Here is a 72,089-nt window from a genome sequence, read left to right as displayed (position 1 = left end):
GTCAAAAACGAGTGTTTATTTCAAAATCTTAAGGTGTCGTAATCGTCTTTATCTTTTGATTTCGAAAAGAAGCTTGTTTGTGTTTGTCGCTTGAAAGCAAATTCAGATTTGTACATCAACTTTTTTTTTAGCATCAATACTAAGGAAGTCGAAAAAAAATACATGCATGTGCATTTGCATATTGACAGTCTGTTTGGCTTGATTTAGGAAAATGCATTTACAGTGTGCTCTTTGCTCTTTGTGAAAAGATTGTGTCTTTCTTTTCCTCTAGTAGATAGGATTTTCATTGCAGAAAAGAGATAAAAGTTTGTTTATCATCTTTAGATTGCATTTTAGGAATTACATCTACATCTCGTGGTGAACCCAAAAGGCAAACTTCATAAGAAAGATCAACTTAAAATAAATTCAATGAATCTAACAACGCTTTGGAACTTAACGCACAACATTTAGAGGTCTAGGCTAGAGACGTATTCCGGCGTCGTAAAGCCTGGTAACTATTGTCCTCACTGATGGTTGGGTGATTCCTCCACTTTGAGACGATAAGTGCCAGTACGGACTTGTTCTCCCACGTACCATCGAGTATATTTTGGGAGACCCCTATAGGCTTAAATCCTTTATCCATAGGAAGCCGTGTCTGCCGCCCTATCGATCGCAATGCACTGAACACAGCATTCGGGAAGATTGACTGCCGTACCGTAAAAAGTATTCTACAATTTTGCGATTGGTTTGGTACTCCCTCTACCTAGATCTCCAGAGCAGTCCCTTTCGTTCCTTTTCAGACTCCTTAATGGAAAAGGTCCATCTGAGCACTTGTCACTTCAGGCTCATTAAAAATCGAAGGAGACTAGAGTCATATTTTGTTTTTTCTCGACTCTTAAAAACTGAAAAAAAAAAAAAAAAAAAACAAGTTATGTCAAAGCGTCTAAAAATTTATTTTAAACGGAATATTCATTACCCCTTTCCTACGTTGATCTTGGGTTGAGAAAATGGAGTCTACCAACCAAGGAATTCCCCTTGGAGGAAATCCTAGTCCCTTCTCCTCTTGGGGAGATGTTGGTGCACCCCATATGGCCACATTGTCGCTTCCAGGATTGACAATTGGTTTTCCTGTATGGCTCTTCTCAACCTCTGTCGTTCACAACACCACCATTCCTGAACAATCGAATCAGCAATTAGATGAGTCCAGAGTTGCCCACCAGCCTTCTACTTCCTCTAATTCTTCTTCTCCTCCTTCCTCTTCGCTTGATGGGGCTGGTAAAGCCAAAAGTCAAGTTCCTAAAGAGAAGAAGGAAAAGAAGAAGAAAGAGAAGAAGAAGAAGGAGCCAAAGGCGAATGGGGGAAAACGAGTGTCGTCTAACAAAAATCCACACACTGCACCAACCAGGCCTAAATCGCCATGTGTCATTTGCAAAGGAGACCACTTTCACAGAGATTGTCCTTGCATCCCTCGGATATTAAGGGACTGGTCTCCTAGATTGCACAACCCAGTGTCGTCAACCTCTGATGATCATGTTGAAGGCGCACAGTCGACTAGTGAAAGTGAAGTCCCAGGACAAAATGGAAAATATAGATTTCCTTGTAAACTATGTGAAGGCGATCATGCCGTTCACCGTTTTCCCTTCTTAGATGAAGCTAAAAGAGTTTTGGATGATCGTCCGGTTTCACCGTTACAACTTCCTCCTGGATATAAAAAACTCTTGCCTAGTCCGTCACTAGTTGAAAATCTGGCTGGCCCGCTTAGGTGGTCGGCTAAAGCACCTATCATTGAAGATAGACCATCTGGATCCATACCAGACGAAAGTCAAAAGGTCGAGGCGGCAGTTGATCCGGTCTTGCCTCCAGAGGTTTCATCTTCAGATGATACAATCACTGAAGAGAACAAGGATGACATCGTCCAAATTCTTTTCATAAGCACAGACTCCAACGAACATGGGGGAAATATACCCATTCCTTTACCGTAGGAAGGAAGTTCGTCAGAGTCGTACCCGGCCGTCTATTCGGTCCAACCTCCAAGCAACCTAGTTGTCTCCTTCGACTGGAATCAACTAGGCAGACCCCGTTTACCAGCTAGCATACCATTCCGGATTATCGTTCAAATATATAGAATGGTTATGGCTGGTACCATCATAGATGAGGGGGCTTCTGTGAGTATCCTTTCCTTAACTGCTTGGAAAGCGCTTGGTTCGCCATCGCTTCTGCCTGAGATGAGAAATCTCACAGGCTTTGATAAAGGAACCAGTCGACCTTTAGGGATCCTTCCCGATGTGCCCATAACATTGAGAAGGAAAACAGTTCGCATGAACGTAATGGTAGTTCAAGGACCCCTAGATTACAATCTACTCCTTGGACGAGACTATATTTATTGCATGGGAGCCATTGTCTCCTCACTCTTTAGAGTAATGTGTTTTCCGCACGAAGGAAGAGTGGTCAAGCTCGTGGACCAGCTTTCATTTCCCGGATCATTCAGAGCAAATAGTCATATACCATCCCTGAATGGTCCTTTCACGCAAGAAATGTCTCAATCTCCAGTCCGTCCTCCTGATGAGCATGAGTAATTCGGAAGGATATGACTGAAACCCAGGGGGCATGCATCCTGGTCTGCTTCGGCAAGAAAACTTCGGGTATAGGGTAGGTTTCCGCGGGAGAATATGCCTAGTCTGTACCCCTGTCCGTGAGTGGAAGAGGGGGTTATTCTAGTATAGGATTCTCTTGTCAAAGTTATGTGAGTTGGCGAGCGCCGCCATTTACCTTTGTTTATCTCGGTAAACATTGCCAAAGAAGTGTTTTGTTTGCGGGGTGAATAGAACAATCTTTGGGTAACCTGTAAGAGGTAGGCCTCTCTCGGTAAAACAAATGTTTTAACGGAATAAAAAAGAGGTAACCTTGAAACTCTGTTTTATGCCTGGGGGCATGCGAACCTTTTGGAGTACAAGCAAAGAGCGATTATTTATCTGTTTTTTGGATTAGTCGTTTCCTAACTTGCATAAAGAAAGGATGTGGGGCAAAACTCTAAAAGTTGTCGTTTTTATATGAGACATTCTTATCATACGACTGGATTAATCAACTAGTGTTACCGCGAGGTTCAAGCTCGTTAAAAAATAAACCTGGACCGAGCAAATGTTTCCACCCGCGTTTAAGCTCGTTAAAAAATGAACTATTCCCTGGTAAATAACCACCGTGGATGTAGTACTTCAGCCATTAAAGCCTTGGTCGTGTTTGCACCGTCACCTCCACTTTTACATTGGCCGATCATTCACCTCCATTTGATTGTTTACCCATTTTAAGGAACAGCTGCGAAGAGTGATTTCACTAGCCATCCTTGTGACACTGCCGTGATTGGAAAATTCCAAACCTTACCTGGAATTAGCTACTACCCGTTATATCACTCGTTCCTCAAAAGACGAGTCTCCTTTAAGCTCTTTTCAACTGACTCGTAAAATATGAAAAGATTGCCGAGCCATTGGCCTCTCCAGCTCGTTAAAGGGACAAGAAGTGCTATCCCTCCTCTAGATTTTAATCTTTTTGGACCTGAGGGATTATTACACAAAAAGATTGAGCGCTTGTTTTGTTCGGCTCGTTAAAACTATTGAAAATTCATCCCTTCTGTATTGTTTTATACTTTTTCAGACTTAAGGGATTAGATGACGAAAAAGGAATTTTGGAGTTACCTTTATGTACCTTTTCAGACTCTCTAAAAATGAAAAGGACCGAGTTATCTTTGTCGTTAAACTCGTTAAAAAGATTAATAGCAACAAACTTGTCTTTAGACGAGAACGAGTTTCACTATCGCTAGGCTCGTTAAAACATAGCGATGGGTTTGCCCGAAGGGAAAATTGTAGAACAAGCATATGTTATCCTCCTCAAGCTTGACAAAAATAAAGAGGTACTGGTCAGCAATCACTGGGGAAAATTGGGAAGAAAACTCAAAGAATCTTTATTGGTAGCAAGTCGCTCTTGAACATGACACTTCCACTCCGTGTCCGAGTCGGGTTGGGTTGCTTCATTCACCGGTCACATCGCCATGTTCACGCCATACCATCCACATTTGGGGTTAATGCTACCAATCCATCACATAAGTGTCGCCGACATGTTCAAGAGAAGTCATCCAGAGAAGTCACCTGTGTCCCACCCACGACCATACATTATACTCCATTCTTTCATGACCGCCACCCTGAACCATATATCATCAGATTGTTTTCACCTCCATCAAAATCATTTGCTCCATTCCGTGTCATTGATGTGGGATTCATTAAGACCCTCCTTTGACGGATCATTTCTTGTCGACACCAGCTCATTATCCAAGAAGTTGATCTAGGAACACCCCATTCAGTACTTTGAAGCTTGCATGCCTTAATGGCAAGTTTCTCACTTCCGGCGACAGGTTTACATCCATGGCCTTCGACCGAAAGATTTTGCGTGGTGTTCGACGCCAAGTCCTTTTATTCACACCACGTGAATTGTACTGTAGTACCTTGAGGGTCATTATCATTATCGGTGATTCCTCTCACGCTTGTTAACAGTTTACATCATTGACTGGTAATCAAGCGATGTCTTTCCATGTTCGACTTCAGAACATTTCTCACATGGACTTGTACTTCGAGTGAAGATCAGACGAGATTGAAGACCCCAGATCTAGTTTCATCCATCCGGGCTGCGATATATATTCAGGAAAATAAAGACATTAAAATGTACAGCATTGCAGCACAGATAATCATCCTACCAAAAGGATGGTGGCTCTATCAGAATCATCAGTCTACATCAGACGATTGTTTGTCCTATGTACATGAAAATGAATTTATAAAGCTGAGCATGGGAATGCCCGCCTCAGCTAGATCATGAAAAACAGTATGAAGATAATGTATTGTATTGTATCTTATTACAGGTCTCCTCCCAGCATTAAAAGAACTTCAGATCCTCATAATAAAGAATTTCACCTGATTAACGGCCTCATACTTTACGGGGCAACTGTTATAGACATTTTTGTGCCTTGCAGCTCCAAGCATGAAATGTCCATAAACCAAGGGTTCCTAAGTCTCTAAAAGTGTTGTTCTAACCCCTAGAGGAACAAGGTCAACAAATTACAGCTTCTCCCAGAAGTTCTCCACCAGAAACTGCTCAGAATAAGTCAAAACAGGATCATTTCAGCTGCTCCACTGGCTAGCTGCGTTGCATAGCACCTAAACACACTAGCTGGGTGCGTTGCAACGCACCTAAATGCACTATGAGGGTGCGTTGAGCGGGAAATGACAAATGGCAGTGCCATTCCGCGAGGTGGAAAGACAATGGAAGCTTCCAGAATCTTCCCCTATGACACTTGCCTCACTGAATTCGACAAAGGATGAGTAAGAGGCTTTCAGTCTCCAAGTGGAAGCAAGAACTGACAGAGAGAAGACACTAATCAAATCATAAGCTGACTCATCCTCCTTGCATACATCTATATATGGATCCCTCATCCCAGAGATCCAGAGGCTGGAATTTTGTACATTGCAAAGAATTCCTGTTGGTTTTGAGATAGATATCAGAGTATTGGGTGATTTATGCTTTGTTGGAGGTGAAGAGGGGCTTCTTTGCTGGGAGGTTGATGCTGGGTCAGGAATCATCGGTTGTAACTCCTCCTGGATCTTCTTGTATATCAATAAAAACTATTTGAGTTTTTCCTACATGCTTGTGTATCATTGATGCTTGTTACATTTGTATGGTTAGCTTAAATCTGATCCTAAGCTGTTTATGAATATAGATCCATGTCTTTGTATATTTTTCTTCTTTTGTGATCTTACAGGAACTTGGTGAAGCTGGGCAAGTAAGGGAGCAGGTAGCTGGAAGCTGTCAAAGAAGAGAGGGATTGGATCAAAGGATTAGCGCAAGACACGGGTCGGTTCTTTCTATCCCCCTCTATCTTTAATTCATAAAGGAAATACAAAAGTAGTTTTCTCTGTTTGTTTCTAAGGCAGCTGTCACACCTTAGTGGGATAGAGCAGTTCTAAATAGACACTTTTCCCGATAACAGGCTGCTATAGTTGTTACATCTCCTGAGTCTGACCCCAAATCTTTCTGAATAGCTGCAACAGCCTTTTTCTTCTTGCCCTCAGACTTCTTAGGTCTCAGCTCTGGATGCAAAATCCAACAATGCTCATCATCATGCCCATCCTTTTTACAGTGAGTGCATGAAACTTTAGCTTTCTGTGCAGTTTTAGCCTTCCTTGCTTTCCACTTCTGCTTTCTTTTCTCTTTGCTCTTGCTTATATTGGGTTGGGATGGTCCCCCAACTTCTAGATTTCCATTCTTTCCTCTAGCTTCTAGATGAGTAGCTTGTACGGATACCTCATCTATACTAGTGGGATTAAACATGAGGATGGTATGCCTCATGTAGCTGTGTAGACAACCAATGTACTTCAAAAGAGTCTCTGGTGAGTCTAATGAGATACCCAACATCAGTGCTCTCTTTCTGAATTCTTGAGTATACCCTTGTACACTTTTCCCTTTCAACTGTCGAAGAGTTTTCCAACTCACCATGGCTTGTTGCATGTAGGCCAATGGATAGAACTACATTTTGATTGCAGCAACAAACTCACTCCATGCAGATATGGTCTTACCATGTCTTTTCATATCAGCTTGGGTTTTTCCTTCCCATCAAACCAAGACAGTGACTCCTAGGCATAGGCTTGCCAGCTGAATCTTACTCTTGTCCGAGTCTATGTTCTGTACCCTGCAATACACATCAATTTGTCTAATCCAATTGTCTAACTTTTCAGCATTTAGCTCTCCGTCATATATAGGCAAATCAAATTTAACATCTAACTTAATCAAATATGCTTTCTTATTATGCACAGGGCTATTAGGAGGTGTGAGAAAGCTTTCCTCTTTCCCCTTTCCTTTGGAGTGGTCATGGAAGTGAGACTCATCTTCTTCTTTATCTTGTTTAGAGCCTGATGAATCCTCCACCTTATGCTTTCTAAAGTCTCTATACATTTCTTCAACCATAGACTTTATAGCTAGGAAACTCTCTATGAATTGAGGGTCTGGCCCCACAGAACCTTCCTCTGACATTGTCTTCTGAGGATAGACTCTCCCAATTTCAGGATTAGTTTCCACCAACTCTCCTTCTCCTAATTTGAGCTTTGATCTAGTGAGCATTCACAGCTAAACCAACACAAGCTTGTCTAACCTTACAGCCTAGAGCTCTGATACCACTTGATCTGATATTCACCCTATGAGTGACATCAGTTAAAGATTTATTGTTTAAAGGTATTACAGACTCATGTGTTGGTGTGTGTTTTGTGTTATTGAAGCAACGGATCGATCAGATTTCCAATACACAGACAATAAAATGGAAATACAGTAGAGAAATACAGTAAGCAAACACAAAGACACAAGAAATTTAATAAGGAGTTCACCTTATTCTCCAGGGCTACATCTCTGGTCCAGCTCTCAATGGTGGCCTTGTTTTATTGTGCCTTTAAGCAAAGAATTACAATATAGGGACTCAATGTGAGTTCTCCTGAAGCAGTTTTGCTTGGCAAGGTGGTTCTTGGATTCCCCAAGCCACTGGAGTGCACAAACTCTTCTTCTTCTGCCATCTCTGTGACCTTCTAGTCTACAATGGCAAGAGCCCAATGTGGTGCTCAACCCGGACAGATCTTCTCTGAGATGGCTCGGATCTCTCAAGCCTCTGGTGCTCGATGCTGCCTCTGGTCAACTCGGCCCTCTATCCTTTCCTATTATTGCTTTACTGTTCTCTGTGCTCCATCCTCCTCTCGGGATTCTGGTCCCTTTCTCTGTCTCTCGGGGCTCTCTATCCCTCACAGTCTCTTCTTTCACTCTAATTGTGTATTCTGTCTCTGTTCAAGGCTTTTAGCCATCCATTCCAAGATTGTTCGGTTCTTCTTCCGCCTCTGTCGATTCACCTTCTGCTGCCACGCTTGGAGTTCCCTGTTCGGTGTCATCACCAGCTCGTAGGGAGTGACCACATGTCCTCCTCTAAATGGAGCCAGCCTGCTTCTTCAGTTTGTTTCTTCAGTTACGTAGTGGATGAATTCTTTCTCCAACGTGGTAGTCAAACGGATTCCAAATCCTTCTAAAATGCGGTGTATTCCTTCGTCGATTCTGCTTCCTCCATCGGGCGTGATCTCAGTCGTCCGATCTGGATCCCCTAGATCCAACGTTATATGCACGTTTCGTGCAGTTGACTTCCTCAACTATTAGCGCGCGATCAACAGTAGTTTTCTCTCACCTCCGCTTGCCACGCATCGTTCGATGAATAGAATCGCTTCGCTCTCATCCAAAACCTCTTACCATTTGAGGGCACCCCGATCAATACCGTTGGTTTTCCAGAGCGCAGGTCCCACCTTTGTCCTTTAGTGCTTTTCTCTTTTCCGCTCGTGGTTCTCCGGCTCACCATGCGTCCGTGTGCTCGGGCTTCCTCCTTCATGGCCCTGTTCGCCCAGCAATGCGTGATTATTACTAGGCGCTAATCGCACATCAAATTCCACCTCCTTTTCCCGATCCAGGACTCCTAGGCACTAATTTGGCCTCCTGCGCAGTCTCCATGGGCCTCGGTCAGCGTGATTTGACCGAGGTCCTCGTCATTCCACGCTGTCTGCCACTACCACTAGTTCAGGGGTGTTTTTTATTGTTGTTTTGGAATTCTTTTGAGATTTGTCCCGACCTGATACAGTCATGGTTTCTTGACAGTTATTTATGGATCCAATTCGAATCAGTTGATCAATTGTCCTGGGATGAATTGCGCAACTTTTGAGAGGAAGCCTGACAGGAAGAATTGTGCAATTCTAGAGCCCAACTGGGTGTCCAGCTAGGTTTGCGCAATTTCTAGAGGGAAGGTTGGTTCCCCTCCAGAATTGCGCAATTCCCAGAGGAAGTTTCTCAACCAGCAACTAACACTAAGTCCGGAAAGCAGCCTGTGAAGGGGGTGGAACAAACTTGTATGCGCAAGCTGACAAGACTCTACGAAACAGTTGAAGCTGATGTGCTTGATAGTGCAAGACAGCTATTGAGGATGTTCGGTAGGGAGGTTCCAAAATGAAGCCAAGGAAAAATTTTGGAGGGAGGTTGTAGCCATTACAACATAGTCATAACCAAAGTTTGTCATAAACCATGCTTATAACTAGCATATAACCAGAGAAATATCAATGATATAATAGCCACTAAAGCCACATAATAACAAGTACATTTACACATAGCACACAAGAGGAAAATAACTCTTATTAACATATGAAAAATTCAACCAATTCAGGGACTTCCGCATACCACCCGACCATAGATTGGGTTGAACCAAATCTTTCTTTCAGCAAATCACCCTCGTGCCATATTCCAAGCATGAATGTGGAACTCACAACATAAAAACCAGGGCTTCCTCATGATTTACCACAATCCTTCCATATACCAATTAAGGATTCCTGTGCCTAAATAAGAAACATACACTACTAGTCTTTACCGCAATCTCACCATATACTGGTCCAAGGATTACTAGACCTATACAAGCATGGATGCCTTTGGATCTCTCCCCTAAACCGTGAGGAATTTTCCCATCTCCACCCTTAGGCGTTACTTCATATCCCACCTTTACCGGTCCAAGGATTTCGAGGCCTTTGGGAATTTTCTTGAGACTACCCCACTCACTTTCGAAACCATCCACAAATCCAAATCAACTAAGAAAAAAACCCCATCACACCATGGTTATCTAGAAATGGCAAGGCAAGGTTGAAAACCATTATCACACCTAGCAAAACTCATGTCAATGATAGCAAAAGAACCCAATACAAACATGCATATACCATGCATGCCAAAACTAGCAATGAAATCATACTTGAAAATCGATATGTGCAAGTAATCCCATCGTATCCGCTTGATCCAACTCTTCCTTGATTGATCTTTTCTTCCCTTTGTTTTCTTGTCCTTCCTTTATCTTCCTTCCTCCAATTCTAGAATGCTTCAAGAATGCTTTAAGTGTGCAAGAGTATGAGAGAGAGAAAATAGAGAGAGAGCTCCAAAACCAAACTAATAAAAGGTTGTGAACTGATCCTCAGAATCCTTTTTATTAATGAGTCCTCTATTTTCTTCAATTTCCATTATTTTTCCTTCATTTTCCTCTTCACATGCAACATGTGACCTTTCACCTTCCTTTTCTCCTAATTTCCTTTATTTTCGTAAATAAATTTCCAATTAATGAATCTTAGCTTTTCAACGCCTTTGTCATTGCCTTTGCCAGTTTCCCCTTAGCTATAATAGACCAAATGAACACCACTCTAGGATGTTTTGCCCAACATTCGGGTTGGAATATTTGTCCCATGAACTTGGTCTTATTTTTCCTTTATTAACTTTATTACATGAAATTTTAACCTAAGGCTATTACAAATTGTACCATTTATTACACTCATGGATATAACACAATATTACAATATGATAAGAGGACGCAATGGACTTTGAGGATGCAACGTGTAAATAGTCAACAATCATCCAAACAAGCTTAATTCTCACAACATATTTAATCTTGAAATATCAATTCCATCTTGAGACTAAATTTTATCATTCAATTTTGTTTTTGTGACTTCAATATTTCTTCCAATTCGGTAACAACCTCCTCCTTAGCAAGTTGTAAAAATGAGTTTTCATCCTTCATATTCCATAACACTCTAGAACCATTCATATTACAAGAATTCATCTTTATTATGTTTGTAGGGCCCCATGAATAACTCGACCTCCTGATGTCTGGGTTATAGGCTACCCATGTGTGTTATATTTTCTTGTGAAAAAGTGTGCATATAAAGAAGGTTGATTTTTTTGTAACAAGGCTTTCCCTTTTAGATGATTGAGGCAGATAAAATTGTAAATTTCCTTCAAATATCCTAATAAATCATCTACATGATCCTCTTCATCAATTTCATGTGCAGTCATTTATGTAAATATCTCTTCCTCCCTAACTCGCTTTCTTAAGCCAAAAAACAAATTATGACTTTTCATCCAAGTCTCTCCATCGTTCCTCCTAAGTCTTGAGATTTGTAGATTAGGAGGTACCCCAAACCTTATTCTACTAGGTTTTGGAGGAATGGGAACACAAATATGTTTGTTGGCTTAGAACCAAAACATGTGGGCTTTGCACCCAAGCATGTGGGTGTGAAACAATGATTAGGATTGACTGATGGAGATGATAGAGGACCTCTGAAGAAACCAGGGGCAATGAAAATCGTCAAAATCTGAGGTCTAGAAGTTGAGATATGAAATTTTGAAGTTATGTGTGGGTAGATTGTCTAGAGAAGTCAAGTTGGCTTTGACTTGAGGAGACCCTTTGTTGGGCTAGATATTTCCATATAATATTATATAAATAGAGGTGGGATGGGAGTTTGTTTGAAATACATGCATGGAGCAACATGTCTATGAAGAGACATCTGATTGGGCTATAGGTTAGAGGTATATTCCAAGTGAAGGGAAAGAGGGATAGTGAGGCATCTTTGTGATTTTTTTGGAAGCCAAGATGAATTTGCAGTAGGCTGAGTTGATTGGGCATACTTTTGGGCTATTTTTCTATGGTTTGTGGCTTGTCTACCTTAGGTTTGAGGGCTGTAGAGGTTATGATGTATTTGTAAGAGGTTCGATCTTGAGACAGGGCATATTCAAGAAGGTCGAGACCCTTGTTTTGGGAGCAGAATATTCATGCTTGTTGTGGAGATAAGGCCGCAATTGTTGGAGGCCAGATTGGATAGTTTTATGGTGATTTTGAGGTGTGGTTTAGTTCTGATTTAGAGGTCACAAATCCTATAGTATTTGTATACCTAAGATGAGGTATGTAGTGGCATATTGAAGGGGCCGAAAAGGCCAAAAATCCAAGCATAGATCAGCTAAAGGAGCAGCAAATAGGAGCAACTTGCCAAGTGAAGCAAACTACAACTAAGATAGGGTGTTGTGAGGAGAGTTTAGGGATGGCATAAGCCCTAACCAACAACAAAAAACTACAACATTACACCAACATCCCCAGAGGTATGTAATTTTGATGTGATTTCCAAGAGGATAATGTCCTAGAAGAGGACAGTTTTTGGAGGACTGTTAGTATCCAAGAGGAAAGGAAATCTGAGTGGTTGGATTCCCTAACCAGTGATAAAATTCTACAACAAATAGGTATGTGTTGTTGGTGTTTGGTTACTTTTTTTGGACACTTGTGGACTAATGGAGGGTAGTGTGAAAGTTTCCAAATATGAGCCCTAAGAACAGTGACCTAAGAAGGACTTTAGGCCTGCTAAAAGTGGTAGAGTTGGAACAACCTAAAGAACATCTTATGGAGGATTGTAGAGGCTTTCTTCAAGCCCTAAGAAAAAAGTATCTTGAAGGACGAAGGGATTGTTAGAAGTGGCAGAAGAAGAGCTCAAAGGTTTGATTAACTAGGAGCAGTTTGTATCCCTAGACTTTCCTTGTGGAGAAGGACATCTACAACATAATCTGGGAATTCCTCCTTGCCCTAAGTTCATTGATGGAGAAGGAAATTTGATAGTGATAGTGGGAAACCATCCGACCTTAAGTGTGTATTAATCAAGCAACAGAGGAAATCACTAGTGGGAAGAAAGTCTCAAAATAGTTGAGGAGAAATAATGGGAAGTTGAGAGTTGTTCACAAACGGAGTTGTGAGCAACTCGACACGACTTTCGATGTGTTTATGTGTTGAAAGATGAATCATCTGCGAGAGAGTAGGTGGAGCCATGTTCAGTTACATAATGGAGTTGGTTCTTTGATATAGGTATATTTGTGTTGTTGCAGATCAAGAGTCGAAGGACCGCATAGGTTTGTTCAAGATATGACCAAGGCAACTATGAAGTTGACTACATCAGCTAGGTAGTCATTGTACTTTGTTCAGGGTAGATTGGTGGTAACATGGGTGACACCAAGCCCTAGTTGTTGTTGCCTTGTATCAGTGGATGTATGAGGGCCATTATACATGATATGGGAGCCCTATATTTTTATATTATCAATTTGATAAATATAACAAAGTTGGGCTAGAAAATTTGTAAAAGGTTGTCTATATTTGTGCACGCGTTGATTTACTATTGTATATTATTCTGTTGTGAAAATTAGTTTGTTGTGATACTTGGTTTGGTAGAATCATTGATTGTAAGATATCCTAGACACTAGTATCATGGAAAAACAACATGGTATCAAAGCTACTTTGAAGGGCCAGTGAATCAAAGTGTGCGCATCTAAGTAGCTCAGAGGGAGCTAGGATTGTCTATATCATAGAGCAGAGGGTACAGTTGAAGACATGGGGATGTGGTCTTGACTAGTTTGGTGATGACATTGGATGGGATTTTTGGTGGATTGGTGGAGATCCTGGTGAACAACAGTTTGTTGTAGTACAGGTTGTTGATCATGGAATTCCTATGATTTGCCATGGATTGTTGGGACAACTCAAGGATTACTTTAGCATGGATGAGATTGGTATGATTGAGATTGCTTCATGTGATGGACTACATATCAGCAAGCTATTTTTGGTATGATCATGGTGTTTCATATTTGAGATTGGAGGGATGTGCATGAATAGTGTTTGATCCAAGAGGATGAGTGCTTGCAGGATTGGGTTGTGATGATGATGAGCCATGTTTGACCACAACTGGGATTGACCTTGTAGGACATGAGATCAATGATAGGTTGATCCAATGGAGATCGTGTAGACTCAAAAGGTATAGCTTTAGAGGGATCAATCCTATGGAAGTGTTGAGGTATTCAAGTTCAAATGAGATGAGGCAGAGGCACTACTAAGATTACAGGGTTCATTCTACAGAATATACTACAATGATGGACACCATATGGGCTAGTGTCATCAGCGATGATGTTGATGGATACTTCCTATTGTTGGAAATACCTCGCTCGCTAAGAGGGAGTGTTGAGATTTTTTATCTTGGGAGGTACTCCAAACCCTAGGCTAGTGACTTTTGGAGGAATGGACACATAAATATGTTTGTGGGTGTGCAACTGTGATGAGGATTGATTATTTTAATAATGGATATGATAGAGGACTTCTGGAGAAACCAATGGCGACAAAAATCATCGAAATCTGAGGTCTAGAAGTTGAGATATGAATTTTTAAATTTATATGTGGGAAAATTGTCGAGAAATCAAGTCGGCCTTGACTTGAGGAGGCATTTTGTTGGGATAGACATTTCCTTAGAAGATTATATAAATAGAGGTGAGATGGCAGCCTATTTGACACACATCCATGGAGTAACACATCTAGGAATAGACATTTGGTTGGGCCGTAGGTTAGAGGGAGATTCCAAGTGAAGGAAAAGAGGGCTAGTGAGACATCTTTGTGACTATTTTGGAAGCCAAGATGAATTTGCAGTAGGCTAAGTTGATAGGGCATACTTTTCGATTGTTTTGTGATAGTTTGTGGATTTTATACCTCAAGTTTGAGGGCCACAAAGGTTATGATGTATTTGCATGAGATCCGAGCTTGAGATAATGTGTTTTCAAGAGGGTGGAGACCCTTGCTTTGGGAGAAAAACATTTAGGCTTATTGTGGAGTTAAGGCCGCAATTGTTGGAGGCTAGATTGGGCAGTTTTTTGGTCAGTTTGAGGTGTGGTTTACTTCTGATTTGGAGGTCATAGATCTTATGGTAGTTTCAGACCTAGGTCAAGGTATGTAGTGGCAGATTGAAGGGGTCGAAAGGCCTAAAATCCAAGCACAAGTCAGCCAAAGGAGTAGCGAATAGGAGTAGCTTTCCAAGTGAAGCAAACTACAACTGAGTTAGGGTTTTGAGAGGAGACTTTAGGGCTAACATAAGCCCTAACCAATAGTAGAACCCTATAGTATTACATTAGCATCCCTAGAGATATGTAATATCGATATGATTTCCAGGACGATGAGGTCCTAGAAGAGTACAGTTTGTGGAGGATTGTTAGCATCCAAGAGGAAGAGTAATCTGAGTGTATGGATGCCCTAACCAGTGAGAAGATGCTACAACAGAGAGGTATGTGTCATTGATGTTTGGTTGATTTTTTTGGACACTTGTGGACTGATGGAGGGTAGTGTGAAAATGCCCAAATCTGAGCCCTGAGTGTAGTGACCTAAGAAGAACTTTAGGCTTGTTAGAAGTGGCAGAGTCAGAGCAACCTAAAGAAAAACATGTGGAGGATTGTAGAGGCTTGCTTCAATCCCTAAGGAACAATTCTCTTAAAGGACTAAGGGATTGTTAGAAGTGATAGAAGAAGGGTTGAAAGGTTTGATCAACCAAGAGCATTTTGTAGCCCTAGACTTGCCTTATGGAGAAGGACATCTACAGTAGAATTTGAGCAGTCCTCCATGCCCTAACTTCATTGTTGGAGAGGTACATTCAAAAGTGATAGTGGGAAGCCCTCCAACCCTAAGTGTGTCTTCATAAGGTAGAGCAGGGAGGCACTAGTGGGAAGAAAGTCCCAAAAGAGTTGAGGAGCAGCAGTGGGCAGTTGAGAGTTGTTCACAAACGGAGTTGTGAACAACTCAACAGGAGTCTCAATGTGTTGATGTGTTGAAGGATGAACAGTCAACGAGAGGGTAGGTGGAGTCATGTTTAGTGACCTAATGGAAATGGTTCATTAATAGAGGCATAGTTGTGTTGCTGCACATCGAGAGTTGAAGGACAGGGCAGGCGTGTTCAGGGCATGACCAAGGTAGTTGTGAAGTTGACTACATCAGCTAGGCGGTGAATGTGCTTTTTTCAAGGTAGATTGGTGGTAATAGTTGGTGACAACAAGCCATAGTTGTTGTCTTGTATCAATGGATGTATGAGGGCCATTACCCCTGGTACGAGAGCATTAGACTATTGTATTATCATTCTTATTAATATAACAAATTTGGGTTGTAAAATTTGTAAAATGTTGTCTATATTTGGGCACGTGTTGTTTTACTATTGCATATTATGCCACTGTGAAAAGTAGTTTGTTTTGATACTTGGTTTTGTAGCATCATTGATTATAATATTTTATCCTAGACACCAATATCATGGAAAAACAACATAATTCTCCCAACATCTTCAATCTTGAAATATCAATTTCATCTTGAGACTGAAGTTTATCATTCAATTATGTTTTTGTGACTTCACTCTTGTTGCCAATTGGGTAAGAACCTCCTCCTCAACAAGTTGTAAAAATGAGTTCTCATCCTTTGTATTCCATGAACCCTCTGGATTCATTCATGTTACAATAATTCATCTTTATTATGTTTGCAGGGTCCCATGAGGAAATCATCCTCGTGATGTCTGGATTATAGGCTACCCATTTGTGTTATATTTTCTTGTGAACAAGTGCATGTTACACAGTATTTTTTCATATCTCATGTTCACTTCTCGTTCCATATCCTGAAGTGCCAAAACATTGACTACTATGCAGCATATCCATCATGATATACAGACCAAAACCTCCTGGAAGAATCAAAGGAAAAATACCCTAAAATCATTCTAAAAAAAGTTGCCTAAAACCTCATTTTTTGCATCAACGTGTTTTGCTCCACTTCCTGCCCGCGCTGATGGCAGGTGTAGAGCCTCTAACTTACACCTCATCATCCACTATTACCTACTATTTTTCATCACTTACCTCTCTCTTTTGCCTCATTTTCATTGTAAAACCACCCAGATCATTACATTAGATGTCATTAAGCATGATCAAGTGAGCTTTGCTAATGTGTGACTGTTTTGTTTAGATTTTGACATATTTACAGGCATTCCGCAGCCATCTGCTGATTCCGCAGCCATCTGATGATCCCGCAGCCTTTTTGTTAATCTCAAGGTTCCACGTGTCATTTTGCCAAATGAGCCACATGGGCACTTAGGAATCAAGGTGCTCGAGGTTCCTGTGCTATTTGTTCAGCCATCCACGTCATCTGTACCTCCGGTCAACAAGGGTCAAGTTACGGTCAACAAAGGCAGCTTAACGGTGATACGTAAGCTGTTGGGTCACGTCAGTTCAAACGATGACTTGTCCATGTTACGCGGGTTGTGGGGGACATAATCCAACTCTGGATTCAATGCCCATAACGACCAGAACCTCCAGCTCATCCACGCAGGCTTATGACGTGTTATTGAACCTTAATTACGCATGACAGTTAGTTTATTTTTCAGTTTTAGCTGTACGCATTAGGCCATCTTTCAGATGCCTATAAAAACTTGCGTCTGCGTACGCTTATGTTACTTTTTAGTTGCTGTGTTTTTATGAACTCGTTATCATTTTAGTGCATTCCAAAACTCTGTTTTAATAGTGTTGTTCTAGCACTCTTGACTGTAATTTTCTGCACATGGAGTAATAGAAGCAGTGTTGTTCTGAAGTTTTCAATACCTTGAGTCTTCTTTGGCATATATGAATGGAGGGCCCCTGTTCATGTTAGCCTTGTATAGTATTTTATGATCAGCATTTCCTTATTTTCCATTCAGCATTTCCTTTTCTTGAAACATGTACAGCTTGATTTATTTTCATGTTATTTCATTTCTGGCCTTTATTTTAAGCTGATCAGCATTGTTCTTTTGCAGGTTTTTAACCCGGGATTGCTTGTGTGTTGTGTATTTGCTTTATATCTAGTGGTAGTTTCATTTGACAGATTCTAAGTTGCTGCCTTTACTTTATTTTCATAGCTGATTTTTAGTTTTATTTCTCAAAAGTTGTCTGCTAACATATGAATGGTCTCTTTATTATAAATTGTCTATCTTTTAGAGATCAGAATACTAATAACTTGCAGCTGGCTTTGGGTACTTTTTAGACTAATCTTTAACTACTTTCTAATCGTGTCTTACACAGTACTATGTGTTAGAGGCAGAGAGTTAGAAAGAGCAAAACATTACAACTAGTCTTTAAAGTAGATTTTTCTCATTTTTTTATCATTTCTTAGACTTATCCTTAGCTACTTCCTAATCGTGTCTTACACAGTACTCTGTGTTAGAGGCGGAGAGTTAGGAAGAGATAAACATTATCATTGGTCTTTTAAGTGATTTTCTTACCTTTTATTTGCAGCAGCATGAATGGTGTCTAATGCCATTAGAAAGTGGTTCTTTGCTTTCAGTTCATTTTGATTTATTTATTTCTTTCAAGCTTTTCCTTTTCAGCAAGTAGTTAGAAACCACTAATCACACACTCTCACTCATCTAGAATTCACCTTACACACACTTTCACTCATCTGTTTATAATCATCACTCCATCTTAGGAAGATAAAATTAACCACAAACAACACCCCTAAACGACAAAAAGACTCTAAGAGGTTGCTTAAGTACATATAGTACACCTTCACTTCATCAGCTTACGAGCCCCGGGTTGACAATTAATGACATCAATTTAGGAACACTAAATTGACTAAACAGCAGGTTTCTCAGTTATACACTCATGCTGCCAGCACGGGTTTTCATAGGAAAACTCGCTCTAATCTCCTTCTATAATGCTTTCCTAAACTGGAGGAGAAGCATCGCTCACTAGAACCTTCGAGAACAGCGAGTTGCATATTGGTTGTTGTTGATATGGTCGAGCTCTCTCATTTGGGCCTCTTGATATTATCATCATGGGGATTTCCGCTTGAGATTTGGACCTTCCTCCCTCTTTTTTGGATCCCTAACTCCCTCTCCCTTCCTATAAATTCACTCCCTTCCTTCCCCAAAGGGTTGGTCATTGATTGCTACAACCCTCTGTTGAGATTATGCTTACATGCTACCCATTCTAGCTTGGAGAAGGAGTGCTTGAAGAGTCTTTGCTTGGACTTGGACATCCACCAAAAGAGGGGTCCAACATCAAGGCATAGGTTGTATGCTTCCCTTTTTAGTTTCTTAATATATACATATGATGTTCACTTTCCATAATTGTGTAAATGTTTATGCTATTAGCTTAATGTTCCTTGATCTGTTAAGTAGTTTATGTTTGATGTATGTTATATATTCTCTCGTATCTTGCATAGTACTTTGATATTCCTTGCAGGTTTTTGGACGTGAAGAACAACTAAGGAGCGAGGCCTGGAGCGAAAGATTCAAAGCCATCTCTAAGGATTGAGTGATTAGCATCAGAACGAGGTAGGTTCCTCCTTCTTCCTGCATTTGTCAAGCATAAGCTAGGAAAGTGTGTATTAGATTGTTTGGTTTGTTGCTAGACCCACTCATTGGGCTAGAGGGATTGCCTTTTTCCACAGAGGGGATTTTCCTTCACAACAGTGCACATATAAAGAAGGTTGATTTTTTGTAACAAGGCTGACCCTTTTAGATGATTAAGGCAGAGAAAATGGTAAGTGTCCTTCAAATCTCCTAATAAATCATCTACACAATCCTCTTCTAATCTAGGTGGATATTGGTGGCCACCCGCCTATTCCACTTGGACCCTCACTGTTGTTTCTTTTCAGTTTCCTTAATTGTAGCACACAACTTACTATTTTTGGCAATTTTTTCGGGTCCTAAACTTTCGGAGTCACTTTGAGGGACTAAAAGACATTTTTTAGGGAAAACAAAGAGACTAGAAAAGATCCAAATCAATTTATTGGTTTGTTTTTGGCCTCCTCTTTGAGATCTTTGAAACAGGGTATTATGATGTCCAAACGGAGATTGTATGCCAAAGTTATGACCCCGGGAAGTTGATGTACCAATTTGCCCAAACAAGTCTCACAATTTTGATGCTTCATCTCATAGGATTAGGTTTTTGGATTTTTAGGGTTTTCCATTGTTTCTCAATAATAAATAGGCCTTTGAGCCTCATTGCAACACAGTTCAAAGGCATGTAGCCACCACATCTCTTCTTAGAGATAAGCTACCATCGCTCGAGCTAGTATATTTCCATTTATGTATGTAAGAATGTTTCAGTTCTTTAATATTAATGAAATGAAGTTTTATTTCTACTGCATCTTTGTGTTTATGTGTATATCTATATTTTGTTGCATTCATGCATAAGTCTGGATCATCTTCATCAACGTCATGTGCAGTTGTTTATGCAAATCACTCTTCCACCCTAACTCAATTTCTTAAGCTAAAAGAAAAATTACAACTGTTTATCCAAGTCTCTCCATCATGCCTCCTAAGTTGCACATCCATTTGTCGACGACTTAGTGATAGAAGATAAGTTTGTTGATCAATTTGGTCTCAAGGGTGATAGGAAGTGCATATATGTGTGTGTGTGTGTGTGTGATACTTGAATTAGGGTTGCTACCCAAAGAAACTACTTGAAGCCTGAGTAGTATTTAACCATTACAGACATTGTAGATAATTATTTGAAGCAATATTTTCCTATTTCCACGACTTGGAAAATCTAAATGGTATTATTTCTCATGTAGGCATGGTTGGATTCTCTGCAAAACAAATAGGTACCAATTATATCCCTTCAACTATGCAACCAATAGGTATTTAAACGAGTTGATCACAAAGTTATCCCTTGTATTCTCAAAGGAAAAACTATACAAGGTCGATGGAAAAAATCAAACGCACTGAGGTATGTACTAAATCACTACATGAAGCAAATCCCTCAAAAAATTAGCATTTGACTCCTTTGTATTAAGTCTACAAACAGGAATCCATGTTGGGGTTTGAACATCAAAATAAACCAGCCTTGGAGATAATGATGAGCTATTTTTTTTATGGCATCCACTAACTCCCTAAATCCAATAGTACATGAAGTGAGCACAACACAAGCTAATATTCCTTCCATTGTTAAGCCCCTAGATCATAATAGAGTTAGTCAATCATTTAGAACTAGGGAATTAAGCCTTCTGAAATCCTATGTAATGGCCAATTGTGTGTGGAGTTAGGGTTAGGTATTGATTGTTACTAATAGATATGAATCATTGCCTAAAACTTAACGCTTGTGGTATTAATTCTGAGTGTTTCTATCTTATAGCTTTCTATCCTAGCCAATGTCAAATAACGTTCTCCATTCAGACTCACAAGTTATCAGATAACATTTCCATGTCAGATTCACTAATTATCAAATAATGTTGTCCATTTCAATCATGAATATTATTATCATTTAAGATGGGGTGGGTGAGTAATGATTTAATATGTTTCATTTCTGTACATATTCATTATCCTTTTTTTCATGTTCCTTACATCAACGGATCTTAGAACAACATGTTCACCCCTTGACTTGTCTAAATCTTTTATCAATATGTCTGTATCTTCTGTCTTTTGCTCCTCCTCTACGAATTTTTTTTCTACACATTGTTTCTCAAGATCAACCTTGTAGTTCTCCATGCACTTGTTTCAATTGCTACAAATAACTCATCCATTCCGACACCTATTACTTACAATACCCCAATAGAGCGCAAATTTTGATCAAACTCATCAAGCACAAGACATAAGCTTCTACTAAGGTCAAACGTGTAGGATTTGTCACTCTATTGTTTTCTAAAATGTCTCGAAATCTTCTATCTGTTGTTTTTCCATGTCTACCACCATCAATTAAAAAATGCTACCAAATGTCACTTAATCAAACTAATGGTCATATACATCAATATTGTTAAACACAAGAACAAGAGGCAAGTGTGTCTTGTATAGAATATTGCATGCATAAAGCATATTACTCATAAAAGTAGACAAACTTGTTAAGCGAGGAGTATGAATCACATAAGACACCAAAGTGGGAAATGTAGATGCAAAAGCTTCTATAATCATGGCTCCTAAAGCAAACCAAATAAATATTTCTATCTTCCCTAGTGTGTCTACTAGAACATTTTCAATATCATCTTCCCTTTTCTCCACCAAACCTATAATTTCCAACGTCCTTCTATGAGATAAGGGTAGACATGTCTTGTTAGAAGTGATTTTAATCAGTTAGGTATTGACCCAAGAAGAATCATATAGTTGTTAGGATAGCTCAAACACTTACTACACAAAAATAATGTTGCACTACCAAGCCATAGACAGATATTTCTACACAGTTATTGGTTAAAAATTTAACGAGAGCATAGCATTGGGACCAAACATCCTATACATGGCAGAACTTCTCACTTTTCCTAAAATGCAAAGCTCTGATCTTTTCCTAAAGTCAAAAGGTATCCCTTTGATGTTGCAAATGTAGCCTTTGTGGGTTGTATTGCCCCATGCTGAATAATTTTATTATGTTCTTCATGTATCTCTTTTGTTCCTTTTACTGTTATATCAAGGTGGAGGATCCATCATATGCCATATTTCCTCATGGATTGGCTCAAAATATAAAAGATACACCTGATATAAGGATCCCAACCATGATTAAAATAGTTTGAAACACAAGATGATAATTCGATTTGTTGTCTGTAGGTTTAAAAACAAAAATCTTAGAATAGGAATGACCAATATCATCAAAGGCCTATAGTCCATGAAGAAAAACTCCACCATTTCTCATAATAGTCCAATCGCAATGTCCTTAAGGTTATCTTTGAATCTTTTCACATTTGCACTTGATTAATTCCTCCTTAGGCATAAGATAAATACTAGGATCTAAATGTATCCCCTAAATCATAATAGGTTCTCCATCATTCATTGCCTTTTTCAAATCACCAGCCAAACCTTTTAGAACAACCACGAAGATCATTACAATATTGTTTTGTTACTGGAATTGTTCATTATCAATGATAACGATACGATGGATTGAAATGTTTCCAAAAAAAATTGCATTACATGAGTGAAGCACCCAAAGGCTAAAAGTTCATTATCTAAATGTGGATCTCATAGACTCGAACCTTCCCATGTACCACAATCGATATTACACAGGTAAACATACAAAACTGAGATTGGTGTATCATAAAAATATTCAAACTTGAATTTATTTCTTCGATCATAGTTACCTTTAGTGGCCCTCTTGAATATTTCCTTTTAACTATGAGCACTGATCAACAGTGAGGAAAAATGTTGACAGCACTCCTGATTTACATTAATTTGGGCAGAGAAGAAAACAATAATACAAAAACTAGGAGAAGTTGATCTATTAAACAAATATGACCCATAGGGGTCTTGGATCTATCAATTGATCCATTTGGGTTATTTCTGGCTTCCGGTGAACTTTTGTGAACTAAACATATCCATCAAAAATCTCACTACTAAACCTTTATGCATCCTCTATGATAAGAGGGCTCTTGTAAATAGTAGATCTTCCTTTGTGAAGCTTGTAAGCAACCCAAAAGGAATCAATTCCAAGCAAGTAAAAATGTCTTTTGTTTTGCACACCAAACATAGAGAGAGGTGTATCTTTTCCACATAACATGTCTTCATTTTCCTTGGTAAGCATAGAAATACATCCCTTTGCACCTTGGATTGATTGAATATTTGTTTTGGCATCACTGTCCTTTGAATTCATGTTTTCTAAATGTTCGATAAGTTTTCCAAGTTCTTCTACCTTTTGTGACCCTAGTTTTTCAAATCCACTATCACTTGCCAGAACAATTACTTCACCATTAGAAAAAATTCCTATCATAGTTGGAAGTTCCTTGACTCCAAACTTCTTAGCAATAGGATGTGATGCATCAACAACCTCTAAGTCATAAAATAGTATTCTATTATAATATAACCCACTAAGAGCTTTCCAAATTGTCGGGGTGTGCTTTTTGGTGGTGAGTAATAACACCCGAGGTAGCTTCTGTGATTCCTTTGACATATCATTAATATCATTACTATCAATTATTTTTGAAAACCTTGGCAATAGATCTAAGCAATAGTTCTTGACATCCTTCAAGTTCCACTCCCCAGTGTATTCTATCATGGATCCTTTCCCATTGCTTCTGATGAAGTAAACATATAATGTTGGTGTTCTTTGAGGCCAAATATTTTGGTCTTTGCATAATTTTGTTGGATTTGGTAATTGATAACACCAACCTTCAAAACTCCTTGAAATGATTTAGCATTATAAGCCAGGATTCCCTCCAATTATTAGTAACCTTTTGATAACAAAGAGTATAACATCAACAACCATGTTAAACCTTAATTAGTAACTTTCTGCTTAAATTTTTTAGCATCTAGCACTTGAAATTGAAGTGACTTTACTTGTATCTAGGCATGCAAGGGAATAGGAAATACATGTGTGACTATAATCCTCATAGCTTCTTAAAAACCAAGAACCCTTCACCTATGTAAACATAAATGGAGGAATACTGAAAACAAGGCTAAAAGATCCTTCACAAAATTGATTGACTGCAAATGCCACAAATGATAACGTGTTCAAACATAAGAAATGTCTCATGTGAGAGTAATGAGAAACCATAGCCTTGATGATAGCTAGGTTATTTAAGGGTTTAGACCAAGTGAAGCGACCGGAATGACCATTAAAACATTGAAAAGCAATTCTATGACCCAAAATTTAGGTGTACAGGTTAAAATATTATGGTGGTGTTGTAACGGCTATGACAAGAACCTTGAGGATCCATCTTGGGGCATCAAATGATGTTTTTTGGGTTTCATGGTTTGAAAATTGGGAGAATTTTGAAGTCTAAAATGGGTCTCGTAAGGGGAATAATAAAAAAATAGTTAAAATAATAAAATAAGAGTTATAAATTTTTAAAGAAAAAGAAAGAAAACTCTCTTTTTATTATATTTTCAGCGTATCTCCTTATAGGTTTACTCAAATGTCAAGTCTAGACACTCATTGGATGTAGAATTAAATTTCACATCCAACGAGTAACCACTTTGCATACTTCTGAGTAGACCTACATAAAAAAAAAAAAAATTGAAAATACATGAAAAAACAAGTTCAACATGTTTTTTTCATGTATTTTCATTTTTTTCAATGTGGGTCTACTTAGAAGTATGCATAGCAGGTACTCGTTGGATGTGGAATTTGATTGTGCATCCAACAAGTGTCCACACTTGAAATTTGAGTAAACCTACAAGGAGATAAGCTGAAAAATACAATAAAAAATAGTTTTATGCTTTTCCCTCCAAAATATTCTCCCCTAGGCATGACATCACCATCTTAAATCCTATTGGTTATTTTAAAGTTAATTTTATTAGTATATTTTTTGTTTTGAGGCACATTTTTTACCTCAAAAATTCCCCTAATGACTTGGGCACTCTGCATTCCAAGTTTTTTCCAACAATCTCAATATCACCTCAATCAGAATTCTTATGTAGAATTTAAGCCTCCAACAAGTTGATCTACCCAGTCGACCACCATGGTACAAATGGATGGAACATCAAAACCCCTTTATTCACACATGTGGGGCTAGCCATGCGAGGACTTTCAAGGTCCAAAACCTTATCACATTGATGATTGAGGAATTCAAGCCCCTAACCCTAGATAGTTATCAACTTATGTTAAATATCTAGTTGATAGGAGCAGAATGGGTTCCATTATTTTGCATTGTGCTTGTTTCACAGTTGAGAAAAACATATGAGAGTCATATTTTGAGAGCATAACGGAGGGGAAGGATGATTTTGTAGTAGCCATTCAAGTCACATTGTCAAAGGTAACTACATAGGAGTGCTCATTCCTCTGAATGTTCATTTCTATGACTAAAGCAAAGAGAGAAGAGGATAGGCCTCACCTTCTAGTTGATTTTTCTCCTATATTGGGTTTTCTAAGATAAATCTTGTGTTCATTTATGGATGGTGTTTCTATGTGTCTATTCATTCAATTTGTTATTTCAAATATTTCGTAAATTTGAAAGAAAAAAAACTAGTAAATAAATAATCTAAAATCTAAGGAAATAACTTGTATAAATATAAAATTTCATAATATTTTAAATGTGTTGTGACAAATTGTTCCGGAAGAATATCTCTGACAATTTACATATCATCAGAAAATTGGATGGGTTATAAAAATATAAGCCCAATTAATTGATTTATTAACATGAATCAAACAACTAAGGCCCAAAGAAATCATTGAGTACCTAATCAAGTAGAAGAACTTACCAATAGAGAAAGGTGACTTGGAAATATGAATTCTTCATAAAGAATCATCAACAACTCATCAAAGTTGAGGGAAACACTTGTTTGAAGGAGAGGTGCATATTAAGCCACAAATCTAGTCGTCATTTATTATCACTGTATTAATTACAATTAAGTAGGTTTATTATTGTATGATGTTTTCGCTCTTTATTTACTATATATACATCAAGGAGATTCATGTTGTGTATTTGAATATCTTAAAATAAGATGTTGTGCCCTTGAAAAAGCTTCTTATTCATTCACTAGTTCACCTTATTTAGGCATGGCATCTTTGAAAAAACTATCATTATTGCAATAAACTTGCCTCAAATTATTAGAATTCAGTTATATAGATATTAGGATTCTCATTAATCTAAAACTTTGATTCAGCTTTCAACAAAATTAGTCAAACTATAGATGTAAAATTGAGCAAAACTCCTAGTTACATCATTCCCATTTACTAAAACTTAAATAATAATATAAATCTAATTATACTTAGAATTTCTATTCACTACTATCAAATTTGTGCTTTCACTCTAAAATTAACATAATAATCAAATAAATTTTATAATTTTTCTTATTATTTTATTCAAAATATTTCCTATATTCATTAGATTTTATGGCTAAAAAATCTAGAACTTCGACTTAATAATTCTAAGAGCTCGAATTGTTTGTTTCTATTCACTCCTATCAAATTTGTGAGATAAAATATCATCTTTCCCTATAAAATTAACATAATAATCAAATAATTTTTGTAACTTTTCTTATTATTTTATTCAAAATATTTCATATATTCATTAGAATTTATGGCTAAAAATTCTAGAGCTTCGATTTAATAATTCTAGGAACTCGATTTGTTTGAAAATAGCTTTACGTGTCCCTCAAATCCGCTTTCCATACTTCCAAGGCCTTGAATTTTTTGAGAGATTCCAATTGCACCCCTTCAAACCTATATAAATTTCCATGTAAAATACGGAGATGCATGTTAGACATTTTGTCATCTAGTGCTTTTCATATTTCATTCTTTAAGCTCCGATTTCAAACGTGATAGACATTTTGTCATTTAGTGCTTTCATAATGGGGATCCATGAATATGATGATAAGAAGCCTACTAATGCTCAATATTTGGGAGAGTCACAGCGTTTCAACCAAAAGGATATTGAAGAAATGGTGGAGCCTTATGATAAGTTATAACGGAATAATTATCACTTAATTAATTTGTGAGGGGGTTAGCTTTATTAGATTATTAAGTTGGGAAGATAAAGGGTGGAAATTATTGATAGGGGATAAATATTATTTTATAAATGGTTTAAGTTTGATTAAGTTTGATAAATTTTGATGATTTCTCTGATGGAGTGGTTTATCGGTAATAGAATATTGGAATGGAGTATGATGCAATTTTTTTACTATAGGTTTCTGATCAAGGTGATGATTGGCATGCAGAAATTTTGTTTGGTGAAGGTGGAGGCAGCATTTAGAGGAAGAGCCTCGCCCTCCACTTGGCCTCGCATAAGATGTGCGTGGCATACTCTCGCCTCAATTTACGACATCCAAATATTAAGGTCCTTTCAAATTTATTGCACGAGGATGGGAGATCGGGGTTTTGAGTATGTCAAGGGTTCAGACACTTGATTCGTTCTGTCAGTTCAGCTATGGATCATCTCCCCTATGGCAGATTGGATGCAGTTAGTAATTTCACTGACATTTGGAGAAGGTTCATTAATGAGTTCACCATGATATGTTGTCTTACGATGGTGGAGTCCTAGGGTAAGCAATACACTTGGTGGTTGTTCTGGAAATTGTTGAGAGTTCAGCGCTTACCATGTAAACGTTATATTATCACTGTAGCTATATATACAAGTCTTGCTAGTGTCTCAGGATGACAGACGAGTTGTCAATGTCTTTGGAAACTTTCTAGTGCTACACTTAAGTTTGGGTATTTGTTTCTCAATTGGTTGTTTCACAGTTAAGGGAAGGTTGTGTACATTGTTGTTTTTATGCGAGATTCTGGGAGGGTTCGACCAATTCATGCTTCAGTGTTGGTCGTCACTACATTCAATAGCGATTTGTTATAAGGTCAAAGTTTTTCCACGCATTATATTTGGTTTCATCTAGTTAGTCAATGTTTTTCATGCTATTTTTACACAATACAAGGTCTAGACCCTCCTTTGAATTGGTTGTTGTTCTTCCATCGATGACACCTTAATCCCTCAACCCCTTTGGGATTTCATTTATCTGTCATGTATCGGTGTGTGGATTAAGTTATAGCGGATCCTTCTCCATTTGGTTCTAAATTAGTCCATCGTCTCATTATCCCTAGGTCAATTTTCACATCCCAAGTTGCCATACAGTCTTCTCCTCTTACCATAACGGTTTCTAGTGAAGTGTTTCAGTCTACGATTTGGATAGGTAAGGGTTTCTACGTCTTTGTTGGTCAATAACTATTCCTTTAAAGGTTTCTTGACAACTTGTAGTTTGTGGTAGTAGTGGGGAATTTCACTTCATCTGTCAACCATAAATTGGCCTTTTGTGTTTCAAAGGTGTCTTATTCTCTTGCTACCTGCCGCGGCTAGTTAAGTCAGTGAATCCAAAAGATTGTCTTTGTGTTGAATACAGGGTTCAAGCTCACATGGCTCCTCGTCAAAGATTACCCATCCAGAGGGGAGGTGCTCTGGGGATTTCTTTGTCCAAACATTGTAGACTGTTCGGGTGGGAGTCGGTTGCAAACTTCTTCAATTCCACTCCCATGGAGGTTAGAAAGGAGATTCTCACTCTAGAAGCAAAGGAGTTTGGAGACCGGATGTATCATTCTAACTCAGAAATTTGTAGTGGCAATTTCAAATGGGTTCCAAACCCAAGAAAGTTGAGAAAGAGAAGATTGTATTTCTTGCATTCTATTTCAACACACTGTCAGATGGAGACACTTCTCAATATGGTGATTCGAGACAAAATTTTTGTTGGTTAGGAAGAGTTGAAGAGAATATTGAGGGACATCAGGTATGATCTGGATGATATAGTGGTTACACTGAATAGAGTGGAGCGCTTCGTGGTTTCGGACTCAGATACAGATTCCAATGTTCATTAGAACGAGGAAGTTGTCATCAATGTACCAGCCCTCAATGTGGTCAAATCAAACTCCTCTCCACAGTGCCCAGTGATCATCTTGGATGTTTAAGTCCATCACTAATTTGGCTCTTATTTTTCTCTATTGCCAGTCAATTGTCATTTTCTATATAGATATTATAGTCTAGTTTAAGTATGATAGTTGTTGTTCGTTTGTTAAATCAGATATGCACCGCTACATCTAGTTTGTTTTGTTGGAAAAACCACTAGGTCAAGTCTTATCTCTCTTATTATCATGAGTACCCACAGAGTTTACTCCTTGGGAAAGTCTAAGTCTTAATAGTTGTGTTGGTATTTTTATGTTCTTCTTCAAGATAAATCTGAGCTTGAAAAATATACCAATATATTTTTTTTGAAACTAATAGAAATCAATGATCTAAAATTATAAAACAAAATAAGATAAAATTTGATGATGATATTAAAAATAAAAATAAAAAATAAAAATAAAAAAATCATTTTCCATTAAACATTAAAACTACTCCAAATTAAATTAAATTTAAACAAAAATATTTAAAGGAGAAAAAAAAAAAAAAAAAAAAACACAAAACTGCCCGTGTATAATGCTCAATTAATTCTAAACCTACACATCAGTTATTCTCTCACCTTCTTTTAATCAGAATTGATATTCGTATTGAAATCCCAAGAAGAATACGCGATTCCCATGGAGAGTTTGAGAAGATCGCTCAAAATCTGTTCAACAGTCCAACTTTATAATCTGTTCAACAGTCCAACTTTTTAGCAGTACCAGTGGGAGCCTAATAATTGTAATTCTACATTGAAGCTCACTCTGTCCGAATCCGCCATCTAATACCACTTTGAATTTCCAGAAAATTGGTTTTTGGGTTCCACAAAATGGCTAGTGACCCTGCAAATTAACTTGAGTTATCTGGCATAACATCACAGCCTTTCCACATTGATGGTGAACAAATTTGCAACTTCTCATGGCCACACTTTTGCCTACATATGCAAACAGTCTCTAGCTTCTCCTAGGAAATCTTCTGCCTTACTAATTTTGCTTTCACTCAAGGGTATTTAGGCCCCTTACATTCCATGAAAGTCTCTCCATGTCGATGGGGAGCTTATTTAGGTGTGGTTTAAGGTACTTCATCCAACGTTTGCATCTGGCTTGAATCCACCATATTTACGGTCTGTCAATCCCACAAGTTCACATTATATTTTCTGCATCTTTAGAAACTCGTCATTTGGATCCTCCTCTGTAAACGTAGAACATGGCTTTATTCTCAACGGAGAGGAGCAATCTGTTTGAAGTTATGATTCATTGATCAATCACATTAATTTTGATCAGCGCCTTTTGTTGGAGTTGTTTGAAGCGTTTTATTTTAAAATGGTTCTGTGAGACCGTTGGCGTAATGCTCATCCAAAAATTGTTTTTTTCTTTGTATATTTTATTCAATTGGTTTTTAATAATAATAGGTAGTGAGAGTCAGGGTTTTGGATAGGTCGATATTGGATGCTTTGTTAAGACACTCGTTAATGTGAAGACATTGAAGTTACTGGTTCAATTCTTAGTGGTTTTGGATTATTAGGTGTTTTGTTAAGACATTTTTTGATGCGAAATCACTGGTTTAATTCTTGGTGATTGTGGTTTTGGATCATTAGGTGCTTTGTTATTGGGTATTTTGTTAAGACACTCCTTAATGCGAAGTCACTGGTTCAATTCCCCATCTAAAAATCACTGGTTCAATTCAATTTATCAATGAATGATATATTAGACAGGACACTCCCGCCAAACTTTGAAAAAAAAAATATTGAAAATAAAAGAATAATATCATTACTCCAATAGTAGAAACAACCTAGGTTCTATCCTCCAGAAATATGTCAGCATGTGACAAAAATTCTTAATAGGTACTATAGCCCAAAAAGGCATGAAAAAAATAGGGAATTGGAAACTTTGATATAGTCCTTACATGAAGCTCCTAATATATATACTGCGCTCTTGATTTTTTCCTTTCTCTTGATCCAGCTGTTGTTCCTACATTCCGTACTAATTCCTTGAAAGTCGGTTTCCTGATTTTTATCCGAAATTCATGCTTCCATGGGGAATGATGCACATACTTGTATGAGGGTGTGATGTTGATCTTCAGTGATCCTTTAAGTAATTTGTCCTTTTATACTGTTTTACTGATTTTTCCAGTAATTTGTTTTTGTGATTTTTAATTTGTCTTTTTTATCTTGTTTTACTGATTTTTTCAGTTAAAGATATATTAGCTTTTGAGAATAAATTACTGTAAATAAATTCTAAAGACCTTAATTAGTCAGTCACCGTAACCTGAATTAGTGATAAGATTTGTTTTCATATTACTTATATCTTCTTACACTACCGGTTTCATATATCCTCAGACACTAAAAGCGTATGGGTAAGTAACTTCTAGAAATTTGAACTCTAGATTTTTTTCCTTACTTTGCTCCTACATTCCCCAGTAATTGCTCCTACATTCCCAGTAATTCCTTGAAGCTCGTTTTCCTGACTTTTATCCGAAATTCATGCTTCCACGGGGAATGACCTTCATAATTGTATGAGGGTGTGATGTTGATCTTCACTGACCCTTTCAGTAATTTGTCCCCTGAATATATCATTTCTTTTCCAAATTCCTTTTACCCTGTTTCAAGTTTCAGAGCATTTCTTGTACACCCTGTCGCATCTGTTACTTTTGTTTTATGGGATTTCGACTTTAGAAAGTATTTGTTCGTAATCAAAGATTCAACCTGTTACCAGTTTTGATATCCTGGGATTATGATATCACAGAGCCGCTCGGAAATTTCATCTGGTTACATACCCTGGAATATGATCTGTAATCTTTAGCACAAGTAATGGAAGAGAATTTGATCATTTTTCCTAGATTTTCCTGTTTGCTTCAAAATCTTTTCATTTTTAATTTTTAATTCCAGAATTCATTAGAAAGAGAACGGTGTCAAACCCATACCAGGTGCTTTGAACAACTCCTCTGTCAGGTCGAAAATATTTCTCCAGTAATGCAAATTAACCCGTCTTAAAACATACGAGCCAGCTTCAAAAGCCTCCTCACTATATTGGCATTCATTGACTTCAACAAAGAAGAAACCCTTCGCACAGAAGTGCAGATCGATAAACCCTTTGATTCACCATGTTGAAGATATCCGTTTCTGGGCATAAATTCTGTTAACCAAAAGTTCAAACCCCTATAAATTGATATATTAGGGCATGACTAGACATGTAGCTAATGGCTTCTGTCGGAATTTTTATTTTGGAGGGGTTGGTAAGGTCTTAGAAATACAGCGATTAAAATGATAACTCCCCTTTGCTTGCTGCGATGACTCTGGCGCTCCCTTATCTTCTAAAAGGACAGATTTGTATTAAGGCCATGAGGGACCCTCCCCTCTCCCAAATTCAGGACCGTGAAAAATAGTTTTCAAGTTACAGGGAGTGAATAGTCTTCGCTCCTGCGACCCATCACCGTTACACCGACATACCCATTACACATGGCATAACCTTTTACGAATATCTTAACGATGAACACACAATAGCCTTGTTAATAAGACTCTTCTACTCCTTTAACACAGTCCAAATCTGTTGATGCGTACCTTTTGGGAAGGAAGAAAACAAGATATAGCTTCTCATACATAAAGTGGCATCACTAAAGTCATCGTTCCTTTTTCAATTGGATGGTTATATTCCACGCTTATACACATCAGCACCATTGCAATAAGCAGAGATTAATTTTAAAGCACAGTCCTTTTTATCTTCGAACTAGTGTCCCCCAGAATTAGCTTTCAATGAAATGCAAGTAAATTTTTACTATTTGTGAATCTGTAACAGAGGAATTTGTAAATAAAGAATAAGAATATATATATATGAACAGAAACCCTTCTTGATGATCAGATCCATGATCACAAGTAACCCAGGCGTACTATTTCTATTTAGATAAAGATAAAAAAATTCATGTACCCAGTTCAGAAGTATTGTTGCGATTCTAAACTTACATCGTATAACATGAAAGACAAGATTGCTTCAAAACATAGAGATCAATTTCAATTATACGAGACCTGATGATAATGAGCATAAGCAAGCTTTTATGAATCGTAACAAGAAGAGCAAGCAACAAACTTTTTGATGTCCTTGTTCTTATGCCTCCAATGCGAAGTAACAAGAAAAATACTTCACGAGTTCGAAATTTTGTGTCCATTAAAAAGATCACTTGCTCTTTAACACTCATTGGAGGACAAGCTATACAAGGTTAACAGGTCTGGATCTTTATACATCTTACAGAGACACAAATGTAATATATATACACTCGACTTGGTCCAAAGTCTTCTGCACAATATGCTCTGGTCCGAAGTCTTCTGCACAATATGCTCCTGAGTCCGGTGAGACCGTTGAAGAAAAACTCTTCGGACCTCACCTGTGCTTATGTCTAATCTAATTTACAAGTTTGGCTCTGCTTAAGACTAGTCCTAGTTACTGTCACCTTTTGAGGTAACTGCATTCATCATCGATACCCATACTTTTTACATCCAATTTAGACTCCCCAAAAATAAAAAAGTTAAGCATAGACTCCCAAAAGGAAGCAAAAATTGTAATCATATACAGATTGTATATCTCCCAATCAGCTCTTGTGAGCAATCAGGAAGAAAATACTTTAAAGGGTAGATTGAACAGCATTAACAGGCAATCTCTCTTCATATAGGCTCTCTCTATGATTTTGTTCTGGTAACACCTTCCCCGGAGCATGAAAGGGAGGGAGAGGCAATCTATTAGGGCTCTCTCAATTATAAGCCAGTTATTGCTACTTCTAGTGCTAGTGCAGAGTCCAGAGTATGGACCTCCCAAGCCACAGTAAGAACATGAGTATATGTCTGAACCCTGCTCTTATAATCAAAACCAGTATTTCTGCACAAACTCATCATTTTGCTGGATTGGGCTGTTTAAATGAAATTAGCTGCTCTCATGGAAGGATAACGATCTTGAAAAGGCAGCAGGATTTGCTTGCAGAGCTTGCGAAGCCTTTCTTGAATCTTTAGCGCCCTGTGTCTTGGGTTGGAAGGCCTTAAAAATCCCCCCACTAGTGATGGCAGACTCCGGCTTGTCCCCTAGGCCTAATGTTGTCCAAATTGAGCTCTTTGCAGCCTCCCCTGGATCATCAATCCTCAGTGTCTTGGGAACCCACAAACACCCATCTTCAGACTGTGGCCTCTTACCCAGAGATGGAGACCCAGAATCCGCAGCAGCGGGATTATTGGAAGCAGTGGTGGCAGCGGTGGCGGCCCAGGGTCCAGAAGCCCATGGTGCAGGCCCCCATCCGGCAGGAGGAGGAGGAGGCGGCGGAGGAAAGTAGGATCCAGGAACCATGGGCCAAGACAAACCGGGCCAACCAGGGGCAAGAGCAGCAGCAGCGGCATTCCATGCTGGGTTTGGAAAATTCCACCCATATGACCAGGCACCTCCAAAAAACGCAGCCCCAGCAGCCCCATTTGCCCAATTGGGTGACGGATCCATCTGTGGCCGAGGGGCTGCTTGATTGATATGAGCAGTCGCCTCTTTTCCAAACCCAGAAGAAGACTCCATTGTCGATTTCTCAATGCTCGGATCGCTATCCCCTCCACGTTGTATTTTATTCCGAGCTTCAGACCCAAAATTGAGCACAGTCCCGGTGGAGGCACCGGACTCCAATACATCCACAGGTACGACTTGAATCCTCGAACCCGCGACCTTGAGCGGCCGCACACAGGACGCAGGCAGCGCGGCACAGGGGATCATAACCTGGTCGACGCCAGAGTCCTGGTCATCGGTTCGAACCCCAAGGCCACACTCGGAAGCCGCCGAGATTACCTGACGGTAATGCGAGGATACCGTGGACGCCGCTACGGAATGCTTGTTCTTCCGGCGCCCGGCACCCACCGGCACGTTCCTGAGCGTCCCCCCGGCCGTCCAATATCTCTGGCAATTCTTGCAGAAATGACGCGGCTGATTCACGTTATAGTTATTGTAATAACAAAATTTGGTATCCATGCTCTGGCATCTTGGGCACGGCAGAAGCTTGTCTGGTTTCTTCAACACCGTCTTCTGCCCCCCGCTTTTTCCCTCGTTCATACTCTCATCCTTCCCATCCTCGCTGCTGCTACCAGTCTCCTGCTGAACTTCCTCCTCGCCTTCCGGGCTCTGTTCCTGCAAAAATAACACATACAGATATTAGACAAATCGTTCGCGATAACTACAAGATCTGACTTTTGCTTACACCTCGAGGTCTAGAGTTCGAACCTTGTGAGATCCAGGCTGCTGCCCAGAAACAGGTTCCTCCTGCTTTATTTCCTCTGCTGCGCGCACCGGGATAGTCTTCCCGAAGAGCTTGAACCCGGGATCGAATCCCTTCTCGTCCGGATGACCATGAATTCTGTCGTTGCCACTCAAACAAACCACCACGCAATCCTTCGACATCGTAAATGGGAAAATCAAATCGCCCCTCTCGAAAAAACCCAATCCCCAAACTGCAAATCTCCTCGCAACTCACCCCGTTCTACACGGAATTCCGAAACTCAATCTCCCCACTTCCATCAATAAATCTAACTTTCTTTTCAAAAGCCCGGAAATCCTGAATCCCTCTCATGGCGGCCCAATTCCACGAACCCATCAGGCGCCGGCCATACTTATCTGTTAACCCTGACGGGAGCGGCTTTAGCAACCCACGTGACCGCCCTTTAGGAACCGGGGGCTGTGCTGACGTGGAAAGCAACCTTCACCAAAACCACAAACTACATGTGGCCCAGAAATTACTATCCCGTGGACCGCTCGATTTCGCGTCATCTAACGTGAACCCAATTCATCTGCTGACACATCACAGCTTTGTACTTACGGTCTGCCTGTGCCTTCTCGGCCGTTAAGTGACGCGAAAAGCCCAAAAGTTGGCGTATAGTACACGTCATCCACTAAACAAGATTAGTAAACAATAAAACCCATTCCGATATTATCGGTTCGGAAAGCTGTGGGGCCCGCCGGTCCGGAAACTTCCCTTGCCGCGTCGCGTTCCGCGGCCGACGACGGCTCCAGCAAAATTATCCGGACAGTGCTGTATACTCAATCCGACGGAGTCCGTACTTTCCCACAATCCCGGTGTCCCCATACCGTCGGATACAAGCGGAGCCCGTGTGTTTCAACCAGCACGCCATTTTCCTTGTATAGGGATATTCTTTAGGCATGGAATTTGAAATTTTATGAATTTATCTAAGATTTTTGTTTAAGACGGTGAAGATGAATAGAGGTGTGAAAACCAATAAATAAATTGCAATTCTAATTCAATTTTTGGTTTCCTCAATGTCGAGATAAAAAAGTGAATTTAAGACGTTAACAATTTTTTTAGGAAGTTTTGGTTACTGGGTGTAAGTTCCGGAAGTGATGATTGATGCTATATGATTCATTTCAGTGGTTTCAATTCCATTTCTTCACCCTTATGAGCATCCCCGATGCAATGAGCGTTAAGTGGACTATTCAAAAATCATGAGAAATTATCTAGTTACAACTACTTTTCATGAAAAATAGTCATACATTAATGACTTACTTAAATTAGTTGAATGATGACTTACTTAAAATAATTAAATCCCAAAAAATAATATTTAATCTAATGCACTAGGAAAACCCCTTGATACTTAATTTTCATTATAATTTAATTTTTCTGTATTTAAGAGCATTGTATATAAATTTGTTAATTAAATTTAAAATCAATTTAAATTTAAAAAAAAAAATGAACTTTCATCTTTTTATGAAATTTTGATTTTGATTTTATTATTTTTTTCAAAGTGTTATATAATTAATCATGGTTTTTTTTAGAAATCATCTATATTAATTACATTGAAATATTTTTTGAAAGTGTTATGTAATTAATTATTGTTGTTTTTAATTAAAAAGTATCTTATATTAATTATAATAATGAAGATTTTTGGAAAACTGTGCTTTTACTGAGATGTTTGACGTTTTCAAGTGAAAACTTAATTAATGATGTGAATAATGCGAGATTAAAGTTTAAATTTTAATTATTTGAGATTTTGAAGATAGAATAATAATAAAATAAATAAAAATATATATTAATTTAAAGATTATAAATGAAATTAAATTAATAAAAGTAATAAATTTATTTTAAATTTAGTCAAATTGATATGAATGTTATAAAATTAGGATAAATATTTATATCAAATTAGTATTAACTTATTTATTAATTTTATTTAGAATCCAAAATAGAATTAATTTTATTAATTGAGTTGTTTTTAAGTGAGACTTTTTGAAAAGTTTTATGGTTTATTTTTCAATCTAATTTGTCTAGAATCTGGCAAGGATTCATTGAAATCACAAGTTTGATGGATGAACAATCCAAGTGCCCATGTAACACCCTCCTCCCATATTTACCCAAGTTAACCGATCTGCTAGGGTAAACATGTGACAAGAGGCTATTATGATGTGATTCAACTCCCCATGTACAATTAAGGAAGTGGAAACAACAAAACTGTTAAACACACATGGGCAACAACAAATAGGAAATATAAAACATGACAGTACAATTTTTATTAACCACTGATATACATTTATAGTACATATTGTGACCGTTGGGTTTCACATCCCAAGGTCTCTTGGATGAACAATCCAAGTGCCCATGTAACACCCTCCTCCCATATTTACCCAAGTTAACCGATTTGCTAGGGTAAACATGTGACGAGAGGCTATTATGATGTGATTCAACTCCCCATGTACAATTAAGGAAGTGGAAACAACAAAACTGTTAAACACACATGGGCAACAACAAATAGGAAAGATAAAACATGACAGTACAATTTTTATTAACAATTGATATACATTTATAGTACATATTGTGACCGTTGGGTTTCACATCCCAAGGTCTCTTGGACTCCTTTTGTCCATTCAGCTTCCACACTAACCCATTGAGGATTAGGTGTCCAACATTCCCCCCCTTAATCCGAAGGGTTATGTATGAGTCCAAGAAGAGAGTTGTAATACAAAATGTGCAAAAATGCATGGCAGCACTAGGCTGAATATGCTCTCTGAAATGTTGGTATAAAGGGCAGTGGTTTAAGGATGACCACCAACACTGGAACGCTTAGTGCAATTCCCGGAACTCTTCCAAAACTGGCAAGAAGCTGAAGTCTTCTGCTAGAGGAAGTGCTCATATTGTTTTGAAGAGGGAAACCTTCAACCATGAAATGGAGGTCTCACCCCGTATAAAGGGAGAACTTCAACCTGAAAAGGGAAGTCTCAACCTGTGATGGTTTAAGGATGACCAACAACTCTGGAATGCTTAATGCAATTCCTGGAACTCTTCCAAAACTGGCAAGAAGTTGGAGTCTTCTGCTAGAGGAAGTGTTCTCAATTTTGTTCCTGGAATTCTTCCAAAACTGGCAAGAAGCTGAAGTCTTCTGCTAGAGGAAGTGTCCCAGATTACCAACTAGAGGCATGCTCAGGGGCATCTTTGTTTCTGGCTACAACTCTGAAACTGGTGTGGCAGGTTGTGGCTCAAGCTCGCTTGATGTGGCTTTGAAGCTTCTAAATGACCATCATTTCCCCCCTGTCAGATACAAGGTGAGATGATGGAGAAAACTCAACTGCAAGACTGTTCAATACTCTGGAACAAGTTCTGACATGTGACTGGAATATCTTCTTGGCTGTTGATGCCCATTGCCAGGAAGCGATCCATCCAAGATGAATCTTTGTTCTTGTAGGACGTTTGTTTCTGAAGCATCTGTGTGAAGAATGGGTGGTTTTATGACAGTGCTTACATGGATGAAGATCAAAACATTGATCTTTCAAATGGCCAACTCGGTCACAGTGTTGGCATTTCACAATTTGTTGTTGTTGTTGCTGCTGCGGCAGAGGAGCAAAATCTGGAACAGTTGGATGTGAACTGTCATGAATGAATCCAGCACTCTGAAACTGAATGTGCTTTGAGTACTCTGAAATATGAAAGGACAAGTCCTTGTCATATCCAAGACCGGTTCTGTGCTTGTTGTGGACAAGCTGTTCCCAAGGTCTGATGATGGGCTTGGGAATTGCAGACTGAGTTTCTGCATCTGCATGTACAACTATTGCTTTATTGGGTATTAAATCTGAACCAACTGTAACATTATTGTCTCGTTGTTTATGGGAGTCTGTTTCAATCTTCTGAACAGAAACAGGTTCAAAATGATGACTCCACTGCTGTAATTCTTCCTGTTGTAGCTTTGTCTCAAGCTGCAAAAACTCAATATTCTCTTGTACATTAAGCAAACAGGTTCTAATGTCAACAAGAGAAGCTTTGCTTATTCTTACTGTACCATGATCAAAGGAATGTATCAAAGTTTTTGAGAACTCCAATACTTCACCAACTCTGGCTATTTTATTCATTGTCAAAATTACACTGATCAGAACTATGAACTTGTAGAGAAAAATCAACACTCACTCGCAATATGTCAATACAATTGGATTTTACAACAGATTACAATTGTCTTCAAAAATAGTAATGGATCTCGATTGCAATTGTGTTTGGTTATATAAGCTTCATATTCCAACACATTTGAAATAACATAAAGTAATAAACGCCACATAAGGAGCATGAATCGACAAGAAAAATGACCAACGCATATGCCAGATTGAAGAGCAACCACGGGATTTTAAGAGGCAAATTTCTTAATATATAAAACCTGACAAGAATAGAGAAGGAACAATGCTTTGAACTCTGGATTCAAAACCTCTCACGCTTCCATTTCTTCATCGGGAAGGGATGCATTTAAAACCATTTTTCGTGGCCCACATGGAATGAAAAGTTGTTGTCACATTATTTGCAATCACAGAATATAGTTAACGCCAAAGAAATGGATCGAATCATCATTGTTTTCACACCATACATTGTCTTACCATAAGCAACCTCCTTGAATGCATCATACATAGCGCATACACTTTGGGAAAGACTGATAAACACGACCTCCTCACCTCTACTTTACAATGCCTACTACAGCCACGGTTGAAGATGCACATCCAGCTACCCAACCTTTCTGAAATTAGCAGAGGAATTCACACCTAGACTTGTGCAATCCCAACGATCTCTGGCAATACTAAGTCAGCCTCCAACTATAATCGAATTTTGTCTCTGGATTAAGCAAATTGACTTGCCCAGAAAATAATAAATTCGTTCAAGAAGATTATTGCTTCAGGAATTAAATGCATAGTTGCATCACTCATTACAGGACGATAGCAGCAATTCTTATACCAGTGAAGTATTTGATCTCCAACAATCACACTACAGGCGTCTAGTCTTTGAAAGCGACAACGTACACAAAATTTGTTCAGAATTTCAGCAAGCATTCATATGTGGCAGCAGGTTTCAGTGGATTAAGACCCTTACACCCTCAATTTGGACATTGCTCCAATCACACCATTGAACCATGTACAAGGGAACTTGTCCATCAAGCCATGCACAGAGAACAACCATAGTTCATAGGAAATTTATCAACAAATATGATATATATACCCATTTGCAGGAGCGCACACGCCAACCTCCAGGGTTCACAATACTTCTGATGTCATCACTGTCATGTTTATCGCTTTGGCCAAGATAGCTCTACTCGGTTGCTGAGCTTCCAAACGATGTTGTGTCGCCAAGAAAGATAGCAAACACGAGAGGTTTTCTTGGTTCTCGCAACGGTTCCATCGCATTGTTCTGACCCCAGTTCTTGGTTTCGGGGATTTTCATTGTTTAACGAGCGAAAAGGAATATCTTTAGGTTAGCAAGGGGCATGACACATTTAGTGAGCGTCCTGGTTCTGCTGATGAAGATCCACACCATTAAATCCGTAATGAAGATGATATTTATAACTTTGGTACTCCCTGCTTCATCTTGGCTCTCCTCGTACATGACAGGTTTACATTCATAGACGTTCTCTGGGCATTCTCTATTTACTTGGAAGCAGTTGCTATTCTTCTAGAGCTAGTTTTATTACAGAGGAGCAGGAACATAGACAACTTGATGAGGCAATATATTTTCTTTTCTCCGGCTTACAGGGGGTTCTACATCCTAAATTGGATTTATCACTATTTCACTGAAAAACATTACTTCCGATGGATACCCTACGTATCTGGGTAGATTTCTTTTACTACAATTTCAAAAGCTGGAAAAACAATGGAAGGTTGCTTGCTCATTTCACATGAGGTTCACGAAGCTTCCGTTGCACATACCATCTCCAGCTCCTGAAATCAAAGAATGATTCAACGTATTCAGAATTGGAGGAATGTAATGTATTCAACGTTGGAATGTAACGTCTGACAGTTTCAGGATAGTGGGTGAGCCAGAAAGGTATAGAGAAATTTGAATGGTACGCAGAATTTTGCAGTGATCAGACTATGATTGAATGTAACGCCAAAAGTCTGCAGCGATAAGCGAGAGGACAGTAGACATCAAAAGAAGTAACGTTCAATGCAGAATACAATAGTGCCCTCAGACAGGTTAATGATAAAAATGAACGTTGTCTTCTACAAGCGTTTCACTGTAAAAATTGTTATGGACTGTCAAGTGCATTTGGTAGCCAACAAGAGTGGGCAGAGACATTATTTAGAGGCCTGACAAACAGTAGGAAAAAATAAGCGTTATTTATAAGTGTAAGAGGATTGAGCGTAGACAATGACCCCCGCAGAGAGTTGTTATTGGGTGAGTGTTTGCAGGTTGCAAGTTTAGAAGACTAAGCGTTCTTCAAGGAAGAATTAGGTATTGGCTCTCAAACAGAGAAACGATGGAGGGCAGCAGTTCTGACAAGAAGATAGGGTATGGTAGCATGTTTGATGAGTAGAGGGTAGAACTGATGCTGAGAGAAAGGCCACAAGAAAACAGTGACTCAAATATGAGCAAGGCCAGAATTCGCCCGCTCTAATACCATGTTAAACACAGATGGGCAACAACAAATAGGAAAGATAAAACATGACAATACAATTTTTATTAACAACTGATATACATTTATAGTACATATTGTGACCATTGGGTTTCACATCCCAAGGTCTCTTGGACTCCTTTTCTCCATTCAGCTTCCACACTAACCATTGAGGATTAGGTGTCCAACACATTATGGCCTTCCACACATGCTACAGAGCCTTCAGGGGCCAACCAACCTTTCTAGGTGACCAACCCCTGAGACAACTTGACATTTCAGTGATCTAAACCCTCAGTCGCTCCATGACAAGCCATGCATGTGGCTGAGGCCTTCCAGTTGCTCCCATAGCAAGGCATGCCAATGACTATGGACTTTTTTAGCTAGTTTTGAGCTAGCAACCCCAGATTTTATGCCACGTTTTCAGGGCCAGGGCTTAGGCCACTGCCCAGAACTTCATGAAACTTTCAAAAATGATAAATAAGAATGGAATAAGGCTACTAATGCAATCACTAGTACAGGTACTTGATCTAACCCCTACTAGCCATGACAAGCTTTTCGTCAAACATGTCACAAATATGAAATTTACAAGTCGTAACAACAAATCTGACCATATGGGTCTCATACTTATCTGAGATTCATAAGAAAGTATTGATGTTTTATCACAATAGTTGCATTATCATCTATCATGTAATATATTCATTGTTCATTCATTTTCTAATCAAAACATGATGAAAGCCATACATCAAAATTGTCATAAAACATCCTATTAACCAACATATATTCAACATAAATAATAAAGATATAACAGTGATAAAAAAAAAATATGAACAAGTATATTTACCCATCGAATAAAAGAAGAAATAATCTTTTATTAACATATGCAAGATGAAACTAGGTCTAAGACTTCCATGTACCACCCGACCATAGATTGGGCTAAACCAAATCTTTCTTTCAGCCAATCACCCTCATGTCATATTCCAACCATGAATGTGGGATCTCATGAAACAAATCCAACAAAACCAAACCAGGGTTTCCAAAGGCCAAGCCACCTCAACCCTCAACCAGTGATTCCACCTCACAGTCAAACATCACTAACCATCACCAGATTGGTCTCTACCCAAGTTGTCCAGGGCTCTAGAGTGTTTGTTCCAACCAGGGCTTCCAGGACTAGTAACTCAACCCACATTTGTTGTTGGGCTTCCAAAGTGTTTGTCAAACCAGGGCTTCTAGGACTAATAACTCAACCCACCAACGGCTTCTAGAGCGCTTGTCCAACCAAGGCTTTCGGGACTAGTAACTCAACCCAAGTTGTCACAAGGTTTTCAAAGCGTTTATCCAACCAAGGCTTCCAGGCACTAGTAACTCAACCCACATCCATAAGGATCATGAGAACCAACCAAAAAACAAAAGGAAAGACACCCACAACACCATGGCTATCTAGGAAATGGCAAGGCTAGGAAAATCCACCGTCAATCTAAGCATTCCTCCAAGCCAATGACAAATCATAACCAAGAAACCACATGAATATGTCATGCATGCCAAAACTAGTAAGGAAATCATACATGAAACTCGGTACCTGCAAGCAAAACCTATTGTAGTTGCCAATCTCGATGTCCTCTTGTGCTTTCCTTCTCTTCCTTTGCATTCTTGCTCAAAATCTCAAGTATGCCACACTCCTCCAAGAGTGCTCCAAGAAACTCTAAGTATCCAAGAGTATGAGAGAAAGACTAGAATAGAGAGATCCAAGCTAAAACTGACAAAAACCTAACACTAACAAAAGTCATGAACTGATCCTCATAAGCCTTTTTATCATTTAGGCCCCTATTTTCTTCATTTTCCATTATTTTTCCTTCATTTTCCTCCTCACATGCAACCTGTGACCTTTCACCTTCCTTTCCTCATAATTTCCTTTATTTACATAAATAAATGACAATTAATGCCTCTTTGTCTTTGCCAATTTCCTTAGCCATAATAAACCATAATGAACACCCACTAGGATGTTTTTCCCACCATTCAACTTGGAATATGTGTCCCATGACCTTGGTCTTATATTTTTTACACGAATTTTTAACTGTGGGTTGTTACAGAACCCTCCCTGTCATGCCCCTACCCTGGCGGTATTCTTTCAACCGCACGAAGGGGGGTGCGGCACCACCACCCGTATTCTTTCTAACAATACTTACAAGTGTGGACTACACCTAACATTCCATACTTAGTTTATTTTTCACTTTCTGAGTATTAACTTTCATAACACAACGGAAACATTCAATTGTTCTTCTTTCATCATTATTACCTTTTACACATGTGCACAATGGATAATTAACGTGAGGGGCAACTCCCTGAATATGGTTATGCCCACAATGATAATAACAATCTTTATAAAATACAATTACAGTCTTTGTGAGAGAACCCCAATTTCTCTTGAGCAATTTCTGTCAAAATGTACAACTCGGCCTGCACCATGCAGCCTTGCCCGAACCACTGTTCGGAGCGCCCACCAATTCTACCGCCCATCGCACGTTCATCAAAACTCGTTCAGGAACTCATTGAACAACTCGTTCAGAAATCCATTCAACACTTCATTCAGGAATCCTTTCAGAACTTCATTTAGGAATCCGTTCAGAACTTCGTTCGGCAACTCGTTCAGAACCCGTCGTTCAAGAACTTGTTCAGTGCATCATTCAGGAACTCGTTTAGCTCGTTCAAGAACTTGTTCAGCGCACCATTTTTGCAACTTCGGCACTTTGGTTCGGTGCTGCAGTCAAGAGTCGATTGCACCTTCTCCACGTCCACCCTTTAGATCACCCTCACCTTGAGCTCACACTTATGAACTTCCAAACTTGTGATTTCTTCCTCCATGGCATCCGCCCATATATATGTTTCTCCATGGTTAAGTCATGGGCCAGCTTGCCCAGGTTGACTTGCCCATTCAGCGAACGTACCTCTAACTCACGTCAGCTCGCCCATGTCACCACCCCATCGGGTCCACATGTGTGATATAAATTTGCCTTCACCAAGTTCGCACACTTAGCCAAATTTTAGTTTTTCGACCTCTGTTGGCTCATCGTGCTCGTGCCTCGAGTGCCTTTAACCAACTACCCCAACTCGTCGCACTCCTCCAACTCGTGCCATCGTCGCAACCTTTCGTTGCAACCGACTCGCCCACTCACCGACCCGTCGCACCGTCAACTCGTCGCATGCTCGGCTTTTCGCACATAATCGGGAGTGCACCCACCCAACTCGTCGCACACCAACTGCTGACTCGTGGGCTTGACACTCCCCCTTGGGGGAACACTGTCCTCGGTTTTAATGACACCTATAACTAAAAACCACTGAAAACAAAACATGCTGCCTATGGAGTTTTATAACACATCTCATTGCAGTATTTACAATGGCCATTGCTAAAGATATGACAATCATATTGTTTACTGGAGCTTTATAACACAACTCAGTGCGATATTTACAATAATAACCACATATACACTCATACACATTTGCTTCGACCAACAAATAATCATACCGCCTATGGAGATTTATAACACATCTCGATACAATATTTACAATAATATACACATATACACATATGCACATTTGCTCTAACCAAAAAATAAAATGATATGATGCATGTATTAGCATCAAGGGAATCCATAGGCTCACACCTCCACCCTCAAATTAATACCAGGATTCACTTCCTTCCAAGGAAGTCCAGAATCCACTATCAAAGTCAAAGTTGCACCCAATGTCCAACACTACAATCTTGTGCCACTTGTCCTCTCAGTGAATAGTTACTGACTCATTATTCTAGGGCACACTCCTAATGTGTATTTTATTCCATCTGACAATGTTAATGACCAAAACAAATCCATCCTCAACCTTCCCTTCTCTGCTACACAGTCCCTCGGGCAATCTAGTCACCCCCTCTCGTGCAGTCACACACCTTCCAAGTTCCGTGGGCATCCCCTTCTCTGCTACACAGTCCCTCGGGTGACCCCTCCCTTGGCAAGGTTTCCTCGCATAGGAAATCCAAAAACCAAGGCATATCCCTACCTCAAAATCATCATACTGGTCATAGCATGTTCATGGAAATCAATGGACACTATTGGGTACCATTGTCCCACAATGGCCCTCCTCTTGAAGTGTTTTACCAACATATTGTTACATGTTCCAATTCCTTTTACTGACACTTCTAATTCTTACAGTCGATTTCAACCACCCTATCGGGCATTTTCCATGCTTTCTTGTACCAAGCACATAATTTCCATTAGATTCAAAACGAATTGAAATAAATCCAAATCATACCTCATTGGTGGTCCATCAATAAGGTACACTTGCACTTATGTTCACTTCCTGTCACAACAAGCCAAACTAGCTCTTGACCAAATCATCATGTATAAACATATCACATCCAGTTAGCTCAAAACACAACCATCATGAATCGCATGCAATCATCATAAACCAAAATCATAGATCACAAGAAACCATCATAAGTCAGAATCACAGATCACATGCATAATAAAATTGAAATAAAATATTGATACTTATCCTTTAATTGGTCCTTTGCTTCTACCTTTGTCCTTTGTCCTTTTGTGTACACACTGGATTCGTTGCCACACCTGGCAAGCATCCAATTCCTTTTCTTTTCTTCAATCACGTACACATACACAATGTACATCACAACACATACATCCACACACAACATACAACACCACACAACACATACACCTAAATTTGATATATGTCACGACACATACAACTACACCCAATGTACAACATAACACAATACATACTCCTACATTCGGTGAGAAACACAATACACATGTGTACACATAGTACAACACAACGAATACATATGCCAGAATGCCATGACTACACAATGCACATACGTAGTACTGCATGTACACAACACAACATGTACACTAGTACCACATGTACACTAGTACCACATTTACAACATGTACACAGTACCTCATGTACACAACACCACCTGCACAATGTGTACACAACATCACATGTACATGACACCATCTACACAACGTGTACACATCGCCACATGTACATAGCACCACCTGTACAACGTGTACACAACACCAAATGCACACAACACCACATACACGACATGTACACGACACCACATGTACACTGCACCACCTGCACAGAACACCACATGTACAACATGTACACAACACCACTTGTACAATCATGCACACAACACCATATGTACATAGCACCACATGTACAACATGCACACAACACCATATGTACATAACACTACATATACAACATGTACATAGCACCATATGTACACAACACCGCATATCCAACATGTGCACAACACCATATGCACACAACACCACATATCCAACATGCGCACAGTACGATATGTACACAACACTGCATATCCAACATGTACATAACACCATCTATACATGGCATTACCTATGCAATATACACAAAATACCATATATACAATAGGCACACAACATCATATGTACATAATACTTTATGTTACATGTACACAACACTAGTATTGCACATCCTAAGACCTCATTGTCCTTGCCAGACAACCTTGCTTCTAGTGTCTTTCCACCATCCATGCTTGCCCTAACATGTCGCAGATCACATTGCTTTCATCTCGCTAATGTATCCCTCAACATTACCTGCCATAACATGGACATAATATAATCACATAATATCAATTCATATCCACATGATATTGACCTCATAGATTTGTTAGGGCTACTCTTCCCACTTGATTCCTCATAAGACTAGGAACCTCTTCATGCCATTCACCTACATAAGCAATCATTCCTCCACAAAAATGATCCATAACGACCTTGTTAGACAATGACATACATACATACATATAAAAATTAGCATAAAACAATCATGATCTATGACGACCTTATCAGACAACGACATACATACATACATGTATACATATAGAGACATCAACATAATCATGATCACAACATAATTTCCAGATACCATAAGGTCAAGGTTAAGAGAACTCCATTTTATTTGTGCACAACATGCACAACATTGAGAACAACCGTTCCCAACATAGCGAAGGCATCTGACTCCTCAAATCCATTTACTTTACCTTTCCTAACTACCTTTCTCATGACTGGCCTGCCACCATCCATTTAACCAATGGACCCAACCAATCCAACTGACTACCATACTCTTGCCTTCAGCTGCCATTATATATGCATTGACTTCACCCGGGTCTTACCTTACCTATTGAGCTTCATCCAACTCTTTCCAAGCTCCATTAACTTTCTCTTTCCCAAACAATTCCCAATACCCTAAAAACATCAAAGGTAAGAACAAGAAATAAACAAAAGAAAACCATGAAAACCAATAACAATACAACACTACAAACAAAGTGGCATGCCCATGCACCAGACATAAACAGAACTGCAAACTAGGCACAAACAAATCACAAAAGACCGAAATCACAAAACTCCCAACAAACACCATGATTCAACCCCATGGTTCTCAATGCTTCCAAGGTAAATATCAACCCAAGCCTTCTTCAAGATTTCATGGAAGTATCCTTTGCAGTGCAATCCTTGCATCACATTACCATAAACACATAACTATCAATGCATAAATAAATATAAAATATACCCATTCCCTTACCTTGTTGTGCCAAGCACGTTTCCTTGTAACTAGACACATCCACACCATTTCTCAAGGGACTCCAATTCCTTGACGAATCCAACTATAATTGGAAACCAATTTTTATACTTGTCAAATACATGTTCATAAATATAGCACATATTCACATAATGTCAGACAAAATCAAGGTTTATAAGACTTCCTTTATTCAAAGTATGGAATTGTGGTTTCCAAACATAGCCAAATGAATTATCACCCAATTCCTTCTTTTACCCTTACCTTATTGCAAGCGAGTCTTACTATGTACTATCACATCACCCAACTGTTAGTTATATAAACACATCAACTATTACCTTGTCACACCAATACCAATAATTTTGCCCTGCAACTACTCATACATGTTAGTCACATGTTCCAAAGATCAAGACATAATGTATATTAATTTGAAATCAACCTTTACCAAGATGAATAGTCATGTCATAATCTTCAATTAACTTAAAGTCATTAATCATAATACTACAAATAGTACCCACTTACACTCAACTACATATTTGTTGTCTCAGCACATAATTTGTTAGTACAACCATCTTAAAACAAGATCATTCCTTCATGAAATCTTATAAAGACATACTCATATCATGCAATTAATCAAACATTCAAGCAACAGATAGATGACTTAATAGACACAAAACACTCAAACACCAAATAAACGGCATAATCAAACATTCAAACACCAAATAGACGACATAAGCAAACTCATACCTTAATGTATCTCAGGGGAGGTTATCTTGTCCGTACAATCAATCTATATTAGCACGATATAAATTCACAACACATCAACTCAAACATAAATAAGGTCATGATATCCATGATAGTAACTAACTAACATGTTAACATCATAAGCTCATAAACAATTATCATTCATGCATAACAATCACATATGCATAACCAGTCTAAATTAGTATGACATAATATCACAAATATGTCGGCTCATACCTAAATATCGTAACTATAACCATCCGCACAAGCCAATCTAGATTGGCATGATACATATAACATCATACTCATCATTCATATGACCATAATGCATACAACAACCAGTTACTATCATTCATGATTATCCAACACATATGCATATAACCGCACTGATTAACTAACATCTATCATATATGTAACCAAAAAAACCATAGACTAACAAACATGTACATGACCCTAATGCTTATAAAAACTATTAACCAACATACCTGCATGCCAAACATACAAACCTATATGATGATCTGCTCTTACCCCAAGGTCCAATGCTGCAACCTCGCTTTGATGATCTACATCTCTTACTTCATCTTAGCCAACACATCAACATCATAACATACCAATAGCATCATGATGACACAAGACCACAACAATGACCATCACAATGCATCTCTTACCTACTATACATGCATAACCATGACCATGAAAATGCATGCATAACAACATATAAACATTGACATGCATAACAAATGCATATACAACTGACATGCATTCATGACAAACACATCCCAACAACAACATCATCAACTCCTACATGGAAACACAACTGTAATAATGACCACCACCATGCATACATAACAAGCACATATACAACCTACATGCATGCATGAAAATTCACATCCTACCCATCCAGTCCAAGTGTTGAACCATGCTCTAATACCACTCTGTAACACCCTCCTCCCATATTTACCCAATTTAATTGGTCCATTGGGGTAAACATGTGACGAGAGGCTACTATGATGTGATTCAACTCCCCATGTATAGTTAAGGAAGTGGAACTGACAAAAAAAAAACCATTCTGACCTTCCACACACTTTACAAAAACTTCAGGAGCCAACCAACCTTTCTAGGTGACCAACCCCTGAGACAACTTGACATTTCATTGATCTAGACCCTCAGCCACTCCCATGACAAGTCATGCATGCGACTGAGGCCTTCCATTCACTCCCACAACAAGGCTTGTCATCAACTGTGGACTCTTTTAGCTAGTTCTAAGCCAACGACCCCAGATTCTATGTCGGTTTTTCAAGGCCAAGGCACAGGCCACTGCCTAGAACTTCATGAAACTTTCAGAAATGATAAATAACAATGGAATAATGAAACTAATGCAATCTGGTACAAGTACTTGATCTCACCCCCACTAGCCATGACAGACATTTTGTCAAACATGTCACAAATATGAAATCTATAGGTCATAACAACATATCTAAGCATAGGGGTCTCATACTTATCTGAGATTCGTTAGAAGTATTGACGCCTTATCACAATAGCTACATTATCATGTATTAGGTCATATATTCATTGTTCATTCATTTTCTAATTGAAACTTGATGAGGGCCATACATCAAGACTGTCATAAAACATCCTCTTAACCAACATATATTCAACAGAAATAACAAAGATATAACAACCATAAAAACCACATATGAACAAGTATATTTACCCATCAAATACAAGAGGAAAGAATCTCTTATTAACGTATGCAAAATGTAACCAGGTATGGTACTTCCACGTACCACCCGACCATAGATTGGGTTGAACCAAATATTTCTTTCAACCAATCACCTCCGTGCCATATTCCAAGCATGGATGTGGAATCTCATGAAACAAATCCAACAAAACCAAACCAGGGCTTCTAGAGGCCAAACCAGTTCAACCCTCAACCATTGATTCCACCTCACAGCCAGACATCACTAACCATCACCAAATTGGTCTCTACCCAAGCTGTCCAAGGCTCCAGAGCGTTTGTTCCAAACAAGGTTTCGAGGACTAGTAACTCAACCCATAATTGTTGCTAAGCTTCCTAAGCGTTTGTTCAACCAAGGCTTCTAGGACTAATAACTAAACCCACCAAGGGCTTCTAGAGCGTTTGTCCAACCAAGGCTTTCAGGACTAGTAACTCAACCCAAGTTGTTACAGGGCTTCCAGAGTGTTTGTCCAACCAAGGCTTCTAGGAACTAGTAACTCAACCCACAACCATAATGAACATGAGAACCAACCAGGAAACAAATGGAAAGACACCCACAACACCATGGGTATCCAGGAAATGGCAAGGCTAGGAAAATCCACCATTAATATAGGCATTCTTCCATGCCAATGACAGATCATAACCAAGAAACCACATGCATATGTCATGCATGCCAAAACTAGCAAGGAAATCATACATGCAACTTGGTACCTACAAGCAAAACCCATTGTAGCTATTGATCTTGATGTCCTCTTGCGCTTTCCTACTCTTCCTTTGCCTTCTTTCTCCAAATCCAAAGTATGCCACACTCCTCCAAGAGTGCTCCAAGAAACTTGAAGTGTCCAAGAGTATGCGAGAGAGTAGAATAGAGAGCTCCAAGCTAAAACTAAAAAAAGATAACACTGACAAAAGCCATGAATTGATCCTCATAAGTTTTTTTTTATCATCGAGGCCTCTATTTTTTTCATTTTCCATTATTTTTCCTTCATTTTCATTCTCACATGCAACCCGTGACCTTTCATCTTCCTTTCCTCCTAATTTCCCTTATTTCCATAAATAAATACCAATTAATGTCTCTTTGCCATTGCCTTTTCCAATTTCCTTAGCCATAATAAACCAAAATGAACACCCAATAGGATGTTTTGCCTACCATTCAACTTGGAATAAGTGTCCCATGAGAATAACTAACCCCAAGTCTAATTGATGAGGTAGCTGATGTTCATTACTATAAGGAAGAAAAAGAAAAGATTTAGAGGTATGTCAATGGAATGCCTGGGAGCCGAGAGCATGCAGGGGGTTTTTTCGAATTTTTTTTCCCGCGCGGCCTTCCATGGTGGCCATGACTGAGTTCCTGGAGTTAGTTGATGTGGGACCGCAGGCGATAGCGTTTAGGGAAGTTGATTTTTCCGTCTGGCAAAGATGGCGTTGGTTTCAGGTGAAGCGCGAGTGTGCTTTTTTCAAAATGAGTCGTTGGACATCGATCCGACACCCGAAGACCTCCTTGCCTGTTGGGGTCTGGAAGAAACAGAGGAGAACCTGCATCATTTCTTCCCGATGAAGGCAGTGATGTCAGTAAGCGTGGAAAGGTCAGCTGATGCGGGAGTTAAGGTAACAGATGTTATCGCCCGGAGCTCTGGGGGAACTATAATGCGGGAAGGGTGGCTATCTAGCTCTGCTCAGCCCTCGACGTTTGAAAAGCCGGGAAGAGATGAAAAAGTTTCAGGAGAAGAAGGTCAAAATCTAAGTTATCTGGTAGGATCGGTGGGTGGGGGTTCCAGGAGGGCTGAGGAGCCAAATGAAGGTATCTATCTACAGACTGATAAGCGTTCTGAGTCTTTCGAGGCTGTAGAGGGAGGAGATAAGCTGGAGGATCTGGGTGGAAAGAGGAAGAAGCCCAAAATTTGCAGGAAAAAGGCGGCAAGACCCAGTTGTGTCTTCGGAGTGGATATCCACATAGACAGGGCTTTGGAAGCATCAGAAACCCTTCTTGTCGGCAGAGTTGGTGGAAGGAAGTTCTCGGTGGCCTTCATTAAGAAATGGGCACTGGCTGAATGGAAAGAAGCTCCGGGACAACCAGAAGAGGTCAAGATGCTTGACAGAGGCTGGTTCTGTCTTCGTTTTGGGCAAAAGGAGCATGTCGAATGGGTGTTGTCAAAGCACTGGAGCCTAGGGAAGAGGCCTGTCTTATTCAGGAAATGGACGCCCCTCTTTGATGCCCAGAAAGAAAAATTAGAGGAGTTTCCAGTCTGGGTCAAACTAATGGGACTTCCTATTCATTTCTGGACTGACTCGGTTTTTTCCTCAATCGGAAATACTCTGGGTAAGTTCCTTGATGCTGACAAATCCTATTTACATTCTCATGATTGGAGCGCAGCCCGCCTTATGGTAAGTTTAAATCCAAAAGAAGGTCTGTCGAATGATATACTTTTAAAGTATCGGGGCCAAGAGTTCATCCAGACCCTGGACTACGAAAATCTCCCGTTCAGTTGTTACCGGTGCAAAGTATATGGTCACCTAGCTCGGGATTGCCCTCGTGGTCATTGTAGACGTCGAAGGCAGAGGAAAAATGGGTTTAAGACAGAGGAAAAGGAAAAAATGAAGATCACTGCTCAGAAGGAAGAGTTTCAGTCCAAGGAGGCCGAAGCTCTGGCAAATGTCCAGGAGTTAGGACCGGAACCTATGGAGGGCATTGGAATATCTCAGTCTGAGGTGACAACGAGTGCTGTTGTTTCAAATCAGCTCTCTGCAGCTGGTTTCTCAGCAGTCATTGCAATGGAAGAATTGAATCAGGCTTGTCCTCCCCCCCAAATACTCCTCCCCTCTCTTATCAAGCGCTTTGCATGTGTCGTGTAGTGGTGAGTTAGATCGTTTATGCCAACTCTCAAAAGATATGACAGACACGAAGATGGGACTAAACACAACTGACAGTGTTCTAATGTCGGTTCCATCCCCCCCTCCTCTTGCTCCTACGCATTCCGGAGATGGAGGACGTGAATCTCATTACAATCTAAGGCCTTTAGCTACCAGAAAAGGAAAAGAGCCGGTAGCAGGCGGTTTGGCAATGGATGAGGTGTCCATAGGTCCAAAGAAGTTAAGAGGGAGGAAGTCGGACTTATCGAAAGCCAAGCTGAAGGCTATCATTGATATTGCTGGAGGAAAGCAGTTGTCACTGCCAGGGGTGCTTAGAGCAAAGCAATCACCTCCCGAAGGTTTTAAATGATCATTTTATCTTTCAATTGCAGGGGTCTTGCTAGTACCCCCAAAAAACTAGCTCTGAAGGATCTGGTCAGGGCTAACAAACCTGATATCCTCTTTCTTCAGGAAACGCTTGGGAAAGGAGATGATATTATAGGTTGTCTGCATAAGCTTTTGCCGGGATGGAGTTTTCACGCAGTGGATGCTAATGGGCATTCTGGAGGTGTGGCTCTGGGGTTTAATGTGAAGGTAGCGCGTGAAATCTCATCATGGGGAGCAGAAAACGTTTTGGCGGTGGAACTCTATTCCAACGAACTCTGTATTCCTTTTCTTTTTCTGAATATCTATGGTCCTAATTCGGAGCGGGAGAAGTTCTGGAACTCTTTCTTCGCGAAGTCCTTTTTGGCGCATCCAAATCTTATTATTGGTGGAGACTTCAATTTTTCGTTGGGCCTGACTGAATCCTGGGGGGTTAATGCTAGAGCGGATCCCCTCTCTGCTTTCATTCATCAGAAATTGGCCTTGTCGCCTCTTGTCGATGTTAACCCATCAAAGATGCGCCCCTCTTGGAGCAATCGCAGGATTGGTGATGACTGGATTGGGAAGAAATTAGACCGCTTCTTAATAAGCGATATGCTGGCGGAGAAACTACAGGTGTTCAGGCATTGGGTTGGAGATGGTGGCCTCTTTGATCATTTCCCGGTTCTTCTAGAGGTGAAAGGTGATTTAACTAAGCCAGGTATCCCTTTCAAGTTTAACTCCTCTTGGCTTTTGGATGCATCTTACATTAGTCTTTTTCATAAAACTTGGAGGAAAGCCGTGGTAAATGAGAATGAGAACCGAAGTCAGCTGTTTATGGAAAATTTATTAAGGATGAAGGCCGCTTCAAAATGCTGGGCTCTTCAAAAGAAGCTAAAGGAGGAAGAAATAATGCAAGCGGTGATCTCAGAACTTACCCTTCTCGAGGATCAGGGCTATGGCTTAGGTGCATCTCGATCGAGGATACATGAGTTGGAAATGGAAAGAAGGAGAATTCTGCAGCTCAGGGAGCAAAGTTGGCATCTAAAAAGCAGAGCGATCTGGTTACAGGCAGGGGACGAAAATTCCAAGTTTTTCCAGAATTATGCCAAAGGGAGAAAAAACACAAATACAATATGGGAAATGAAGAAAGCAAACGGTGACTTAGCGCTCTCTTTCGAAGATTTGGCTACTGAAGGGGTAAACTATTTCAAACACCTCTTTAAAGCCCCAGGTGAAGCCACAATCGCAGAAGTTATAAGGGTTGCCCAGATTTTTCCTCGGTTCATAGAGGAGGAAGACAATGAATTTCTCATGGCACCTATTTCTAAAGAGGAGGTTGCAAGCGTCCTCAAATCGATGCAAAAAGAAAAAAGTCCCGGCCCGGATGGCTGGACTGTTGAATTCTTCCAGCATTTCTTTGAATTCATTGGTGATGAGTTAGTGGAGGTGGTGGAAGAATCCAGACTTTCAGGTTCTATCTATCAACCCTTTAATGCTACATTTTTAACTCTCATTCCCAAGTCTGATCTCCCAGGTTCTTTTGCCGATTTCAGGCCCATTTCTTTGTGTACCTGTGTTTACAAACTTATTGCTAAAATCATTGTTGTCAGGCTAAAACCCTTCCTTTCTAAAAATGTTTCCCCGGAACAGTTTGGCTTTTTAGATGGCAGGCAAATACATGAAGCTGTGGGAGTTGCTCAAGAAACGCTCCACAGTCTCAAAGTTGGAAAGAAAAAAGGAGTCGTTGTTAAGATAGATTTATCGAAGGCTTATGATAGAATCAGCTGGCTGTACCTGAGACTCTTGCTAACTCATCTGGGCTTTAGTTTTGAACTTGTAAGATGGATTATGAGCTGTGTCTCGTCTTCTTCCATAGCTGTTCTGATCAATGGAGCAGCCTCCAGTTTCTTCAGTCCTGAACGTGGCCTGCGCCAAGGCTGCCCTCTATCTCCCCTCTTGTTCTTGCTGGCAGCAGACGGAATCAGTCGTTTGATCCATGAAGCAAAAAGTCAAGGTTTGTTGAAAGGAATAGAAGTTGCTCCAAATTTCTGGGTCACTCACCTTCTCTTCGTGGATGATATTATACTCTTCAGCAATGGCAGCCTTGATGATTGCAGGATGCTTAAGAGGATCTTGGACCTCTTTCTGAAAGCGACTGGCCTCTGTATAAATGAGAGAAAATCTACTATTACCTGTTCTGGTCTGGCTAGAGAGGAGGTGCGTAGGGTGACCTTGGTTCTGAACTTTGAAGTTAAATCGCTTGAGGATTCTTTCAAATATCTGGGGTTCTATCTGAAACCAGATAATTACAGGATAAAAGATTGGCAGTGGATCCTTGTAAAATTGGAATCGAAATTGAAACATTGGAGCCACAAGTGGCTCTCCCGGGCAGGTAGGCTTGTTTTAATAAAATCTGTTTTAATGGCAATTCCAGTGTATTGGGCGAGCTTGACTTGGGTGCCCAAAGGTATTATAAACTCAATTGAGAAACTTTGCAGCAGCTTTCTGTGGGCGGGGTCAAAGTCTGAGAGAGTTACCCCGTGGATCGCATGGGATAAAATTACTCGCCCTAAAGAGTGGGGGGGCTGGGGTATAAAAAACCTTGCTAATTTCTCCCAATCCCTTGCAGCAAAGTTGGCTTGGAGGATCATTACAGCGGAAAATCTATGGACTACAGTGACTAAAAGGAAATATATAGATCCATTATCAACGTTAGATTGGATCAGACTGCCGCAAAAGTCGTCCAAAAATTCCTCGGTGGTCTGGAAAGCAGTGGTCGCTTCCGTTCACATCATTGAGAAGGGGTTGGCATGGTATGTAGGAGATGGAACTCAGATCCGCTTGGGGCGCGATCCTTGGATTGGTTGTTCTGAGGGGTTTAATCTATCTCAAGGTTTGGTTGCAGTTTTAAAAGACAGAGGTTTATTCACTTTAAACCAGGTAGCTGATCCCCGGGCCTCTTCCATTTGGAATCAGGGGTGGCTTAAAGGACGAGACTTAGATTTGACCGAAGACAGATTGGAGGAATGGGACAGGTACACAAGGGATCTCGTCAACTCTTCGGTGCGGCTTTCTGACTCTCCGGATGAGTTAAAATGGGTTTTTGCTCAGAATGGCTTTTATTCCCCAAAGGAAGGTTACAAATGGATGATGTCTCAAAAGGGTTGGGAAATTCCGGACTGGTGGGCTAAACCGTTATGGAAGTTAAAAGGACCAGCTAAAACAAAATTGTTCTTCTGGTGTGTCCTTTTCTAGAAAGTTCCTACGTGGGATTTCCTTCAAAGAAGAGGCAGAATTGGTCCTGGTAGATGTCCTCTATGTAAAGACAGCGCCGAAACTGTTCAGCATTTATTTCTCTTTTGCCCTTTCAATTCTAGTCTTTGGGCAGCAATGCTAAGCTTAATAAATGTTCCTCATAGATGGGAAGGGCAGGGACTCTTAGAGGCCTGGCAGAGTTGGTGGAACATTTCATTAAACGAAAGGGAACGATCCATTCCTTTACTCATTACATGGGGGACTTGGCTGGCCAGAAATCAAGCTATTTTCAAGGACTCCGCTTTCCCTATTGGAAGACTTGCCGCTGAGGGAGCGGCCATCTATGAAAGCATTCCTATCCCTCAAGCTCCTAATTCCTCCAGAGCTGTTTGTCAAGAAGTCATTAGACACTCTATGCCGTGGGCTTATTTTGATGGGGCTTCGGATATTAATGGTCGGTGTGGGGCTGGCTTGATCATACATTTTTCAGAAGAGAAGATTGTTAAAGCCTCAGTAGGTCTGGGACAGGGTTCAAATAATTTTGCCGAATTGAAAGCCCTTCATCTCCTCCTCTGCTGGCTTATTCTCCGTAATGTGCGAGAAGTTCAGCTTTTCGGGGATTCCATGAATGTGGTGCAATGGTTCAACGGAGCTCATCGCTGCTACAATCTTACTCTGCTTCCTCTGTTTAGAGAAGTTTCTCGGCTCAGGAATCGTTTCATGGAGATTTCTCTTAGTCATATATACCGGGAAAGGAATTCTGAAGCGGACCGTCTTTCTAAAGAAGGAGTAGACCGTGAGATGGGGTCGTGGGCTGTCTCGGAGGTTGATAATGGGTTTGTTCGGCCTGTTGAACAACCCATCTTCGCTTAATCTTTCTTCACGTTTCCTCTGTTCCTGTAAATATATGTGTGTGTTTCTGTTTTTTCCATGTCTCCATCTCTCTTATTTTCTCCCCTGCCGGATTTCTTGGGCTGTTTTCCCTATTTGTGGATGCCCGGGCAGTGGTTCCAGTATTTTCGCAGCGGCTTCCAAATCCTCAATGATATTGTGGATGTTTATTGTGGATCCGCGTGGTCTTTTATTCCAACGTTGCTGGTGGTTTTGGAGGCTTTGTTCCCCTTGCGGTGGCTCTTCTTTGATTAGCTGCGGGCCGTTAGGGCTATGCTCAAATGTTTTGAGCGGTTTGGGAGGAGTTCTTCCCTCCTGCGACGGGTGTTCTGTCAGCGAGCAGTTTTGCTAGCTGAGTCTCGCCCTGTTTGCTGGTGGTTTCAGGCTTGGCGTCTTACTTACATATTTTATGTAACCCTTTTTACTAATAAAAAGTTGGAATTTTTCTGTGGAAAAAAAAAAGTGTCCCATGACCTTGGTCTCATATTTTTTTACATGAATTTTTAACCAAGGGTTGTTACAACCTGGGAGTTTTTCAGGGTGTTGAATCCATGTAACCAGTTTAAACAACCCAAATCAAGATTTCACCACAAAATTTTATGTGCTAGAAATCCACGAAAAATTCCAGTAAAGTCATAAAAACAACTCCTTTATTAATTACATTACAATTACAATTTTAATTTTAATTTTATTAATTAAAAAAAAGTGTTATATAATTAATCATTATTGTTTTTACCTAAAGGTCTAGATGTTAATTAGTAGGCAATCTAATATTTTGATGAATTCATGAAACAAAATTTTACTTTGATACAACGTATTATTTCAAAACCCAATTGATGTTCATCATTTTAAAATGACTTTAAATCCTCGTAACAATCAAAGTTTAATTTTTTTTGGTTAAAAAAAATTCTATTTATTTACATTAAAATTAGCACAATCGTATAAATTAATTGAATCTTAAAAGTCCATAAATATTCATTCATAATAAATGTGAAAACATACATTTCATCATACATATCATATTCTTAAAAAATCATAAAAAATAATTAAATTATAATTTTATTATTATTAATAATAAAAATACTTAATATAAGTTAAATATATATACATTTTGAAAAAACATGTAACAAGATTTTTAACCGTGGAGATTCGTTTTCACTTTATAATGGAAAATTTTAATTTGTAAATAGGTTTTCTTACAATACATGGGCTAATACCATAACTTATCAATACCATGTAGCCAAAAAACCATGACTTAGTGCATATAGAACTTGTTCACACGACATTTTTTTTAATTAATGAATTTATTTAAAATGACAAAAATTACATAATTACTTTGCAAATAAATCTCAACCTTTGATTTGTGTATATTATTAAAAATATTCTAAAATATTTTGTGGAAATTAAATATCCACCATCCATTTAATAATTGTTAATAATTAAATTAAAATTTTGGAAACGTTATTCTAAAATAAACACATTTATTCAGATAATAGCATAAACACATTTCCATTATATTTTTAATTATAATAAAATTTTGTTAAAACTAATCGTAATAAAATGGGTAGAATTCTATCACCATTCAAATTTCATGTATAATGGAAATATCATAGTATTATGATTAAAATTCTCATCAAGTAGAATTATGAACTCTTTTCATTGAGCCGAGAGCCTCATTCTACAACCCAGTATGATGTGGGCTCATTTTATAGCCTAGTATGATGTGGGCTCATTCTATAGCCTAGAATGATGTGTAACGTTGTCCATCCGTCATCAAAGTTGAAATTTTGCTCATCTCCGTAAAAAAAATAAAAATCTAAAAATTAAACAAATTAAATAACTATACAAAACATTAAATAATGTCCACTCATAAAAAATTGCACGTGAAGAAAATGGATCCTTCTTGGCTCATGTTAGATCCGTATTTAAGATGGGTCTATGCTGGTAATAAAAAAAAAAATAGAAAAGAAAGTGAATTTATTCACTTATTAAATCATCTTTATTGTGGGCTTGGAGTATGTCATAAAGCTGTGTTTGTTTGGCTAAGAGGAAAACAAGTTAACGGTCCAAGACCCAAAGGAATTTGGCAAGGGTGAAAGCATGTCCCCTTAAGAACCACCAGTTTGTCATTCCAGGTGGCGTGGTTTTCTTGAATAGCGGTGATGAGTCAACCTGCATTAGCTACTTGGAGTATGTCATAAGTTGTGTTTGTTTGGCTAAGAGGGAAACAAGTTAATGGTCCAAGACCTAAAGGAATTTGGCCAGAGTGAAAGCATGCCCCCTTAAGAACCACCAGCTTGTCATTCTAGGTTGCGTGGTTTTCTTGAATAGCAGTGATGAGTCAACCTGCTTTAGCTAATAACAACCAAAAATGATTGTAGCATGATTGTAGCAGGGCATTCCAAGTGGCGTGATTTTCTTAAATAACAATGATGAGTAAACTTGCATTCACAAATAATAGCTATAAATAATTGTCCTCACTATTAATTTCACTACTAAATTTAGATAAATTTTATAACTATAAAAATTAAATTATAATAAATTTAAGTTAAAATTCTAATAAAACATTTATAAAATTTTTATGCCGTAAGGCGTTTCCCTCTGAAATAAACTCTCCAAACTGCTGTCGTGTCAAAATATGTGCCATTCGATTTGGTTGTTAGACGATCGGGTAATCATTAACCGTTGATTTGAATTGCGCAATGCCAGGCGCGACGCTCCATATGAACCGTCAACCGTCTTTCAACAAGATACGTTGCGGTGAGCACAGACGAGAAGGTGAGGTGCTTGGGGAGGCGAGACATCGTGGTGGTGTGGAGGGGGACTGATATAGAGATACCCATTTGGGTAAAAGGTTTCCTGTTTATGATGGTGGAAGACGTTTGTACACAGCTGGGCCATTGCCCTTTACCTCAAAATAATTCAACATCTTGCTTGTTGAGGGGGACGATGGACCTGGTGGTCCAATAAGGGAGCGTCAATTTAAGATACTTATAAATTTTAGGTCAATTCCTATCTGGGAGGGAGGATGATGCTCTGCATGAAGCCCTGCAAGTTCTTGATATTGTTCTATGTGAGCCACCAACTGAAAGGTACATTCCTGTTGGCAGATCATTTTATTCTGGCGCCCTGGAGGCAAAGCAGTGCCTTGCAGAGGGATTGGAAAGTTGGCGTGGGTTTTACCAAAGTTTAAGGCCAACCCAAATGGATTATCGCTCAATATTGATATGTCTTCAACTGCATTCATTGAATCATTACCTATGGTTGATCTTGTTTCGCAATTGTTGGATAAGGATGTGAGAGCAATACCGTCTCCATGCTGTACAAAGAGATTGGTCAACATAGGCTTCTTTAGTTATCTGGATGTATGTTTCAATTGCCTCGTAAGGAACGAAGGAACCGTCTTTGAGTGTTGGGGTTGCTTCTCGAAGTAGTGAGGGGCTGAACCATGCTTTCCTTTGGTCTGTGTCTCAGTCAACAATACTTTGTAAGTGATTTTGAAACTTTTGTAACGACATCTTACAATATTCCCGTAGCTAAAATTCATTTGATTGAGCTGAAAATTGTGCATGACTTAGCATCATCCAAATGCATAAAATTTAGTTGAGATCGAGAAAATAACCGGTGGCTTCATAACGCAAATTGGCAGAGGAGGATTTGAGCATCTACGCCATGCATGTCTCTATGCCATCTAAGTACTGTCAAAAACATCGAAACAAGGAGAGCAGGAACCCTCAACAGAGGCATATATTATTGCTTGAGAGGTATATATAATTGCTTGATTGATTAAGGTCTCATGTTTTCATATATAAAAAACAAAAAATTGTCATTAAAAATAAAATGTCAAAATTTTTTTTGTCATAAAAATTAAATGGTTTGATCTCTCTTTGGGCAGTTTTGGAGAAATGTGTGAAAACAAAACAGTGACACGTGGGAAAAACAAGGTATAATATAAGTTTCTTTGCGTTCGAAATTCCACCATAAATTCGTGTGTCGTTTGTGGCATATTGTGGTGAAGGAGAATTATAAATATTGATTTACCATTATATGTCCATGGTAAACTTCCCTGTAATGCTCTATTATGTCCAACCTTGTGTTTGATAGGAAAAAACAATTTCTAAATCACTATATGTCCACTCATTTTAACTAACAATCTTGTTATTGAACAGGACCAAATGTTTTACAGAAGTGACCGACTCAAAAACAAGACTCGACATTCCATTGAATGCAAGCCATGAATTAGAGTATCTATAATATCTGGGAGAGAACTGGTGGATACAAATGTCTCTGAGCTGAGGAAAATAGTCATATCCTCTCGTATGTAAGCTTTGTTCATGTAAATATATTCATATTTGTGGGTATGAAGATATTGGAGAACTAGAAATGTAATGGTGTTGTGGATTTCGAATTTTATCTCTCGGGGAGATAAATGATTTTGTTAGTAAATATTGAAATCTTTTGGGATGAATAAGTGGTAAAATAGGTCAATATGAGCAGAGTGTGGAAACTGGCGGAGTTGGCCATGCTGGGAATAAAAATCCAACACAATGAAAGACAGGCAACGAATGAAGTTATAAGTGAATTGAAAAACAACAACCGAATGAAATGCAAACAACGAATGAAGTTGTAAGTGAATTGAAGAAAATACATTTGATTTATTAGGGAAAATGATTCACTGGATCACAAATCTGTTTATGATCAAATCTTTTATGTGGCTCTAGCATCATACTAGACTAACAACTCATCTCCAAAGTATCTATATTCTCAAACTTATATCAACTACTTACATAGGTTGGGTTTCTATGGTCATAAAATATTCACTCTTTATCCTGAGAATATAAGATTTGTGAGAATCTCGCAACAACCTTTAACCAACACAGGTTAAGGTTAGTTAAAATGCTATTGTATAATACAGTTCAAGTGCTATGGTATTATGGATTATCCATTTTTTTGTTATTAATTAATAAACAAATCTTAAATTTAATTTTAATGATCGTGTGATTTTCACGAAGAAATTAGATCGTCTCTTTTAATTACGCTGTAAGGCATTTCCCTCTGAAATGAACTCTCCAAACTGCTGTCGTGTCAAAATATGTGCCATTCGATTTGGTTGTTAGACGATCGGGTAATCATTAACCGTTGATTTGAATTGCGCAATGCCAGGCGCGACGCTCCATACGAACCGTCAACCGTCTTTCAACAAGATACGTTGCGGTGAGCACAGACGAGAAGGTGAGGCGCCTGGGGAGGCGAGACATCGTGGTGGTGTGGAGGGGGACTGTGACGCAGCTCGAGTGGATGGAGGATTTTTAGGATATTCTCCATCCCCTGGGAGAGGTGGGCAGCCTACACAAGAATTCATCAGTGAAGGTGGAGCGAGGGTTTCTGAGCATATATACCTAAAGGACCACAACACGGAATACAACAAGCTCAGCACATCCGAGCAAGCAATGAAGGAGCTCGGCCGCCTGGTGGATGTGTATATGCAGAAAGGAGAAGACGTGAGTATCACCATGACCGGTCGCAGCCTCGGCGGTGCCCTTGCTCTGCTCAGCGCTTACGAGGTCGCAGCGAAGGGCCTTAATTCGCTGAAAACCGATCCCGACAGGAATGTCCCTGTGACTGTGTTCTCTTTCAGAGCTCCGAGAGTGGGCAACTGGGCTTTCAAAGATAGATTGGAGGCTATGGGGGTTAAGGTTTTGCACGTGGTGAGCGAACATGACATGGTTCCCAGGATGCTCGAGATCATCTTCAACGAAGGGATGGAAAAATTTGAGCGACTGATGAAGCCATTGCTTGACCGTTTCCCCTGGACATACGCTCACGTTGGAGTGGAAATCAAGTTGGATCACGGACGTTCGCCTTCTTTGAAACCAAATCTCGACCCTGCAGATTATCACAACCTGGAGGGATATCTTCATTTGTTGGATGGGTACGAGAGTTGGTGCGCCCCATTCCGATCAGGGGATGCCAAACGAGATGTGGCGTTGGTGAACAAGGATTCCGACATGCTGAGGCCGGATTCAATGGTGGCGGGGATATCAATTGGAGAACAAGGGCCTCGTCCGCAACTCGTATGGAAGATGGGTGCAGCCTGAATGAGAAGCCGGGGATATCCCATCTCCTAACCACGTACTAGTGCAAGAGTCTCTGGGTTTCAAGGTTCCAATATAGTGAATGTGTACAGATCAATGTGTGAAAGTAATGCATTTTCGCTATTTTTTATATATAAAAAGAGTATCTTAGTTTTTAGGAATGCATTTTTCGAGACTCTGACTAGCAAGGCATGTTGGAACTAAAAAGCGAAACAAATTCCAATCATTTACAGTCTGTCAATATGATCTTTCAAAAGAAAATATAGCTGTTACAGACATGAACAGTGCTACTAAAGAGCATATTAACTCTCAAATATTCAAAGAAAAATTTAGAAAATATGGAAGCTGCAACATATTAACTTTCGAATATTCAAAATCTAAGTTCTGAAAAATTTAGAAAATATGAAAGCTGCCGAAGTAGACCCTGCTGTCTTGTATATATGAAGCTTAGGAGATGACTCCAGGTGTTCCAATCACACCTTTTTTGGAAAGCATATCTGTAATATGGTTTTGCAATGTGTGTAAAGCATATCTGTAATATGGTTTTGCAATGTGTGTAAAGCATATCTGTAATATGGTTTTCGTTTCAGGAAAATGTGTGCAAATGAGATGTGCTGAAAGGTAAATTTTATGGATTTAATACGTTTCATCCCGTATGACATCACTGGAGGCCGAAAGCAATTGAGCCTTTTTATCCCATCAATGCAACTTTTTAAATCCCCAAATACCTGAATATCTTTGATGTTGAGCCACTGAAACAAGTATAAAAAACCCGAGATGCAATAATTTCTGCCCAGTTATTAGTACCCTACCACCTTAAAAACATGTTTATGTTGTATATATGGCCATAGTACCAGCTGAGATATGTCAAAATAATAATATGGTATAAGAACTCTTATAAAGGTTCATAGTTGTGTGTATGAAAGATATATAATTTATCAGTTCTGTTGAACATATAAAAACCAATCACAAAGTTTATAATATAGAGAAAATAAGATTATCCTCCTGATAATCCGCAATCAAAGAAAAAGCATGTAAATTGCTTTGAAGAAAAACTGACTTTATTACATTCTTTGAAGAAAAACTGATTTTATTACATTGTTCCAAGAATTGTTGATCCTTTTGTTTAAATAGCCTTGCTGTGCCTTTGTCCATTTGAATTGGATGCGGAGGAATTGTTTGGATGGCCAAAAGTGGTAGGAATCTGGGCAAAATAATTTCAAAAAATCTTGTAGATGCAGTGTTTGAATTTTATTTTTGATAGTAGAAATAGATTCAGCACCATCAGTAGAGATAGATTCAGCACCATCAAAAACGTCTAGGACACTTAAAATTTTGAAATTTAACAACTATAACTTGGATTTACAAAAATCTTTACCACATATTTTCTAAATATAACCTAAATTTCCATAACAATCCAGACAATTCCTTAGCTAGTTAAACTATGGCATTTAGATTTGTTCTTACACAATTCATGGATCCTTTGATTCTATGCATGTGATGAAAACTGATAGGAGAGGCATGAGATTTGAAATCATATTTTGATATATTGATAACAAGGTGTAGTTTCTTATTTCAAATGTTCCATTAATCAATCTATAATAAGTTTGGAATTTCTAGGTGATATTTTTTTCCTTTGCCATTACGATATTTAGAGAAAATAATTGTGGATAATTGTTTCACACTGTGTCTATATTTACACAGAATAAAAATTGGAGTATGAATTGTTTATAAAAATTCAGCCTCCCATCCATCCTTTTGATGTGTCTCGTCACGCAGCTCTATTTTCAGTTTTACTTTACATATTTATTGCCTAGCATATTTATTTCTTTACATATTTACGTCGTAAGGCGTTTCCCTCTGAAATGAACTCTCCAAACTGTTGTCGTGTCAAAATATGTGCCATTCGATTTGGTTGTTAGACGATCAGGTAATCATTAACCATTGATTTGAATTGAGCAATGCCAGGCGCGACGGTCCATACGAACTGTCAACTGTCTTTCACTTGCTGCAGGCAACGATAGCAAAACTCGCCGTATTCTGTGCCTGCCGGGAGCAAAAGAGAGGCTCAGACTCTTCAAAGCCGACCTCTGCCAAGAGGGAAGCTTCCATGCTGCCGTTGAGGGTTGTGAGTACATTTTTCATTTGGCAACTATAATGGATTTCGCCATTGAAGCACAGGTATTTTTTTAACAACCACCCGAATGCACAACTTCCGGAAACAACGAATTTATTACTGGATTTTGACCCCTTTTTTGGATATAAATTTTCCCTTTTAATGTACTTTTTCTTTAGACACAAATGAATGTTATCGAAGCTGAGGTGAATGGTACTCTTGATATTTTGAGGACTTGCAGTCAGGCAAAGTCTGTGAGGCGTGTAATTTACACATCATCCATAACTGCAGCCTCACCACTTAATGATGATGGCGAATTCAGGGACTGCCTCGATGAATCTTGTTGGACCCCAATCGATATCATGAGACGTGAAATGCCTATTTTCTGGGTAAGTTCGCTGTTACTACTCACTTCAAAGATTTGTATTAAAAGATCCGTAAGTTTATTTTAACTTCAAATATAATCAATCTAGATTTATTAGGGTTAGGGTCCAGAAGATCAAGTTTCTGAGTTGTAAAGTTGCATGCTCATAATAGATTTAGAATTAGATAAATCTAATCAATCTAGATTTATCAGGGTTAGGGTGCAGAGGATCAAATTTATGAGTTGTAAAAGTGTATGCTCATAATAGATTTAGAATTAGATAAATGTAGACCGGTTTTAAAAAGTGATGAAATCCCAGATAATTTTCATATTCCATTGTAAAATGAGCTTCTTAACACAATCTCTTACCCAACACAATCATTATTTTGACTCGACTGTAAAATGAGCTTCTCAACCATTATTTTGAAATTACTTTGAAATGCAAATCTCTTGATATTTAGAAAAATGTAATTTACATTTTTATCTTGTCAAAACAATAAGGAGTAACGAATCACTTGATTTTAAGATGTATTATGTAGCAAAAACATTAGCAGAGCAAGCAACTCTTCAATATAGGTCAGAGGATCATGGTATTGAAGTAGTGACGATAGCTCCACCTATAGTTGCAAGACCTTTTCTTACACCCACACTTCTGGCCAGCATTGAACAAGCGTTGCCATTCGTCACACGTATGGTATGCGTTCATTAGATATTTGATCTTATTTTTGTAAATTTTCATGGCTTGGTGTTTCTCTTATGGATTGTTTTATTTCTTTGAGTTTAGGTTGATTATGGATTCTCTGTATCTCATGGGTATAAGCATAGTTTTGTTTCATATCAATAAGATACATGAAATCTGAAATCAATATAAAAATGTTCATTTCATCTAATCTTATATTAAAGTTGCATCTCTGTATCAATGTTGAACATTTTGATTCTCAGTATCCAATGGGTAAGAGCATAATTTTGAGATCTGCCATTAACAGAAAAATGCCCATTTTTCCTGTTCTTATATTAATGTTCACATCTCTCAGGCAACACTGAACATTTTGAATGGTTAAGGGAGCTTCATGATATCATGGGTTCCATTTTATTAGTCCACACTGAGGATGCTTGTAATGCTCACATATTCTTGATGGAGCATCCCTCTGCGAGAGGTCGATATATATGTTCAACAGTCCAAAGGTGAGAAATCTCTTCAGAGATGACTTATTGCTTTGACTCACTCTTTCCAATAATCCATCTTTCACAATCTTAGAAATGAACTGTGTATGCAAATAGCCATGCTTACAAAGATAGAATTAGATAGAAATGAGGGTGATGAATATGCAATATACAACCAATTAATAGGATTCTCATTGCTATCATTGTTACAGTCACGCATAAGTCAATGTCATGCAATCAGTGTTACTCTTACAGCATCAAAAAATCGTTAAGGATTTGTCACACAAGGTTTTTGTCCTGTGTCAAGGTCTTTAGCTATTAGTGCTATTGGTGAAGCTTCAGACCTAGGATCACAACTTGAAGAAAAGAAACTGGTAGAGCCTCCTAATCTGAAGATAAATATCACAGATACCCAAAGAAAAGCTCGGTCTTCTCAAGTAATGGTGCTTCTGAGTTTGCTACTGAGGCATGACAACACAAAATTGTACATTGCTTCCTTTCTATTTTCTGAGGGGCAATGTACACTCTGAGTAGCCACTTGTGATATTAAAACAGTGAGCTCTGAGGTCAATATAATGCTCAGACTTATTGAGAAACAAGAGCTGGAGATATTCAATAGAAAAAGATGGAGCTGGGAGTTTCAATGGACAATCTGCTTCAAACAATTTCATCTCACGGAATCAGGAATCGATTTCAATTATTATGCCTCTATATAATTCTTTCTCTGATTAAGGATTCGTGGTAGAAGGACCTTGAAAAAAACCTCATTCCCCAGATTTTGGCAAAGATGATTAGATTTCAGAAATGACAAATCAAACATCCATAACCATCAGTGTTGTTAGATTTATCACCGGCAAAATCTAACACTGAAAATTCAAATTCACCAAAGAGTATTTCAGAGGAAAATCATCGTGATGATTGAGTAATATGGAGAACAACTACAGATCCATGCTACGAGCATTTTTCCAGGGAAAATAATCTTGCAAATTGAAACCCAACAACACCCTTTATGAAGAAACCAAAAATACTAGAAACCCTTGTCTTCTCGTCAGATCTACCAAAAGATTCATATAATCGTAAGTAATTTCAATACTCTTCCACAAGAACCCTCAACAAACATATCAGTCTTCCATAGTCCAAAGGCGAGAAATCTCTTCAGAGATGACTTATTGCTTTGGCTCATTTTTTCCAATAATCCATCTTCTACAATCTTAGAAATGAACTGCGTATGCAAATAGCCACGCTTACAAAGATAGAATTAGATAGAAATGATGGTGATGAATATGCAAAGATGTGGTTGAGTCAAAGATTGCAGACTCAGAGGTTTGCTTTATTTCTGGATGAAGTTTTGAGAGATGGTTCCCAGTTGATGGAAGAAATTTGGTTTGTTGCTGCTAACCCACCACTTCAACTCGAGACTCATTGTAAGTTCAAGGAATCGCAAAGTCCTGTCAAAAATTGTAGTTGCGGAGACATCTATAATAAGAATGGGGGATTTGGTAGAAGAGGAAAACTGGCAGCTATTTTTTATTCATCCTTTTCGAATTCCATGATTCAGTTGGGGCTTACTCACGAGGTTCTTCTTCGGTTGTCCACACTCAGAGAAAGTGTTCAACCTTCAGCCAGTTCTTTGTTCTTGATTGGCATATCTGATTACAAGTTATTTTCTCAGTGATATACAACCAATCAATAGGATGCTCATGTCTTTCACAACCATTAATTAATTTTTATGAATAAAAGGTGACTTTAGAAATAAATAAATTCAAATTGAAACTAAATTACTATGATTTTAAAGTAAATTCAAATTAACTCACATGTACAATTTATAGTGTTCTTCCTACCTCTCCTCTCCTTTGGCTATAGCTTTCCCATTGAGCAACTTGGTAGCTTCATAGTCATGAACAACAATTTATATGCAATATTAATTCAATAATTAATAAAAAATAGTGTAAGGCACCCTAAATCAATTTCATTTCTACTACATCTCTACATTACATTTAGATTTGCCCATTCCATATCCTCATTGTTCCTCAATTTATGCCTTATGGTATTTCCTTTGCAACATTTAATACAAATGCTAGTTAAACATAAATAAAGTTTCATCATAATTCAAGCTTGGTACATGATGAAACGATATTCAAAATTTTACCAAATTTAAATTCTTCGGAATTTCAAAATCAATAAAAAACTTTATTTATATATATACACCAAAAAGAAATTTTATACATAAAACTTTGACTTGGGACACCGAGCATGGAAAAAAAATTTGCTACATGATTTGACAATACCATTTTTTAAAGGAGTAGCTTACACTTTATATGGTGATATGGGAGTATCCACTAAAAGGAGGACATTTCGGCGTGCATTCACGTGGGGGAGGAGACATTTGGTGAAGTGAAGCGAAAAGGCACACCGTCCATTTGTCGTCCTCACCATTACACTAAATCTATCTCTTAAAAAAGCATGACACCTGGCAAGCGTGACTACTCAACAGACAAAATGACACGTCAACTTCGAATATCGAAGGGAAAACGCAGACGTAATTAAGATTATCTTATTAGCACCAAGTTGATATATTCTCTAAATATTCTAAACAAATGAATTTATAATTATAACGAACATGTAAGGCCTTGACACGGCATTACTGTATGTGACGTCCACGTCGTCATTTGAATATATAAGTTATAGAAATGAATGAATGATTTTAATAATGTAGGTTCAGTAGTTTAGGGAATTTAGAGTATAATAATTTTAACTCATTTTTATATTTTGTTGATGTCGGTTTTTTATAAGTTTTGACTAAAAAGCAATCAATCTTAATCTAATTGATTTTATATTTGTTAAATAAATAATGTATATTGTCAAATTTTAAATTATTTTCATATTAAATGTAAATATCTTTATATTTTACATACTCTATGACAAAATGTCATTCTGTCTCTACCCACCTTTATCACAAATTTTTACCCAATAAAATTCTAAATGATTTGTCTTGTTGCAATATAAGTTAATGACTAAAAGTTAATGACTAAAGTTCTAAATGATTTGTGTTGTTGCCATATAAGTTAATGAGTAAAAGGAGGAACATTAGAATAATTTGAAAAACATCATTAGTTGTAATTCACTTAGTGAAATGACTTTGATGTATGCCATTCATGATGTTGGAATCTCAAAGTGGCAGTTCCATATTGGTTCCTTCAGTAACATTCAATTGTCTTACCTCCATATAGCATGAGCATGCATGTGTGTTTCTTCACCTGAATGCAAGGGATTAGACATTCCAATTCAGATAATTATTATCAAGCACATTATGCTTGAATGCAAGGGATTAGACATTCCCATTCAGATAATTATTATCAAGCACATTATGCTTCATTATTAATGCTCACATAAATAAATGATAAATATAATGAAGATAGTTTTTACTAGATATGGTTATTTAATGTGGAGATGACTCATAACTATAATGAAGATACATGGAGTAGGTTTTTACTAGATATGGATTTTTTTAATGTGCAAGTACTCATGATTGTGAAAAAATCATTTAAAAAAAATTAAATTCACAAATATCACATTGCCACGAACACATCACTCTAAATAATTATGTTTATGTTTCATTCATGATGGAATGATCTTATCAAACAACGAGCATCACGAATAGAATCCCAAATAATTACACCATGTCATATTTGCATGTCATAAAACTAATCATTGTTAGTTTTTTTTATATTTGTGGGGAGAAAGAATTTATTTATTTGAAGTGATGTAAAAATTGTATTTATATATTTTGGGGTCATGTAAAATGATACTAATTTAACTCTAGTTTGATTTTATTTTACCAATGTTAATATTATTAAGGTTAAAAAAATTATTCTATTTTAAATTTATGTATAAATTTTATAATTAATAAATAAGATATGTAATTAGGTGTATTTATATACAATATAATTATAAATTTCAACATCATGTATCAATTTTAATAAAATGAAATATAATTAATGAAAAATATGACTTTACGTTTCAATGATTAAACAAAAAGAAT

The 72,089-nt window shown here is 38.6% G+C and overlaps 1 protein-coding gene and 1 pseudogene across 1 annotated transcript; both read right to left on the bottom strand.

Annotated features, from left to right (window-relative positions):
• Window positions 1-20,975: 20,975 nt before the first annotated feature.
• LOC149158783 (GPN-loop GTPase QQT2-like) lies at window positions 20,976-23,655 on the bottom strand (annotated as a pseudogene).
• Window positions 23,656-33,167: 9,512 nt separating this feature from the next.
• Window positions 33,168-35,583, bottom strand: LOC149158782 (cyclic dof factor 1-like). Its single transcript, XM_089436313.1, has 2 exons — window positions 35,194-35,583; window positions 33,168-35,100 (listed from the first exon to the last, which is right to left on the bottom strand). Exons 1-2 carry the CDS (start codon window positions 35,368-35,370, stop codon window positions 33,871-33,873), a joined length of 1,407 nt encoding a protein of 468 aa, XP_089292439.1. The 5' UTR covers window positions 35,371-35,583; the 3' UTR covers window positions 33,168-33,870.
• Between the last annotated feature and the right edge of the window lie 36,506 nt (window positions 35,584-72,089).

This window comes from Pinus tabuliformis, chromosome 5_2 (assembly GCF_031772625.1).
Source record: "Pinus tabuliformis cultivar Carrire ecotype Pingquan chromosome 5_2, CPIR1, whole genome shotgun sequence".
Lineage (NCBI taxonomy): Eukaryota > Viridiplantae > Streptophyta > Pinopsida > Pinales > Pinaceae > Pinus > Pinus tabuliformis.
Note: the sequence above shows the minus strand (reverse complement) of the source record. Positions and strands in the feature narration are given on the sequence as shown.

What these genes read in the sequence shown, in the direction of transcription:
- LOC149158782 (XM_089436313.1), bottom strand. Translation starts at nt 35,370, where the DNA reads ATGTCGAAGGATTGCGTGGTGGTTTGTTTGAGTGGCAACGACAGAATT. An exon ending in AGCAGCCTGGATCTCACAAG is followed by an intron (nt 35,101 to 35,193) that starts GTTCGAACTCTA and finishes TTATTTTTGCAG; the next exon opens with GAACAGAGCCCGGAAGGCGA.